This window comes from Cyanistes caeruleus, chromosome 8 (assembly GCF_971803275.1).
Source record: "Cyanistes caeruleus chromosome 8, bCyaCae1.hap1.1, whole genome shotgun sequence".
In the NCBI taxonomy this organism is placed as follows: Eukaryota; Metazoa; Chordata; class Aves; order Passeriformes; family Paridae; genus Cyanistes; species Cyanistes caeruleus.
The window spans coordinates 4891480-4963568 of record NC_141708.1 but is presented as its reverse complement, the minus strand read 5'-3'; the positions used below and the strand labels follow the sequence as shown (position 1 = coordinate 4963568).

Genomic DNA, 72089 nt, shown 5'->3' with positions numbered 1-72089 from the left:
AGAGCCAAATCTGGTGTCTATACCAAAGACTTCAATGAAATTTAAGCCAAACTAAAAAAGAACAAAGTTGTCTGAGGTGACATTGCATGGAATTTATTTCAAGCTAACAGTTTCCAAATGATGTTACTCTCTAGTAGTGACAAACAGAAACCCACATTTTAGTTTTGTTGCCCTTTATAGCTGTATAACCACAGTCAGAGTTTCTCAGATCTGAACATGAACTTCCATCTGGGACACTTACATTAGTATTAGAGAATATATTTTCTCTTATTATTTAAGTAATACAGGTTTTTACCAAAATTTGAACATAGAAGCCGACTTATGAGCCATCCAATGGCTCTGTATGTTTTTTTATATAGATATTTTGATATATTTTAACATATTGAAGCAGTTTATTGTATTTTCTGCCCTCATATATATATATAGATAGATAGATATAGATATAGATATATAGATATATAGATATATCTATATCTTTACTGCAAATCTCTAATGGTCCTACATTTTTTCTTCATTCCTTTTCCATCTCCCACTTTCTTCCATACAGATCTGCTGCTCCTAGCTCAACATTTCTCCATTTCAATCCAAAATTTCATTAACTGGGATGCAGAGCAAAGTAGAATGTGCTGTTTAAGGGCAATTATTTCAAATGCAGTTGATCTGTGCTTTGTAGGTGAAAATACATTTTCCAGACTTCGAAATAAGGGGCTAGGACAGTGTATCTTATTAAAACACCTACCATGCCTGAGGTAAAAAGAAATGCAAATATAAGAAAGATGAAAGCTGTCTGAGTACCTGTGGCATGAAGACCAAGTTATCCAGGGAGAAAAGATGAATGAGAAAGATTGGAAAATTGTGTTATTCATTAATCTATCAACATGCATTCTTTTTTTGAATTCATTAAGAAAAATTAAGCAGGAAACCATCTGAGGAGACACAAAATACTAAAATACGTAAGAACTTTTTGCCTTTCAGATCAATCATGTAATTAATGAAATATATTTAGTTAGCAGGCTAATTTCAGGAATATGGACTAGACTCATTAGTCAGTGGTAGCTGCCTTGACCAATCCATTGTGACTGGAAGGATTTTGTCTGCTTTGAGCCACTCTTCTGTAACTTCTATTATCACCACTACAATAGTGGGAATCATAAAAACCAGGGAACTTAGGGCTCCCATGCATAACACATCAGTGCATTTAAAGTCCTCATTCTGAGGTCCCAATGCTGCTTAGAATTAACCCAACTGGAAGGGAATCACACTGAATTTCTGCACAGAATAGCAGGAATGTGCTCTACAGAGCATTTGGCTACAAAGATGTTCGCTTCAAGGCATCTATTGTACCAGAAATATAAAGACTTTCCTTTTTTTCCTAGCAGGCAAGCAGGAAAAAATTGTGCAGATTGCTGTCCTGTGGAAACTGTAGAGGATTTCTGAAGGTCAGGAGCACCCTGGTTCCTCTATGGTTACCTGGGCTCTCCCCAGTGCAAAACTTCTCCGTGAAAAAGAACTTTTTAAGCTTCACAGCAGAGATGGAGTTTATTGCATGAGCCACTGACTGCTTAAAAATAGGGATCCTCTGCCAAACTGATTGTCCAGGTCAGGCAAAGAGGCAGCACCAGGTAGCAGCTCTCCCCACCCATTTGTGTCTGGTGGGTTCTCAAGTCCTCCTTAACCTCTCTCCACGCAGGAGAAGCACAGGACCTACCATGTTCTCCAGCAGAGCATTGGAAATATGAAGTAAAATGTTTATTTTCCAAAAGCAATTAGGTGTGAGTGAGGCCCTGTCTGGTTTGGGATCTGCTTCTAAAGGAGTGGGATAGAATTTGGCAAGTGCTGGCTTACCCAGTGAATGACGATATTTAAAAGTAAAAGCCCAGAGTTTGGAAAGCAGCATCCAAATAACTCCCAGTGGCTTCTAAACCATATCTTAAAGAAAAAAACAACCTTATGCTACTCTATATAATCTTCTGACTTCCAGAATACTTTGAAAGTGCAACTTAGCTATTACATCACAATAAGAATTCAGAAGAAAATTGTGTACAGCCTCCACCTACATTAGGCTGGAAGTATTTTGAGTCTGTTTTCCTATGCCCTGCTTTCCTTGCTTTTATTTTGACTGCCTCATGGGGTATCAGTAATTATTACAGAAGCAAAATGAAAATAAATCAAAGCTTTTCCAATAGGTTATAGGAAGTACAGACTCACAGCCTAGGAAATCTTACCAAATTCATGTCAGCTATTCAGCCTATGACCACAGAAATGCTTTAGGAAATTCATTTGTCCGAATTTTAGGTATCACACATGGCATTTTATGATACCTTGTGATGCTGGGGTGATTTGCCTCTGCTTTTCAAGTGCAATTAGCTGGAGACAGGCTGGGGTTTGTGCAGTTCTCTGCTGGGAGGCTGAGGGGATGCAGGTGGGAGAGCAGCTGGTGCCAACCATCACAGCAGAGCTCCTGGAGAGGGAGGTGGAGGTGAAAAACCTCATCCCCCTGTCACCTTTCCCCACTGTGCCCTGATCTGGGGGGAAGGCTCGCTGCTCAAAGCCTCACATTGTACCCACAGCCCTTATAAACACCATAAAACACCCTCTGCCTCCGTGTGGGTGGGCACTTAAAGCAAAGGCAAACACCCAGCAGCATCAGGCTGTGTTTTCTGAGCAGTGGGCAAGATGTGCTTCCAAAGTGACCACAAAGATGTGGGGAACACCTGCAAGGCTTTGTTACAGGGGACCCAACAGGAGCCCAAAGCCCACCTGCAAGCTCTCTGCGAAGCTGCTGCAACAACATCTGTAAGGCAGGAAAGAAATGCACCTATTTATTTATTGGTCATGTTTTGTTTGTGCCAATGAGATGGGCACACACCAGTCACTGCAGTGTGAGGGAAAATCACCTCCCCATCATCCCTGAGCAGCACAAGGACTGGGAAAGGACCAAAGGTGGTGGCTGTCCCCTCCAGAGGAGCCCAGGATGGCACACCTGCACCCATGGGTGTGGCACAGCACTGGCTGTGCACCTGGGCTGCTCCAAGACCTCTGGCTCAAGATTTACTCGCTAAGAACCCTGCAGGTACAGCTGTCATTCACACATGTCAAGCTGACAGCATATTTTTGTCAAACACACCTTGTCTAGTTTCACTTGATGTCTTGAAAATATCATCTCGAGTTGGGGGGAGACCAACTTGTTCCACAGGAACAAGTAACTTTATAGAACAAGAATATTACCAGTCCTGGATTAAGGCCAGAAGGGAATATTTGGCTTCCTGTGTTTTCCAGGGCAGACTGCATTATTCCACACAAGGATGTGTTTGAGAAAGACATCCCCTTTTGTGTAAAAATTTTAAGTGATGGGGAAACCATGCATGAGAAGTCCTTGCAGTGACTGACTGCTACTGAGGAAAAGTCATCACCCGTTTTCCACTTTGAATTTATGCGCCTTCAGCTTCCAGTCCTTCAGTCTGTCCTTGTTTAATATGTTTTATTTTTAAAATCTTCTAGTATCAGATTTTTTTTTATTTTTTTGTACATTTCACTCTGTAATAGGGTCAAAATATTGGCAGGTCACCTTTGGAAGTTTAAATAGATCTAGCTTCTACAGTTATTCAGAATTTTCTAGAGGTCATATTATTCTTTCATCTGTGTTTTGGCCTGTCTCCAGTGTTTCAGTAACAGGAGTAATACACACATTTCTTCCAGATTAGGTCTTTTAATTTCTTATTCCCTCTGCATTTCTTTATAAACTTGCTGCTGGGTTGTAGCATGGTTGACACCTTCCCAGCTGATGAGCTGCCATGAGGAACAGCACGCTTGGCGAGGCAGGGGAGCTTCTGCTGCAGCCCAAGGCTTCGGGAGAAATGAAAGGAAAACAGCCCCTTCTCCCTGGGTGTCCTGAGCCTCATGAACACAGCCAAGAGCACAGTAAATTAGAATAAATAGCCTCACACTGAGGGAGCCCTGTGCCCACAAAGGGGGTTCAGTGCTAGGAGAAGGTTTGATTTTATTCGCCTACATCTGTAAGAGCTTAGGAAAATGCCACGGTTACGTAGAGTGTTGTTAATGTCACTGCATCCCTATAAAACCCATCCCAGCAGTGGTCTGGAGTCATGGCAGGAGTACAGCTTGGAGCTGTGGAGGTCTCAGACCACAGAGGGTGATGGTTTTGTCAGAGAGCTTTCCCTGGACTCTGCCTGCAGGATCCAGCGCGTATTTGAGTCACATTTTACCCAGCCTCTCTTTCCCCCTGAGCTGAGAAAACTGGGGGCTGTGTGGGAGTAATTCTAAGGGAAAAGAGCAACTGCAGAGAATCTGGGATAGGTGTGGTGCTGGGTTATACCTGCCCACAAACCCTGTGTGTAGTCATGGCCCCCAACAAGGGAGTTTCTGGGACATACAAAGATACGTCCCTGCCCTGAGCTGGCTGAAGCTGATCTGAATCTTCATAGGCTTAAACACCTGGTGGGAAGAGTAGGAAATAGCTGTAGGATCACTGAGTGCAATCAGTGCCAGGAACAGCACAGAACCACGTCCTCAAGAGCCACATCTACACAGCTTTTAAATCCCTCCATGGGTGGTGGCTCCACCACTGCCCTGGGCAGCTGTGCCAGGGCAGGACAATCCTCCCACAAAGAGATTTTTCCTAATATCCAGTCTAAATCTCCTCTGGCACAATCAGGAGACATTTTAATCTGTTTCCTGTATCTGCCTAGACAGATCTATTTCCTGTGGTCATTAAATAACCCATTGGTACTCTTTAGGGGGCTTTCTCAGCCCTGTAGAAGTGGAAGGTAAATGGGGTTCTGCCCCTCATACTGTGAGTGAGACTTTTCAGCATTCTCTCTGTAAGATCTTTTCAGAGAGCATGACCCAGAAAATATCAGGCTTTACCTTTATTTAGCTCTCAGTGACAATCAGGGGCAAACCCATCCTTTCAGTGCTGAACTGGATAAGCTGGATTGAATAATAATTGCAGGGTAATAAATAGGTTATCCCAGGATGCGATTTTTACAAGTTTGCTTTTCGCAGATGAGCACTGAGCACACATCACTGAGCTTCTACTGTTTTCCCTCCCTTTTCTCAGAAAAAACAAAACAAAACAACCTCCCTTTATTTGAATAATGTCAAAAATACAAAATTAAAAAGCCTAAAGAGATCATCTGAGGCTGAAGAGACATTTACAAACCCTGGGATTTTCATAGGTTTAAAAAATAGATCTGATGTTGAATCGTTTGAAGTTTTCTTTTGACTTGACAAAATGGCTTTTGTAGGTCTCCACTGATATTTCATTGTAAGAAAGAAAAGGCAGGGTTAATGTCTGTCTCCCATCCTGGGACATGGGTTCAGGTCACCTTTTGTGATCTGCTTGAGTATTTTCAGTGTCCTGCAGGAGTCAGAGAATCTTTCTCCTCCAGGTTGGCTCTCCCAGGTAGCCTAGCCCCCTCTTTAATGCTGCAGAAAGAAGAGGTGTGCAGAGCTGTGTTTCTGCCTCCTGCAAATCATGGAATTATTGCAATTTTCAGTCCAAGGGCTAATCTTTCAGCTGGCAGAGGCAAATTAAATGTCCCAGCAGTAATGGGACATTATTCTTGTCCTGCTGTTGCTCCTGGGATGATGTGACCATGGGCAATGTTCCAGCTGGTGCTGCACACCACAGCAAAGGCAAATCAGAAAGGAATAATAATTCTGAAAGCATAATAAAAAATAAGTAAGGGTATTAAACAATTCCTTTGTCTCTTTAGACTCTGTGAATTGTTCTCAAGGAGTGACATGATAAAGATCTGCTCTGTCAGGGAGGAGAAAATATTTCTGGGGACGTGCTTTGGGGAATTCTGCTTTCCTTAAGGAACACCAAAGTTGTATTAACACAATTCTCAGGGTGTAGGGGCTGCTCTCATTCTCTCCTGGTTTAGGAGACTACAAAATTGCAGATTTGTGCTCATTATGCTACAGGCAAGCAGAGAAGCTATTTGAAATGTTGTCTAAATTCTTTCAGTCTGACAGGTAAGTGATTGCTCTGTTTGGATTAATGGGCCATTACTACAGGATGTCCCTGCAGGCTCAGGTTTTGTTCCTTCCCTCCTGGCAAGCTGTAGCATGATCCAGGTATGCAAGTGCCAAAAGCATCTCTTCCATCCTCCCTGTGTCACACACTCAAGTGCTGGAATGTCAAACAAACACAACACATCCCACTGCAGTCCTGTCATGCTGGCACTGCAACCTGGGCTTAGGAAAGAAAAGGTCACTTCTGTCTTTTTGCACAGAAACTGGTGGGTTTGTTATGTCAAGCTGATAATGTTTGCTATCAAAGGCATGAAAGGATTAGTAAGGAGAGATGGAACAATAAAAAAATAAAAAAATAGAGAAGATGACAGCAATGCTGATGCAAAATAGCCAGAGAACTTCCCAGTGGTTTTGCATCCTGCTGGTGGAGGCTGGTTCTGTGTCTGGGCTCACTGGAAGCCCTGCCTGGGGACCACTCACTTACCTCTTCCCCACCAGCAATTCTTCTCCTCTTTCAAGGATGACAGGCCAAGAGCATCCCAGGGTGTGCTGAGCTAATGCCAGCAGCGTTTCTCCTTTGTGGATCAAATAGCAGGAATTGAAATGAGCCTTCCTCAAATTCTCTCTCAGGATCTCCTCCAGGCAAAACTTTGAGGTTTGCATAACTCTGAAAAGTAATCTGACTTGACTTTGGCAATGAAAAAGAAGCCTCTTATTTGTGCAAAGAAAAGATATATTTCTTTTTAGTAGCATTTTTCATTTCTAATATGTCACTTCTGTCTTCCCCCTTTTTTACTTTTTTTTTTTTTTTTTTTTGTCTTGCTGTGACTTTCCCCTCTTTTAAGGATATTTTTACATATACTGTTCCAGGCATGCTGAGACAAGAGTAAGATATGTGTAGTAGTTTATCAGAATGTATGAATCTGGTGTGGTCAAACAAAATATTTCAGTTACTGGTCTGAATGTGTTGTTGGAAACTGGAGGATTATACAAATAAAATATGGAAAAGCCAATTTTCCTTTGTTTCTTGAAGTACTCCCAGAAGCTTCAATAAGGGCAATCCAAAACAAAGAAAAACAAAATAAAACAATGTCCTTTGCAATTAATAGGTAAAAATGTGGCTTTAATACAATACAGTATATTGCCAGAAGAGAAGTAAAGCAGCTATCACCATTTTTGATCAAGGCAAAGGATTTGTGTGACACTTTAATTTTTCTCATATGAGAAAGTTTAGTTTGGAGCCAAGTACAGCCACAGAGATGCCAAAATGTTGTACCTTCTGCCTTGAGAACTTTGGGCTAGCAGTTACCAGAAGGTTTAGTTCAGGACCCACTAGATCTGAAAGTTTCAAGAGACAGCTTTTGCCCCGGAAGTGGATATTTATTTACCAAAAAGAAAAACCAGATTTTATAAAAGTGATCAAGCTGTGGCTGCTCCAATATTCCCATGATGGGTTCTTTTGAAACCCTTGGCTCTAGAAAGCTCTGTAGTGATAATCTCAAATTCCTGATGCTCTGGTGTGTCTCAAAACACATCACAGCTATGCCCTGCCTTCAGGCAATCATTCTCCCCTCATTCAAGCTGTAATCTTTTTGGGGAGAGGAAGGAGAAAACCTGTGTCTAGCTGCACATTATGTGTTTAAACCCAGAAACATCAGAGGGGCCAGAGCAAGGGGGGAGCTGCTGGGACAGGCTGGGAGGAGGCCAGGCTGGATCCCATCCATCACAGGTTCCAGCTCTAAGAGCCCAGAGGAAAATCACAAGGCCCAGCATCAGCCAGGCCCAGCTTTCCCTGCTCCTGTGTCAGCTCTGGGGCCAGGAGCACAGGTTGAGAGTCCTTGATGTTCCACGTGGTGATGCCCCTGGAGCTGCAGTTAATATTAGAGAGAGCAACAAGGGAACAGAGTGCTGAAAAAAGGGGCAGCTTGATGTGATTTATTGGGAGGGCTGAATTCCTCATTAGGATGTCATGCAGAAAAAGGGTTTTAGAGCACCAGGAGTTTTTAGGCTTCCTATGGCCAGGGCTGAGTGTTTGCAGTGGGATGGGCAGGCAGAGGATGCTTTTGTCCTACATTGCATGACCACTCTGCAGAGAAAAGCACCTTTTCTATTCTGTGTGCCTCTTCAAGCCTTTACACTCTAATCCTTCCCATAAATTAAGAGGCAGTAATCACCTACTGCTTCCCCAAGTTTCCTGCTCCTGTTTGATGTCATTGTGCTTAATTCATCCTTTACGCTGGGGTTAAGCCTGGCTTGCTTTTTTTTTTAGTGCTGCCTCTATTTAATCTTCTTAATTTATATGTGTGTTTGTTTAGAACTCTAAAATAGATATAAATAGTAAAATGGAGACATCCCTGAAACAAAGAGAACCTCAGTTCAGAGGAGCTGGAAAGAATTGTCTTTGTCAGCTCTGAGGAGATGACATTCATGAGAAATTGTGTAAAGAAGAAAGGTTTCACTTTGTCTTAGGTTGTTTTTTAAAGAGAAAACAGAACCTGGGAACAGATTTTTGTATCTTCTTTTCTTTTAGTATTGCATAAAAAATACAAAGACTAAATCTCCCTTCAAATAGATGACATCACTTAGAACACCTCTGTGTTGTTGGATTTCTTATTAAAATGAATATGCCTTCAGCTATTGACAAAACAAGTCAAGATCAGCTATCAATTCTGTGTCTCCAACCCGAAACAATGACTGAATTAAAGGTATTACTTAAGAAAAGAATTCTCTAGATTTTTCTGCAATCTTAGGATAGGAAGCTGTATCCAGAGTGCCATTGGGAGAGATGGAAATGGCAGAATAACATCCCTCTACACAGGACCCCCAAATGTTATAAATTAAACTGCCAGAAATGTGGCTCTATGCAATCATTACACTGATTTTAGGTTGTTGTTTAACTGAGCTTTGCTTAGTTAGGTGTAGATTTCTTTTCTGTCTTCCTAACCCATAAAGTTCTTACATTTTAGACAAGATCTAAATGGCATTTTTCAGTTGAATTAACTCAACCTTGTTCGTTTTTTTTTAATGTTGTCTCAATCTCACAAATTTCCTTTTCAACACCAATTTACCAAAGCTGGTTATATGAGTTCATTAGGCCTTCAACTGATTTTATATATAATTTTGTACAACAGTATCTGCATTACACATAAAGGGAAACCTTATTACTCTGAGTAAATTTGTGTCTTTCAAATACACAGTGTTTCTTCTATGTTCAAGTCCTGTGTAGCAGAAAAGGAATTATTTGAGATCAGCAAAAAAGGAGAATCAAAAGGAAGTCTTCATAAAATATTTAGGTGCTTGGTTGATGGTGATTTAGTCGATTAAATTTTGTCAAAGAGGATAAACAAGCTTCAAGGAGCGATGAGGGAAATAGAAACTCACAGCTTGTATCAGTGGATCCAGTATAGTTGGGTGCTCTGAGCTTTCTGTATTCCTTTAGTCCAAACCTGTGTTTGGTATTGCTGAAATTGTTCCCTGTGAGGGTGGGCAGGCCCTGGCACAGGGTTCCCAGAGCAGCTGGGGCTGCCCCTGGATCCCTGGCAGTGCCCAAGGCTGGGCTGGATGGGGCTGGAAGCACCAGGGACAGTTTGAGGTGTCCCTGCCATGTCAGGGGTGGCACTGGATGGGCTTTAAGGTCCCTTCCAACCCAAACCATTCTGTGACTCTGTGTTATTTCTAGAGAGACCACAGCCTTGTGACTCCTCTGATTTCTGCACAGTGACCATTCCCAGGCAAATAAATGTCTGGTCATCTCCTGCCCATCGCTGGAGTGACCCCCTCAGGCTGCTGGGACAGGGAAATCGTGTTGGCTTTGCCATGATCTGCTCTGTAAGTGCCCCAGTCCCAGCTCTGACCAGCTCCAATGGGCACTGTGTGCCCAGCACTTCCTCACAGTGACTCCTCAACACTAAAATTAGCATGTCTAGAGCCAGACTGAGAGGATTTGCATGTCTGTGTTGGGCTGAGTGTATTTATCCTAGGCTGACACCATCACTGTTAATAATCTCGCTGTAATTGAAGCTTGCCTTTGACATCACCTCCCGCCTGACTAATTGGATTGTGTCTCCTCGTTCTCCCTCGCTATTTATTCCTGTCTCCCATGGTCAGCCTGGAAGGAAACTCCCCAGCAAGCTGACCTGTCACAGAAAACAAGGCACAGGTTCATTTTTTATACCCAAGCCCTTGCTGGAGGAGCTGGGTGAGCGAGGTGGGAGCTCGTGCTCTGGTGCGTGGCAGAGCTCTGGGACTTCTGCTGTCAGCACAGCTTTGGAAATCAGTTTTACTCTTCTTTTCCTTCCACCATCATTGCTTTTATTGAGACAATGTGGGATTTTACAGGCCTCCAAATCTGAACATTAGCATTGTATTCTCTCAGGACACGTAAAGGAACACATGAATTGTGGGATATTTAAATTGTGTTTTTGGGGTAGTTTAGAACATGGAACACACCCTTCATAATTCTATTTATAAACATGGGGAGAGCAGTGAGTGTCTCAGCTAAAACAGCCAGCTGACTCTGTGGCTCACAACATATAAAGCACTTTCCTCATAATGTTTGCATCTGTGGGAATATTTCTTTTTCCTACACTTTGTCAGGCACTGAATTTGAATGACTGATCTCTTGCACGATAACTGACGTGGCTGTGATACAGCTGGCAGGCAACCTAAGACATTCTCTAATTTTTAAATAAATATGTTAAAATAACAGTGATTCAAACCGTGGCTATATTAAACTCAGTATAAATAACCTGAATTACATAAAGACAGCTATAAATTCATAACTTGGATTCACCTATGGATCCTGTATCAACCAATCCATTGTTTTAAAAACATTTTTAGGGAGAACATACTAGCTGACTCCCATGGCTTTTCTTGGAGGGACTGAGGAACTTTTTGCCCCTTTAGTCACCTGTAGTCTCTTGAAAGTGCAAAGAGCAACAGGACATCATGTTTTTCTATATACAGACAGACAACTGAATAATAAAACGTCTTCAGATTATTTTTTCCACTACAAGAGACACGTAATATTTCCACCAAATGCCTGCATGAAGTCACAGCTGGTGTAAATCAGCAAATTCCCATTGACTCCTTATGGGATGCAGTGCAGCTTTAGGAAGTGCCTGGCATTGTTATCAAAAGGGTAAATGAGTGATCAGCCAGAAACCTCAGACACAGCTAACACTCCAAATTCAGTGGGGCACAGTGCAGAAATCTTGTGTGAATTTATCTGAAACAGCTAAAGTGTGGGTTGGTTTTTTTTTTCTCACTCCAGAAAGGGTATAGCCATGCCATATGCACTAGAGTAAAAACAATATATATATAATTTAAGAAGTACATATTGCTTAACACAAGTGCTATTCCAAGCATGCAGAATAAATCCTACTCCTCGTTTTAGCAGCTGTAGCAATCCCAGTTCCCTGGGGAGCAATGGAAGTCTTGGCTAACCCTCCCCTGTCCTGCACCTCCCACTCCCACCCTTGGAGTGGGGTGAAAGGATTTCGGAGAGATTTACTGTGGCACAGAGCCTGAGCCTATCTGTTTAATTCCTGAGCTGTTTTCCCTTTGCAGAAGGAAAGTTCACAGCCTTTCTTTGCACACCACTTTGTGGTGTAAAACTTCATTAAAGCACTATTAATTAACCTGTGCTCAGGTCATTGACTGGTTACAGCAATGATCCTTCTGCTTCATCTGCTGCTGCTCGTGCTGGGATCTCCAGGGATTCCCATCATGGGAAATATTTGGGTGCTGTTAGATTTATATCTGAGTGAGTCTCAGGTTGAGATTTTTCATATTGTTCTGAGGAGTAGGACGCCAAATTCCCACCACTCTGATGAGAAAATAACCTTTCCCCTTCAAAAAGGGCTCCTGTGTCTCACCTGAAAGATTTCACTCACTCAGGTAAAAACTCACTGCTCAGAGACTGTTTTCATGTGTGCTGATCAGATGCTGCTGTCACAGGTGAACAGAATAAAAACAGGTGATAAAATCCCTTTTTTTTATAATCAACCTGTGAAGGTCTGCTGGATGCCTTTGAGTGCTGCAGTGCCCTTCCCAGTACCAGCTGCCCTTCTACACATGAAAATCTATAAAATAAAGGTCCACAGGCTGTATCCTGTACATAATGTTGATTTCTGTCTCCTAAACAAGATTAATACTTGGTTGAAAAATCACTTCTACCTATAATCTTCTGGGTAAAAAAAAACAACTGGGCTCACATGTATGCTCTCCTGTTTGAGTGGAAAAGGATAAAGGTGGCCTGTCTGATTTTATTTCCTTAAAAATTATTTATTTCCTCTCCCTTTCATGTTTTTTGTGCAGCTTTTGTAATCCCTGGAGACTCTGTATCTAACTGCATCAGGCAGGAACAATTTCTCCCCTTCGTCCCTGAAGCTCAGCAACAATTTTATTCCAAGCACCTGGAAGGTAAGAACAGGTGTTGTCATTTTTCTTCAGCACAATTTAATTTATTTATTTTTTCAGAGTTATTAATGACTAGAATGGTAGATTTCCATCCTTGTGTTCTGGTTTGCTTCAGAGCTCCCAAAAGGTCACAAACTGTCTAAAGTTTCAGGAGAGACTCCTGCTTCTTCCATGAGGGCTGTGCCACTGCTGAAGCTGTGAAATTGGACTTGTACCCAGATGGGATGACAGAAGGATATTCTTACTGAAGTTTTCATGGGTAAAAAAGAGATAAAGAAGGGAAACTAAAGCTCTGCCTCAGCATCCTCAACCTGCTGTGTGTGAGGGTTTGATTTACTGATCTCTCTGATTTATGGATCTTTGTGAGCACCCACACCAACCTTTGCTCCTGTGGGGCAGAACTGAGATGTGCACAAACAGCGCAGCTGCTTTCAACACAGGATGAGAAGAATTTATAGATCAGGACCTGCAGATGACTTTATTGTCCAGTCCCCAGCTCTGTGAGGCAGAAGCTGCTGGGAATAGCCATGATCATGGCATGGAACCATCTCTCAGAGTGACCATTACAGCTCCCAGTCACTTTCCCATTTTCCATAGGAGCCTTTTGTTCTGGGTAACTAAGCAGAAGAGGGGTTGTTTTCTGTATTTTTGTTGCCTTTGGCAAGCGCTTTGCAGCTTCCTGCACAGCTATGATCTTCCATAGAACCTGATATGCTAAATCTCTTCCACCTTCATCCAACCTGCCATGGCAGCAAGGGCAGGGCGTGCCAGGGGTGAGATAATGTTTGCATGAAAGAGAGAAGTGAATCAGAACCAGGTAAGCTCTGAGCTACCAAGATGACTTGGCTTACTGACAGCCTGTTAATGTAAAATGCAGGCCATGTTAATTGTTAAATATATTGGTCGTTCTTTACAAATTCTCATGAAACTAAATCCACCTTCAGAGTAAAGGAAGTCATTCAACTTCACCTTAAATGGAGATACTCCTATTTTAATTTGTGGGTATTCCTACTACTGCTGTCTCCCTTTTAGCATTTGTGTGTTCTCCTCCATTCTCCAGGAGACAGAAATGCTGGATGGAGCATCACAACAAAACCTCCTGGCTGCTGCTCCAGGCTGCATGTGTGACCTCAGCCAGTTCCCCAAAACTGCAAACAAATCCCTTTTTTGTTTTGCAAAACTGCAAAATAAATCCCTTTCCTGCAAAGCTTCTGAGAACTCATTCTATAATTCTTGCTCCTGTTTGGCAGCTAATCCTTAAAGGAATCACAATTTGTCGCGCTGAACTCCACAGCCTTAAAAGTTATAAATTCTGTGACTTTCTCAGCAGCATCAGACCCAACAGAATGTTTGGGACATTCAGCCAACTTTGGGACACATTCCTTGGTGCAAAATCATTAATATAATGGTAAGGATGTATTTAGTTTTACGTACCTAGAGCTACTTCCTTTTTGGAGCTTAGATGTCAATAGTGATTGCAAAAAAAAAGCTAAGTAATATCTTCAATTTGTTGTAAAAATAAAACCCTCCTCCCTAAATTTTAATACCATGATACCCTGTGCTCTTTCCAAACTTCTGTAAATGGTCTCAGAAAGAAATCCCTGAATCTGTGAAATGTGGTGGGTTCATTTAACATCTGGAAGTGCTCTCGTGGCCGTCCTCACTTGCATTCAGGCCGTGAAAAACGAGGCTGGCTGATGCCTTGATACTCAGACAAGGGGTCCCGAGTAGCATCAGTGCCAGTAAATAAAAGATTAAGTTTTCTGCACTGGAGATTGATGCTTGAAATTTTGGGTTTGGGCATTTCCTGAGGGCCTGTTGCTCATGCAGAATGCTGGGAGCTGTTTGTTTTCAGTCTGTAAATAGAGCAGCCAAGCTGATGCTCATTAGGTGATCTCTGCTGCACCATCTCTGCTGCATTCATACAGAATAGCGCCCTTATTGCATGCCCAGCACAATTTATTTCATCTTTTAAAATTAGATATTTCCACTGAATTAAAAAAAAAAAATCCATGTTCTTGGCCAGTAGGCCCAGGAGTTGAAGCTAACCATTAGAAACGGTTTCTAAAGCAACTTTTTGCAAAGTTTATTATTTTCATTTCTTTTGTTCAGGAACAAGAGCTTACAATTCCTGTGGTACTCTCCCCTGGAAACTGAAGGGAAGGATCACACTGACAATCATGATTTTAAAAAAAATTATTTAAAAAAATAAGCAAGCAAAGCCCAAAGAGGTAAGAAAGCAAATACTCAAGCATTTAAAGTTATATAATAAAATATGTAGATTTTAAAAGTTACAGGTTCAAAAGGCCCTTTGTATCTTCCTCTTAATAGAGTTGGGGTTTGGATCTTCCCTAAATGACTTAAAAAAAAGAGAAATTAAAAGGAGCAGTCCTGGGAATTTTAGCAGGTTAATTCCCTTTTTTGACATTTGCTGTGTGTTCCCTGATTTTCTGTCTTCAGAGTTTCAGAGAGCCATAGTGAAACATATGAAACATAGTGAAACACCATTTATTGATGAATAAATAGGATGTTGATGTGGTCACAGCTATGTGACTCAAAAAATGGCTGGAAGAAGCAAAGTACTTCCAAATAAATATTCAAAGAAATCAAATGATTTTTCAGACACCTTTGTGTCAAAAATGCTCACGAGTTTACACAGAAGGCACTGAGAGATGCTGCTTGTGTCCTTTTTGTTAAATTTGGTTTTAAGTGTACATTTTGCTGAACCAGTAAATACAGAATATCTTTCTCTGCAGGTGTTTCAGGGGGAAAATCTCTGCATTTTAATGCAGTGATGGTTCAGACAGCACACAGCCTGCAGTGTGGGCACAGGCACTTTCTCACATACACCATTCATAGCAAAATCAAACGATAAAAGGTCGAGAGAAAACTCCATTTTTATTTTTTTTTCTTAAATCCCACTACAAGGAATTCAAGAACAGAGTGTTTAATAATTATGTAATCTTGGCTAGAGCTCCACGATTAAATCAGTGAACTAGAGGATATTAAAGACGGGGGGAAATACCGTGGGCATAAAGCTCCCAGATGGACTGGAGCTCAGCAGCTGTGCTGCTGCTGGACACTCTGGACACTCTGGACACTCTGGACACTCTGGACACGGGGCAGTGACCCTCAGCTGATTGCACAATGACCACCAGGCCCAGCTGATGCTCCAGGGTCAGGGTTGGGGCGGTCACTGCACTCACCAGAGTCCATCTTGCATGAAAATTATCTAAAACAGCAGATATTTCTTATTTATCTCTGAGGAGTTACAGCTTCTCCCCCGAGCTTGCTGTGTCCTGGAGGAGCTGCAGGCAGCACTCAGGGGTGCTGTGTGTCAGCCCTACAGATTTCCTTCCAGAAATCCCCCCCAAAACTGAAGTGACAGCTTAGGATCTCATGACCTGTGCTGTGAACTTCACTCATATCCTTGCTGAAAGAAGTTTGTTTGTAGAGATTTTCTTTGTATTTACTGAGCCAAACAGAGGAAGTTCTCTGTCGTTTTCTTTTCATTGCAACATTTTCTTGGAATATTCTTTTGTATGTTTTTCCTTTCTTTTTGTTTGTGTGTTCTCTAGGAGGCACGGAAGAAATTTCCAAACAACGTATAAATTAGACTTTTCCTTCTTAATGTGACATGCTAGTACTCAAAGGAGTCTCATCTGTGCACTTGGGGCTGTATTCCTAGGGCAGAATTCCTTTCAAGCAGCCACAGATTCAGGGGTTGTGAATTTGGGGTGCCCTCTTTGCTATAAATGTCTTGGGTTGCCAGATGACACACTGACTTCTCTGCTACACCCTTCCCAAAACAGATATTTCTAATTGATTCATCTTAATAGACACCCCACCTGAAATATACTGACTTACCAATAGAACCATCCCCTGCAGGACAAATATTCCCTATTCCAGTGTGCCTTATTCTGCTGGATTCTCCTCACACTGGAAACAGGACCAGTTTTTCCCAGCAGATAATCCCAACAGAGGTGACCTTCCACAGGGCCTGGCCATGAGCCACTTTGCTGAGGCACCATCACAAAATCCCTTGCCATTGCCCACCTGCTGTAAATGACACTAAAGGTAGAGCTGAGACAACAGTTTACTGCAAAATGTGATTGCAGGCCCATTTTTCTTCATTAATTTGGTGTTAAACGTAACCTATTACAGGGGTTCCATTTAGGGAACAGATGGTAAATACAAGTTAATGCAGATACAGATTAAATAATATTGGCAACAGCTAATGCATTTCCACAAAGCACAAAGCTAATAAGTGCTAAATGTTCTTTAAAACTACGCTTAAATCATGGAAAATTAAATCCTTTGAATAGATTTGTTTTTCAATTTCTTCAGTTAGGAAGTATTTCAGTGAAGTTACTGGGTAAAGGACACCCAAGACCTCTGCCTATAAGACTTCAAGATCCACTCCAGGAAGCATTTTGAAGATTTTATTGCACTTTACATTTTTCCTGAGTTACAGTATCAAACAAATGCATTGTTTGAGCAGGGGAGCCAAAGCTGGATCACAAGAGGTGCCTGGGTTTTTCCAGCGGGAGGAAGAGCTGGTTCACGAATAGCACAGAAATTTTTTTGCCTAAGAAAAACCCCAAAGCATCCAGCTTCCACACGATAAAAGTGCAAGCAAGGGATTCCCCACACTGCAGCTGCACATCTGGACACAGCCTGCACCAAAATCCTTTCTCCTTTGCCCTGCTGATCCCTGCAGATCTGTGGGACTCACAGCCTCCTCCCAGGGAACATCAACCACAGCTCTTGTTCCTTCATGCCTGCTGCTTTCCCATGCAGGAGGATGAGGCTGGTGAGGATCCAGTCCCTGGGACATGGGCTGAGAGTTTAGGATCACAATTTCTAGGAAAGGGGCAAAACAGAAGTAGCCAAACCCTGTCCTCGTGTTGGTGGGATAGAGGTGAATTTCTTCACCCCACTCCTCACTCTGTTGTTTGGCTTGATAAGGAAGTGGCAGAAATGCTCCTGTTAAAAATTTGGTTTTTTTTTAATGTTAAAACAATATCTAAGGGAATTCCCACATTTAATTAAAATATAAATCAGACTCAGCTGACTCTGCAGGACCCTATTTCTGTGATTTCCTCTGGCTGTAGCCAAGTGAGGGAGACAGAGGGATGCAAGACGTGTGTCCACAAAATCATCTGCTGCATAACTGGATCTTCCCGAGTTCCTCTTGAGAACCAGGATCCCAAGCTCCTTGAAAATATCATAAATGCAAGTCAAAGAGCTGCAGTGACTCAAACAGAAAGGTTCTATTTTCTCTTTTTTTCTCCTTTAATCTGCTCCCCTCATTTTCTCTTTGCTGTCTCATCTCCCTGCCTTTCTTTGTCTGTGTTTTGAGGTATGCAGATTTAGACAAGTGTTTATGCTTAATCAGACAAAACCTCTTGCTTTGAAAACAATAATTATTCAAACATCTCGGGAAGAAAAGACAATGAGTGGATGTTGTGCACTGAAGCAAAATAAAGCAAGACAAAGAAAGTCTAGATTTATTACAAAACAGAAACCCAGTGCTTGCAAAACAATTTGCTTTAAGTGCAGTAATAATTCCTTGAGGCAGATTATACGAGCCACATGAGTTACATTTCAGTGGTGAGATCCAGCTCATTCTAGCAAGGAGGTACAGCTCCAAAGTTTAGAGCAAGTAGGCTTTGGCTAGAAAATGTGCTTTTCAGAATCACTGCAGAATCTAGAAGGATGGCTCTGCAACCTTCCAAACATCCAAGGTTGTGGAGTTTTTAGTTATTTATTTAACTTAGTGATGAGACGCCACAATCTTAGAGTAATGGCATTATATAGACATTATTCCATTAGAGGAGTGGAAAAATGTAGATATTATTTTCCATAATACCTACAGACTTGCTGGCTTGTTGATTCAGGGAATTCACCCCAAGAAAAAATTACCTGGAGTTCAGCTGGGCTGGCTTGCTGGCCCCTGTTTCCTGCCAGGCATTTGGGGATGGAGGTACTGGTGGTGTTGGGAAGGGAGGGAGGGTGGGACAGTGGTGTCACCCCTGACAGTGGAGTACAGCACACTCTGGTGCCCAGTTCCTGCTCACACTGACTCACTGTGAGCTTCTGTGAGGTAAGAATCCAACTCAAAGCATTTTCCTGTCCCCCACCCTGTTTTTCCTCTCCCCTGTTCCTTCCCCAGTTTGTGAAAGCTCGGCTTGAAATTACTGAGAATCTGTTTTACTTAGGTGGGTTTTCTTATACATTTATATAACATTGTACTGTTACAAATAATAAATTCTTTCCCTTCCTTAGCAGCCTCCAGCACATATAACTTTGGCAAGCAGCTTGAATAAACATGTCTCTTCCCATCAGGGCTGCATAAACATATTGGGTGCTGCCTGATCCAAGACACCTTTACTCTTTCCTAGGCATTTATGCAGTCTGCTGCAGGATGCTTTGGAAAAAAATGGAGTTTCCAGCATGACTGAAAGTGCTTCCTCCAGATATTTAATGTACAAATGATTTTTCTTTAGCAACCTCCCTTGCTCACTCTCTTCCACGTTCCACTTGGAAAGCAAACCCCTTAGCATTTATTTTATGTGAGCTCCACTTCAGAATGAAGTAGGACTACCATTCTTCTTGTTTATTTTTTGCAGTCTCATCTCAGTTTTTTGTGCTTTTGGAAGGCTCTTTGTCTCGTTTTCCCAATTGGCATTGATTCAGTAATTGATTTTTTTCTGGTTGTCTCCAAGGCTTCAATGCAAAAAGCCCCAGAGGAGTTGGGTACTTGACTGGAAAGTCACCAGTGATGTGGAGGCCCTGCTTCTCCTTGTCAGCTAGCAAAAATCAGTTTTTCTGGGATTTCTGGAAAAATGCAAGAATATTTTATATTATTATTTCTGGAAAAATACAAGATTTCTGGACAAAATACAGGGCTGGAAGCACCAGCTGCCCATGAGGTGTCTGTAATCCCTTCACCCCCTTTGCAAACCTCAGCGTGTGCATCCATCTCCTCCAGATCTTGCCAGAAGTCCTTGAGGGCCAGCTGAGCTTTGGTTCATGGTGCTGTCCATGAGTCCTGCTGTGCTCCTGAGCTGGGGGAACAGGGAGACTTGGACATTGTCACACTCTGCTCACAGCCACCAGCAGGAACGTGCAGTGCTGCTCTGGAAAATACACACCCAAATGGAAGAACTGTAGTTATTTAAATTAAGCTAGAATTAACCAAAAAATTGGGCCAGATCTATCTAGTCCAGGCTCTTTGTGCCCTAGGTGGAGTTTAAAAATGTTATAGTAACTTAGCTGATGATTTTTACTTTTTTTTTCTGGAATTTAAAGCAGTTTTGAAATTTTCAAATTTTCAGGAAGAAAACCAAGCTTTTTGAGAATTTTCTTCTGAGAGAAAACAGTGTTTACCTCAGAGTGGGGATTTTGTTAGTGGTGAAAGGTACCAGACTAACCAATACCACTCCTGCCTTGGTCATGAGGACAAGGGACAAAAAAGTAAATCAGACCCTAAAAAAAGTTTCAATCTTAGCAGCCTCATGGCTGAGTATCAAAATAGTAGTCAAATTATTTAAACCCATTTATTTACCAGAGTAAATCTAACAATGGGGCAAATTTCACCCCTATTTCCTCACATCAACCATTTCACCATCTCAGTTTAATCCCAGAGCTTCCTCTCTTCCCTGTGCTTTGCCCCAGTGTCTGTGACTTTGTGCAAAGGAGATGGGATCCAATACTTCGCCTGCTAAAAGGTCAGATGGCATAAGCTAAATGAGACCATTTAAAATGATTTTATCAATGTATTGCCTTTGAAATGTGAAGAGATTGAAGCTAAGATTTAGGGCAGAATTACTTAAGAATTGAGCTGACATCTTATTTACATTATTATTAATGGTAGCATTAACGGGACTGTCACACCCCCAGGCAGCTTTGCACTGTACACACAGGTCAAAGGCAAATTCCCTGCCCAAATAACAAACAACTGGAAAAAATTCACTTCCTTGTCTCTTTATTTTTGACAGCAGTGAAAATTTCAAATGGAGACACTGAAGATTGAACTCCAGTGCCACCTGCAATATCAAGAACTTTTGAATATAATGCAACCATCATGAAGCACAAGAAAGCATTTTAGATTTATAGTCACCTGAAAAACTACTGGTGACACACTGACACAAATAATTCATTTTACTACCTGCCCCAGCCTTCTGAATTTTATCCATCAATACTTTTCTTTCTGGCTGCATCCTTGTTTGAACTTATGTAGCAGTGATAATTAATTTGTTCTTCACGTAGTTTGAGCCATGAAAGTTTCTGGTTCCTTGGAAACTCTCTTCCCATTGTCCTGATTTTAATTAAACTCTTCCACTTTTACCTTTCAGTAGATTTTAATCTCATATTGGAGAGAATCTGGATGTTTCTTACCAAAAAAAAGGGAGTATTGATGGGGTTTAGGTATTGCAAGAATAGAAAGCTTTAAATTCTAGATCTCTCAGATGGATCTTCTCACCTTGGTCAGATCCACTCAAGGATTTAGACTCCCAAATGAGATTTTGGCATAATTTAGGGACCTATTTCCAGGAATAGGATGTTCCACCTTTCGTATGGGTCTCCCAGTGTGGAGAATTATTTACACTTTATCAACTGGCCCATTATTGGTGCTGAGGTTTTGTGAGAATGCAGAGTAGAGCTCTGCCTTGTTTGGGAGTGCTGATCCATGATCAGCTGTGGCAGAGCTCCAAGGACAGCCCAAAAGCTCCTCTTTTAGAGGAAAACAGCGTCATGCTGACCTGGGTAGGACTGCTGGATACTGTGGACTTTTCCAGTCATATTTCAGCTATGGCTCTGACCTTTGGATCAAAATGTTCTATGTTCACTAATTTTGGATATATGTCAGGTTTCTGACCAATTTCCCATCAATTTAAATTGTAAAAGTAAATATTCATCTGGAGGTGGCTAGAACTGTGGCATCCTACTTCGCAGCCCACTACAGATCAATGCTTATGTTATTATTTCTATGTTATAGAATGGTGCTTATGTTATTATTTGTAAGAGAAAAACATGGATTACATCATGCATTAGAAAAAAATAACGATATAAATATATAAATCCCTTCCAGAAGGGAAGTGAACGTAGAGCCAGTGACCACATTTCTCCAAGAAACTTCTTTTTACTTTGAGCTGCACTTTTTGAAATACGACTTCTACAGAAGGTGTTTGTTCCATGGTGTTGGTTTATTATTTTTATTTCTTTTTTTTTCCTTTTTCATCCACAACTGAATGGATTCTATGCACTCAGACTTTCCTGGGCAGGGAGTGCCAGCCCAAAGCAGGAGCAGCCAGGCTGGAGGCAGCAGGAGGAGCGAGGGGCTCTGGGCAAAGGCTGCACCCTGGGATGTGCCCTCCATCCCTGGAGCTTCTTGAGTCAGTTCTTGCATGCACAGCAGTCCTGGGCAGCTCCACAAGTCCTGGGCAGCTCCACAAGTCCTGGGCAGCTCCACAAGTCGCTGCAGAGACAAATCCCCGTGCCCAGTCAGCTCCCCGAGTTAAAACCTGAGACTGGCAGTACATCAAGAACCAGAACTTGTTCCAGATTTAAGCAAATGCAGCATGGCAGGTGTACAATGGAATTTAGGTCAGGCAGGGGAGAGAGATCAACAGCACAGAGCCACGGGCTCTAAATTTGACTAATCAAAGAGTGGCCAGGGGTTCAGCCCTGGCAGCTGAAGTGGCAAGGATAATTACATGTTTGAGAAAAACATCCCCTTGGGTGCTTGTAGGCAGCCCAGATCACCAGGAGGGATGGTGATAAAAAACATAATGGAATAACCAGGTTGGCAGGTAGCAGCCAGAACATCTACTGCAACAATCATAATCCAGGCTCTGCAAAGACATTTTTGGGGAAAGACTGAAGGCAAGGCAAGAAAAACTCTGTAAGGAAGTGCAGCTGTGTAGCTATTTGGGAAACCAGAGTTTTAAAGATTCCTCTATAAGAATAAGGACAATCTGACACATTAGATTTAGCAGAGAACCCAGAGATAAACTTAATTTTCAGGACAGATGTAGAATATTTAAAAATATTGCTTGGAAATTTGCTCTTTATTTCAGGCAGGTGCTCAACGAAGCCTTTGCAGCAGCATGAAGACGTCTGCAGAAAGCACATAAATCCAAGGAAACACCCCTGAGGTTAAGAAGGAGGATGTAATATAAATTATTCATAGCTGGAAATTAGCAATTAGTCATTTGGTGACAGAGGAGGCAGGAAGCCCAAACCAAGTTCATTAAGGGGTCCTAGGCCCTTTTTCAGCCAGGCTGCAAAGTGGCACGCAGAGGAAAAGCCAGGACACACGTGGGTAAGAGCAGGAACACAAATTTGGGGCTCAGAGAGCCCCAGAGGGAGCGAATAAAGCCCAGCCCTGCAGGGTCCAGCCTGCTGGGAAAGGAGGAGATGAAGATCCTGCCCACAGATGAGCTGCCAGGGCACTGCTCAGTGACACCTGTGCCTTGAGGGATGTCCCTCTGCCACTGGAGCTCACCTCAAACCCTGGGGTTGCACCTTCAGGGTCGTGAACACACCAAAATATGGCACTGGGGTGAAATATTGCACTAGGAGCAATATTCTTGATAATAATCTTGAGCATTTTGGGGCCAGAGTGACCTAAACAGGGAGCATTTACTGGCCCTCATGTTCCCTGGGAATGTAGAATCCTGCTCCTGGAAAAGAACTGGAATGAAAGGATTCAAATAAATATGGGAAAAGAAAGCGTGTAAAGATAAAATAAATGCATTTCATTATAATAAATGTAATAAAACAGAGCTGTAGGGGGGGAATAATTGATTTTATTTATGTAATTGAAAACAAAAATCAATTATTTTAAAAACTGATGGTTCATACTTGGAGAAGTTATGTTATTTAACTAACACCTATTGGATTTTGGGAGCTGCTTTAGCAAGGATTTTTTTGTTTTGAAATAAGAAAACTAAAAAAATGCAATGAAACTTGGACTCTTTATAAAGTAAATTAATGTATTTTGTAAGGCCACCCTTCCTAAGACAAGGCTGTTGAAACAAGAATATTTTTAAGGTCCCTCCCAACATAAACCATTCTATGATTCTGTGATTATAATTCAAATAAAGAATCTATAACTTGTGGGGCCAAACTTTGGAAAAAAAGTGTCTTTAAAAGAATGAGTTAAAAAAATCTGCAGAATTTAAATTTTAACATGAAAATACACTTTAATTTAAAAATATTATTAGGAACAAGGGCATACATAAGTTTATTTAAGTTGTTAATTTATTGCAACAAGTTGGTTTCATGGACTCAAACTGTGCAATGGATTTAGGGCAATGATTTCCTAGGGGATGGAGACCTCCATTTGAATTTTCCCACCAAAAAAAATGAAGGAGGGTTGACAGCCTGGAATAATTTCAACAGGCCTGTGTATTTGTTACCTGCAGTTTGTTATACAGAAGAAAAGAAAATGTATACAAGGCTGAGAGCAGCCACAGTACAGCAGCAAACTGTTAAAACAGGGAACATATATAGGTCAAGAAAGAGTTTCCATGGAGTGGGAAAAGCAGGGAAAGGAGATTTAGGAGACAGAAATAATTAGTGAGGGAATTTTTGGCATGTGGACACTGTCAGGATAGAGTCAAACAGCCATCTGAAGCAAAGCTGGCCAGTTTTTGCTGCATGAGCAGCACAGCAGTGAGGATCATTTTTACAGGGCTGAGGGAGGAAATGAGAAGATTACACATAAATCAACAGAATTGGAAAAATGTAATAATATAGAATTCTGACAAATACAGGTTTAAAATACATTCACTTATATAAAAGCTCTTACCAAAGCTGCACATAAACCCATAAGCTACCAAGAGTTCGAATAAGAGACTCTGGGGTTTTACTCATAAAAATGTGCTGACATGGTCGGGTCAATTTTTTTTTTTTTTCCATTAAGTTTAGCAGTAGGATCAGAATGTACATCCATGCATGGCTTGAGAAGAAAAATGTCCAATTTGAAATGTCTGGTACCAGCCAGTGAATGAGATTAAGAAAATGAGATCTTAACACAGGGAAAAGCTCCTGTTTTTCTCCCATAAAAAAATAAAAAGAGTAATCACACTGTCAGCAGCAAAAATGATGCTGTTCTGGTGGATGCTGGAAATATCACATTGCATTTACTGTGGCAAAGCAAAGCTGACAAAGATTTACACATTTCCTTCTTCCTGACTTTATTTTATTTATTGTGTTTACTTTTTAAGTAGGAAATGTTGCTTGCAGAGAGCAAAAAACAAACGGAATGAGAGCAAAAGAAAGAAGTAATTGTGATCAGGCACCTCAATTCATATTTTGTTTTTTTGTTTTTTTGTTTTCTTTCTTTTTATGTAAAAGGATCTGATCACAAAATGGGAGTTTGATTTTAGTTCCATCTTTAAAGCAAGGAGTAGAATTTTGATATTCAAAGACCTCAGTAAGACTATAAAAATACCATTTAGATGTGTAAATGATGGCCCTGTGAAGTGTAAATGAGCACTTGGGCAGTCAGATGCTCCACATCTCTCCAGAATGGCACGTGGTGAAGAAGAGAGAACCATTATCTCCTCCACCAACTCTCACTGTAATTAATTTATTTGTTCCTGCATGCACTTGTACTCGTGATGCTCCTTACAGGCTTTTATAGAACTATAGTAAAAATATTCTCTAGAAGTAACTCCTGATTAGGTTCAGTGACCAGAAAGCCCTGAAAACATTTTCATTGTAAAAAACCAATTTTCCAGAACTACTCTCAATCCTGTAAAGACTGTACATATTAAAATGTGGCATTCCTCTGATGGCTGAGGCATTCATTTGAGGGCAATTTGAAATCCAAAACTCACAGTCTAATCATTGTAGCATGAAGGAGTTAGAAAACGTGCTAAAACGTTGCTTTGGGATTTTCATGGGTTGATCATATCCACATAAAATGATCATATATATCCCGTTCCCAGCACAGGGTAATTCCCATGGGAAAATTGCTGTCTGATTTACTGCTGTGGCCACCTGTGACATCTCTCCCTCGTGGAATGGGCAATGATTTGAAGAGTGGCAGTGTCACTCATTCAGCTCCCACATGGGAAGCCACCAAAGCCACGAGGAGCCTCCCAGGAGAGAGGCAGCTGACAGGGGAGGTGACAAGGTCTGGGAAGCCAAGAATGATGAGACTCTGGATGCTCAAGGTTTAAGAGGAAATTGGACAAGTTCAGGGAATGGAAATCCATGGAGGGTTGTTAAATCCTGGGAACCACATCTGAGGTTGAGACTGGTCAGAAGCTGGGAGAGTTTGAGTGGGGAAATTGTCTGTCCTGTTCCTGCTCTTTGCCTTTGGATGCCACCAGAGAGTGCACTGAGGTAGGCAGGCCTTCAGTGGGATCATTTCCCTCACACTTTCATTTAACTAAACCTGTGGAAACTGCCATCTGTTGAATTCTTCATGATTGGTATGAATCATACCAATGTATGAATCTTTTCTCTGGAAAGAAAGTGATGGAGAAAGCCCCTCTTCTGTATTTGACACCTGAATAGATGTTCAAACAAATAAGTAAATAGGCACAGATTTTATTTTTAATGCCTGAAGTTGCAATGTTATGGGAGCTGTTTTTCAAGAGCCAAAAGAGATAAAAAGTATTTGAAAATATTTGATAGAGAATACAAGTCAGCCTATTCAAAGAGAACAGGACTGAGGTTTGCATATTTTGGTGTCTGAGAGGTTTCGTATTTCTCCTTATTCAACCCCTGAAGAGGCTCAACCATTTCCCTGCTCAGAACTAGGACAATAAAAAAATGTTTGTGCTAATCCAGTCATTGGAGATGTGTAAATGTTGAGATGATAAACCAGGTGAAACACCACACAGTGACCCCATGGCCAAGGCATGGCATGAAATGCAGGTTTGTTCCTGCTCCCACCTTCAGAGGTGCACAGCTCAGGTGAGGTGGCTCTGCACCCCTGGGGTACCACAGGCTGAGGAGAAGGGCTGGTTTTAACCTCTGAGTTTCCCCTTAAAGCCAGAAAATAAGGGTTTGCATTGGAGAAGCTACTTTCACCACAAACACAAGAGCAGATATGAGGAGATCAAAGTTAATTCTTCACTAAGGAGGGGAGCTAATAAATTAGAACACTAGATAACACCAGGAAAATGTTGGCTCTAGGAAAATCCAATAGGTAGGCCAGCTGCTCAACAATGCCAAAATTAAATGCAAATATTTAAAGTCAGTATCAGCTGGAAATCACAGGGACAGAGATCAACCAGCAGCCAGAGAGCTACCAGCACAGCATCAGAGGTGGGAAAGCCTTAGTTTTATTGATCAGAGCTATAAAATGTTGTGCACACACGTGTCTGCCATCTGCAGAGCCTGGCAGCCCCTGGGCTGGCGGTGCAGGCAGCCACATTTTCACATTTTGAATGATAAGAAAGTAACACGGCGGCAGCAGCGGCTCGGGGTGCGCTCCGCCACGCAGGTGGTGTTTACACACAAACCCTTCTTTGGAATGAGCACTTGAGGTCAAAATAATCCAGGGAGCTGTTTGAGCAGAGAAACAAACAATATTAAAATAAACATGAGCTCACTGTAGCCCTTCCTGGCCCAGCTGTTGTGTTTATGGCAGGTTCCCAAAGGGAGCAGGTCCCCTTTGTAGTCCTGCAATGCACCTGCCACCTTCGCAGAGCAAACTCACACCCCTGTTCTCCCTTTGGGGTTCTGTGTGCCCTCCCTGTGCTCACAGGCTGGGCAGCCCAAAAAAGTACCCAGGTTTAGCCCTTAATATTATTTTCATGAGTTGCATCATGGAGATGTAGGTTGAAAAACACACCTTGTACAAGCAGAAATTCAAAGTACCACAGCTTTGGCAGAGCAGCATACACTGGACAATTCATAGTAAGATTAAAAAGTAAGTTTCATGTCCAGCCTCAGCTTTCAGCCACAGTTACACAGCAGAATGTGTAACTGTATGCCTTTCAGTATGATCTAAAGGAGGCAATCACCACAAGGATGAATTAGGATGCACTGAGTTTGGTGAGATCAGCTCTGCAATGTTATAACTACATTTAAAAACACGGACAATCTACGGAGAGGAAACAAATCATACCAGCCCAGAGCTGCTTGGGCAAGAGGTCTTTGACTCTGAAAGTGTGATTTAATGCTGGTTTCAAAGAATAATTTGCAGTGGCATGAAAGGCTGGTCTCACATCCATCAATAACCATCAGTATCTCATCCTTCTCATACCAAATTATTCTGTGAGAGTATTTTCTTCTGTTTGGTTCTGTGCTGGGCTACAAGGAAAAACATGTGTTACCAGTTTCAGTGAAGGCAGAAGACATTCTTGGCTCTTACATCTTCTGAAATGCATCCATCTTCCCAATTAACTATTTAATTTTATTGTGGATTTGGAAGCCTTAAGCTCAGCCCTGTGCTGCTTCACTCTAGGAGTCATGTTTACAAAGCTCTCTGACCAAAGACGCCTGGTGGAAAAGATTTATTTGGGGAAACTGCTTCTTGTTTTGTGAGTCTGGAAGAAAAAGCAAAAGTGAAAACCTAAAATGTCAAACTCCCATCATTAGTTTTGAATTGAGTGCAAATATTTGACTCAGCAGAATTCAGGCACCAATAAGGAAATAGCTTATCTGCACAAAATACTTTTAAAAATACAATGGCAAGAACATGCTGGGTATTTTAAGATACTTATAAAAAATAAATGCATGGGAAAGATGTACAGTAAATGATAAGGCAGATGTTTATACAATCTTTTTACAGAGTCCAGAGCAGAATTCTGTGTCACTGATGGTTCCTTTTGGTAAACACATTCAATTGCTCAGTATCAGGGAGCCTTTACTAATTTTCTCTTTGCAGGCAGCAGAGATAAGGAAAGTGCACTGCCAGCTTTTTTAGTGCTGCTAGAGCCTTGAAGCTGCTTTTTTAACACAGATGGTACAGAGGTGGAACAGTCTCATATTTCTGTCTAATAATAGCTATCACTCGTAGGAAATTATGTTCCCAAGGCACTTTTTTACTTCTCATATACACATATTTACATATAGATACACATAAAAATAGATTAAAAAGAAGAATTTATGTGTATAAAAAGAGAGCACTAAAGGCAGAGTGCTCAGTATCTCCTTTAGCAGAGTTCCTGAGGGCTGCCTGCCGTGCTTCAGGACAGAGCATGCGGTGCTCTGCCTCGGGGATTTATTTCAACTTGCATGGCAATCCACTGTGAAATTATGATTTTTCAGTGCTGAGTGGCTGGTGCTGGCTGGAAATGAGGTTTATGAATGCTAATGATATATGATTGGAGCCCACCACAGGGCTCTTTTGCCTCCGCTGCAGAGGAAGGCTCAGAGCTGTGTGCCAGCAGCGCTCGTCTCGTTCCCCGCTCCGCACCGCAGGCTTTGGAGAAAGTCCCAGTGTCTGCTTAGGATTAACTTTGGAGACTTTTTGGGACAGAAGTTTCCCCCTCCACCCCAAATGCATCAAACAAATACAGGCAAACCTTAGGGGAGGGGCTCAGCACTAAATAAAGCTGAGTAAAGGGGATTTAATCTTTCTTACTCCACTCCAGCCAGAAAAGCTGCCACAATTGCCAGAGATCCCAGACCATTAAGGTCTGGCCTGAACAGGGATGGCTATTGGATCCCAGACACCAAATTTTTCTAGATTTCCTCCCTTATCTCCAGGCAAAGTGATGCCAACAGATTACAAAGTACATCAGGAGAACTGCTGAGAAAATTTGCATTATTATAGGAAGACCTTGACCTTAGATGCCAAGGACGACAAATGAAATCGAATAACTGGAATTTATCTCCTTGAAAACAAGAGGGCTCAATGATTTTCTTTCTAGTTTTTGGTATGTCCCTGGAGTTTTGACAAATTTAATATTTACATGACAGCAGAATGTGAAGGGCACATTTCTCTGCCCATCAGGGATAGAATGCAGCTATCTCTGAGTTAAAGTGACATAAAATTTATGATCACAGTGCTCATATTTTTTAAAAAAAATGTCTCTGGTTCTGACTCAGAGTATTCTGGATCACTCTATGAAAACTCCATGTTTCCTTGTCTGATACTGATTTTAATTGCAGATAATTAGCATTAGGTTATTTACATACCCTGTTTGTCTGAGGATGGGAGATTGATGATATCTGTTAGATGATTTATTTCCCAGCTGTTAAAAGCGTGCCATTTGAAAGTTAATTTGAAAACAAGTGGAATGGAAGTAACAAAAAACTTAGTTTAAAATGCTGTTAAATGCCACAGTGGTTAAATCCACAGCAAACCAATCTAAGCCATAATTTTATAAGTTTCCTTTTCACCATTTGCACCCAAACCTTAGAACACAAATCTTATCCTTTTATTGTTAAATGACACTTTTTGAAGCACAGTCATTTCACTTCGAATTGCCATGCTTATTTGTGAAGTTAAGAGTACTAAGGGAAGTTTAAGCCCCATATAATTGAAAACATCAAATTATATCCCCATGGAAATGGGATTTAGGGAAATAGCAGATGATGCTTAACTGAAATAGATATGTTGGAGTAACAGCCCATGAAAATGTACCTGATTTTTAATTCCTCAGATGACTCATTTATGCAGGAGTTACCAGTCCTGTAATTTTGAAAAAAGGTGAAGGTCAAACATCTTATTTACAAATCCATGTTCCTTCCATATATTGCTTATATATCTCAATTCAGATTCACATGTAAGTAATAAACCTGGAAATATTTTAAGCTGATTAATTGAAAGTGCATTTCATATTACAACATGCTGAAACACACCTACAGAATAAATAACAAGCCCCTGAAGGAAATTTAAATAGAAAGTGATTAATACCTTAAAGTGATGAATAATATGGTTTTATAAGAGGTGTGCTAATGAATCAGACACCTCTGCTTGCAGTCAGTCCATGTGGGTGGGCCCTGCAGCTGGAACACTGAGCTGGGGTCTCTGTGTGGGTGGAAAGGTCCAAACAAGCCCACATGTGGCTGCAGAACAGGGACTGACCCCTTAGCACTCTGTAGCCGTTCACATCCTACTTGGAAATTGCCAAAGGAGGCCAAATATCATTGACCTCAGTGTTTGTGAAGAGTTTCTGCCAAATTCCAGGAAAATCTATATAGAATAAACATGATTTTACTCAGATTCTTAGTCACTTCATTAGCAGAACCAAGTAGTAATTATGAGTTGCAACTATTTTCTTAATATGAACACATTTTTATCTACCAGCTCTTTGGTTTGCTGCTTCTTTTAATTGCACATCTCAGTAAGAAACGTTGGGAAAGATGAAAGGGTCAAAGCAGGGATCTTGGAGGATAAACTGTTGTCTTTAAAAGCAATCCCTACTGGAAGAAAATATGATGATTGAGAGGCCAGTGGTGCTAGGGTAAGCACAAGATAAGTCACAAGCTATTTGAAGTAATGTTTCCTTTGATCTGCCAGGCCTTCCCATACATAAGGAAATTCAGTGGGGTGCTAAAGGCTCTGCTAATCTTCCTAATGATATGCTGAGGATGCTTAAGGCTGAGGTTAAAGAGGCCTTTCAGTGCAGCTTGATTTGTGAACTTTTGAAATAGGGGACTAACCTTCCTCTCAGAGATATTTGCAAAGCAAGCTGCTCACATTAGCAAATGTGTGGGCAACTGTGTGGATGAGCTCAGGGCAGAGGAGTTGAAAAGAAAACCTTTAGATGAGCTTTGCCTTCAGCAGTGCTGCCCTGGGCAGTGATACTGTGGGGCTCCCACAGGGTTTTAGGAACAAAGTGTGTTAAGAACAAGGGTGGTTTAAATTCTTGAGGAAAACAGGCAGTCAAAGGGCTGGGCTGGTCAGAATCTTTGACAATTATTATCTGTCAGACTGGTGGGCACAGCTTGGGAAGACTCAAGAGCTTCATTTAAACATCTAATTTTTAGGTCAACCTTCAACATTACCATGGCATTCAAAGTCAGGCTTGAGAGCAGAATCAACATTTGACTAAAGAGCCTGAAAGTAAACTGGGGAGCCTTAATTTGTCAAGAAAGTTTAAGAATCATTCACAGGGGGAAAAAAAAAAAAGAAAGTGATAGAAGTGTGTAATCCATGCTGGCACCACTGAGCTCTGAGTGGTTTGATTTTGCCTGGTTCACACTCCTTGTGTGCCCTGAGGCCTGAACACAGCAAACAGAGCTCATCTGTACCCTTCAATCCACCAGAGGTTCAGAAAGTGAGACCTCTCCCACTCTGGTAACGCCACTTGTTAACTTCAGACTGTGCCCAGGACATACAAACTCCACACTGAGTCTGGCAGTCATGGCAACTCTCTTCCCAACAAGAGGAGATCATCACCATGGGACAGCACAGCCAGGTCTCCTCAGCAGCCCAAAGGATAACTCAGGGGCCTGTAAGGTGTGACATGCCCTCACACGTGCCAGGTGAGGCTGCTGTCACACGAGTACAGACGAGCCCTGGCTCGGCAGCTGCCTGGGTGTGCAGCTGTGGGATGCTGCCATGCCAGGATGGTGTCAGAGGTGGCAGAGCACTGGTGGGAGGACCACACAGCAGGGTGGAACCAGGGCATGGGCTGCAGTGATGGAAGGACCACACCACGGGGTGGAACCAGGGCATGGGCTGCAGTGATGGAAGGACCACACCACAGGATGGAACCAGGGCATGGGCTGCAGTGATGGAAGGACCACACCACAGGATGGAACCAGGGCATGGGCTGCAGTGATGGAAGGACCACACCACAGGATGGAACCAGGGCATGGGCTGCAGTGGGAACGAGGCACAGCTGGTGGCCTCAACCCAGAGCCAAAAGGAGCCAGGTGGTTGGCAGGAATCACTGAAAGCTCAGGGCTGAGGGCTGGGGTCAGTTCCCCTGCAGCCAGAGCCAGCTCTCTGCTTCAGACAAGCTGGCTGGAGCAGCTCACACTCTCCCAACTTTCCTCCAAGCAGCTTTTCCTAATCAGGCAGTAAAGGAGCCCAGTCTGGAGCTCGTGGCAATAAACGGAAAAGCACCTTCCTCTGCCGGCACTACCTGCAGCTTATCTGCCAGTCTGTGCTGTATGGGACAGCCAATCTCCCTCTGAAGATTAATATCCCTAAACACAGGTTAAAGCCTGATTTTCAGATGGTCTCAGCTGTCCAAGGGTTGTTTGGTTTCTCCCTACAAAGTGAAATACCTTTAACATGAGAAATCTCCCACCACAGGTTTCAGTGGCTGGGGGTTGGAGCACATCGTGGGAGGTGAGGGTTGACTCACCTCAACCAAAGGAACAGGAATTATTCCTTACACTGCAGGTAAGAACTTTAATTGGTGGTCTACAGGCAATGATTTAAGCACAAGTTTTGCAGCACTGCTTTGGAATTTAGCTGTCCTGGGATCACTATTGCCATTATTTATTTGGTCTTGTCTTATGTGGGGACTTGAGTCACTGCATTCCTGAGGAAAGCGCCAGCATTTCCACTTGGAATGACAGTGACATTCAACTGCTTTCAATTGGCCTATTTTCATATCTGATTGCATATGAAAGGAAGCCTTTTTATTCCATAAAATTGGATAAGTTTTGAGAAAATCTACCTGGAACTGACAGGCAGGGAATCCTATGAAGCCAAATAGGCTTAGGGCTGAGATGGAAACCAGTCCTAATGCCGTTAGGCCCAGTTTCTGTGCTGAAGCAGGGATGGAGGTGCTTTGAAAACTTTGCTCTCAGGAGCCAAATACCTAGAAAAATTAGACAACTGGAAACATTTTGTTGATTTTGAGGGGCCAGTCTTTAAATGTGGAAATCAGTACTTGTCTGCTGGTAAATGCACCTTTGTGAGACTTGAAAAATTCAGATTCATGGTTTATTCCACCAACATTTTGAGTATGGAATATTCCAAATATATACTTGGGAGTTTTAGCAAAAATAGAAAAATGCTTCTTATCCATTGCTTAGAAGAGTTTTTGTAATGAATAAACCTCTGTCTATAGTCAGTGAAGAGAAATCTTTAAAACCATAGAGTGAAGGGTGAATATCCTTCCCTTTTTAGCCATCATGACTGGTGGTTTTACCTTTTCCAGCTGTAGTCTACTGGATGAAAGAGAGGAAAGGAAGTCCAGTTAGAACCTCAAAAACATTAAAAAAAATACACAACCCCCAGTTTTTATTCAGGGCACACATTTCTTGCCTCACACTGAGCGGGTTTCTAAGGGCCAGCTCCATGTAAACAGTCACAGAGGCTAAACAGGGCAGCTAAGTCAAAGGGTGAGATCATGGAAACCACCAATCATTTATTGCCTCACCTCAGAGACCTCTCAACTACATGTGGCTGCCACTTCCAGCCTTTAAAGTTTCCCCTGGTTTTGAGGCTTCCTGCAAACCCAGAATTGCCTCAGCCCTGACCCTGCCAAGCAGCCTGGCACGTCACCCACTCCATGGAGTCCCCAAAAGTCCCCACCTTCCCCCAGGAGGCCTCCAGGAAGGAAATGTTCCCAGATGATGTCTAGGACACTGCTGTATTTTATAAAAAAGCATGGGGGCTGCCACTGTTTTTCAAAAGTTAATCAGAGAAACAAACAAACAAACAAAAAGTCAGATATTTTTAAAAATAGATCATTGGAGCTTTTCTCTTCATGCTAGATGGGTCTAAGACCGTATCTCCTCATTCTAAGTCATGACCAGCAGCCACATTGCAGCACCCTGCAAATCCTTTCAACTCTGGATTGCTGCTCTCCCCACAACAGCTCCTGGCACCAAGTGTCTGATAGTCAATGATTTGCTGGCTCAGAATTCCTCTGATGAGCATGTGGAGCTGCCTCTTTCTCAGAGACAGGAGCTCACCACCACTCAGAAATATTTGGAGACGTTTATTTGTGTGGATGTGTATGAGCACAGAGATAAGTGTGTGTGGGCGCATGTTTGTGTATTTAACTAGGCAGAAATAAACTTTCTGGATGGAGGCTGATAATGGGCAAATAAAAGCAAGCACTGAAATGATTGCTAAAATAATCAAAAGTCCTTTTATTTGTCCTTACAAAACAGCTCCTTGCTGATTCTGTTAAATGCTAACGTTAAAACCTGTAACTAGTGCATGGAAATATGGAAAATTATACTGGATCCCTAACTTCTGGATAAGACAAAAACATGAATTAGGACAAATCTTGTTGCTATTTATATGAAGAAAAAAATAGTTGAATTTATGAGGCACAGGTTTCAGCCAGAAAGTAAACAACAAAGGAAGGAGCAGAGCTGGAACAGCACCCAGCTTATGTTCACTATCATAATGGAACTTGTAGGAGGTAACAACCTGCACACGCTGAAAACTGAACAAATCAGAAAAATTCAGAATTTTGTGCTTAAGAGGTTGTGTGGTTGGATGAGAGGATGGAGTGCCAGGACACTGCTGGCATCTCACACCAGATGAGGATCTGAATCATCCTGGCCAGTCTCGAGCTCTTTGTGTTTCATGGAAACCAAAATGAGCTGGGCAGAGCCTCACCGGAAACCAACCTTGCTTGGACTCCTTTCAAATCAGGTCATGAACATAAATATTGCTCTGGAAAGTACCTAACAGAGTATTTAGTATGAAGATACACTTTCATAAACCACCAAAGAACAGAGTTTCTGCAGTCCAGTGGAGCTGTGAGCAGTTTGAGAGTGTCCCCTGAAACCTCTCCATCCCCAGTAATCTTAAACCTCCAAATTCCCACAAGACTGACCCCTTATTGATAGCAAAGATAAAGGGGCTGTTTTCTGAGCCTCTCTGCATTTCACTAAGACCTGAACTGCAGAGGAGGCCAGAACAGGAAAGAAAATCCTGTGGGTGAAGATTTAATTCCATGGAAGATGGTGGCCAGTCCTGGGTCAGGTTCTGTGGGGGAAAGATTTCTTCCTGTGCTTTTAGATATGTAAAAACACATTGCATGAATGAAATTAGAAATTACTTCCCTGGGCTCTGGTAACAGCAATAGCAATCTGATGTTAGTTTGAGAAGAATTAAATGATCCCTATCTTCAAATAATATTGATTTTCCACCATGGCTGTTGCTCTCTGATTATTGGCTGTTACTTAATTCATTGTGTATCTGCAGTAGTTGCTTTGGCTATTTTCAAGTGCTGTGCATTTTTATGCTCACAAGCAGGGCAGCCTTGCCATTTATTTGCACTGGGAAGTTTTGGGGAGTGTGCAGATCAAACCTGTGTCATCTGGGACAGCCACTGCGCTGAGTGTGGACTCCGTTTTTTCTTGAGCTTCTTCCATCTAATATTCCCTGCCTACACATTTAGGCATTTTTCTTGCTGCAATATCTGCCAAACCTGCTCAAATTCTGGGACTTTGGGATCACATGAAAAAAGCTCCCATCTCTCCACTCCATCCATTTGGTTTTTCCCAAGCTAGAGCTGTTTTCCCTCAGCAGATGGATCAGTAGATGCAGGACTTGGTCGAGCCCACGTCAGCCCAACAGCTGTTGCACAAAAAGCAGTGATGCCCAAGGCATCCTTCTTGTAGGAGGGGAACACGGATGGGGAGATCTCTTCCTGAGGCCAAAGGACCCCAAGGACAAATAGCAGCCAGAGTCATGCATTGGCCTGATGCAATGAACATGGCCAAAACAAGGGGGCTGCAGCTATAAAGGGAAATGGCACTTCCCAAGGGAGCAGATAGATGAAAATGTAAGTGTAAAAAAGCCCTGGAAATGATAAAAGGCTCTGCTGGAAAGCAGTAGAAAGGGGGAGGTTATATGAGCATGGCAGTTGGCAGGAGAAAGCTGAGCTCCTTTTGGGTTTCTGTTTAGTTACAGATGTGGCAGGAAGTTCCAATGGAATTAAAATGAAATCACAGAAACCACCTCAGGAGTGTTGGGAGGTTGTTGGGAGGTGTGGGCAGGACGGTGTCTGTCACAAGAGCAAAGGCAATGTTTGTACACTTGGAAAGGGCTGACGAGCATGACAAGAGATGTAAAAGGGATCTTTGGTTTCAGCCACAGTTTGACAGCTCTCAAAGTGTCTGAGGCTGAATCAGTCCCTTTTTTGATATATGGGGTCTCCTAAGTGACACCAAACCTTGTTGGTGGCTTCTTAGCCAAGGCAGAGGGGAGCCAGGAGCTCCTTCCACCCCAGGGCAGGTCAGGGCTTCTCCAGCCCCAGCTGAATCCAGTGGCTGCAGGATCATGGCTTTGTGAGAGCAGCACTGTCACCAGGCAAAAAATGGGAATAAACCAGCTGACACACAGCCCACTGGGGAACAGGGGGGTATAAAGGGAGATGCAGAACATTCATAGCTGTCTGTGCCTTTCTCCTTGCCCAAAACTCCTTTACCTGAAAGCAGGATGGCCAAAGGCAAGTACAGAACTGGTCTGGAAGCCCATCCATGGCCAGTCCTGACAGTTCAGTGCTGCCTTAAAGACCACTGGTACAAACAGCAGGAGCTTCAGCAGGGTCTGGCAGTGGGGGGACAGCAAGCTCTGTGTTCCATTGCCTTGGGTGACATTTGGTTATGTTTAAATATCATACAGGATGCTGGCTGGGTTCTTCTCACCACTGTCAGACATCTGCAGCCTCCAGGTTCAGGGCTGCAGTCCTCCAGTTTGTGTTTCTGCTTGGCAGACATGAGTCCCAGCACTGTGTGGCAGAGAGGGACAGGAGCAAATACAGAGATGGAAATTTCCCCAATGCGTTTGTCATAAGGTCACATAAGTGGAGAGAAGCTTGAGCCAGTTAATAATTAATAGCAGACTTTTAAAGTAGGAAAAATCATCTTGTTTGTTATAATTCATTGTTATAAAATGGGAGTATGTTCTGCTGAATTTATGAGGGAAATCCTCAAAGCTCTGTTTATTTTTTAGTGCCAGATGAGTCAGTTTTGTTATCCTTAGCAATAATTTGTGCTATAATGAAAAATTTGGGATGATTTATACAAAAGGGTTTGTGTCTTCATTGTAAATAAACACTGTTCATTTTGTGCCATTAGGTTGAATGAAGAAATGTGTGCTTTAAGATGCAGTTTACAAGTTAGTTAATATCAGAAATGATAAATAGCATGACAATCTTTTTGGAAAGGATGTAAGTCTTCGTGCTTCCAGGACATAAGATAACCTCTAATTAATGGGGGCTACTAAGAATTCTTTCCTGTCAGCAAGTTATTCCATAATTGCTTTCTCTAAGGCTTCCTGTCCTTTCCTCTGAAGCAGCTGCTGTGCTTCTGCAGGAACAGGATGATAAAATCAATAAATCCCTGACCCACTCCTATACCTCTGTGAATGTCTTTTTTGATGGGAACTTTTCATCCACTCAGGATCCAGGCTCAGTTTGCTTTGTTTGCAAGGCAAAATCTGCTGAATGCCTAGGCAGAAGAAATTACTTACTTCCTTTAGTGATGTCTTCACTTGTGACAGGAAAAACAAAGCCTAAATCCTTCAGCTCACGTGTTGGGATGTAGGAAGGAACGTAAAGTAATTTTTTCAAGAATCTTCACCTGGAGAAGCAGTTGGTTGTGTTGTTAAATGGACCCAGAGAACAAATATCCATCTAGCAGAAGAAGAGAAAAGCTTCGTTTTTGAGAGCTTGTCTGGGTGAGAGAAATCTCACCCCAACCATTCTCCGAGCTTTGGAGCTGTGTTTAGGGAGCCTTCCACTTTGCCCTGGCCCTCAACTCTATTTATAATTTCCTCCTAATATTTCCACTTGTCTTCACCAAAACTACTTTTGGACTAAAGCCTTATTTTTGCTATGTAATAGTCAGGCCTCTAAAATTACCTGATGATCTAAGGGTTTTAAGATAAATGGAGGAAATGGCTCTCTGGAAGTGCCTTTGCCCTTTTGTCTGTCATACAAAGCAGCTGAGGGATTGGCATAGGCTGAGACAGGCTTAGTTTAACATTAAACTAATTGAAAGTTGGTGCAATGAATCACATCTAATGTGTCATTGGAAAGGAGGTTTCTTGATCTTTAGATAACAGTGCAGTCTAAGATAATATATATCCACTTTTTAAAAGGTAGGAAGTAGGCTGGGAAAGGGAATGTTTCTAATGAGTGATAAAACTGCAGATGCACACACCTGGTTTGGGAAGATGTCTTCCTGCAGGTCAGGGTCTGAGGCAAATAAAGGAAGCCCTAACTGGACATGAATGAGCTTTTATTTTTGTCCTCTAGGCAATTCAACAACAGGATGCTTTCCTGAGGTGTATTTGCAATTCCTTCCCTCCCCTTCTTCTCCCATCAGTGTCAAAGCTTGAATTATATTGTATTTATTTTTTTTTTCTCTCTTGCTTGGACATGGACCAGGAAAAATGAATCTATCCATGCTTCAGATCCATGTGACTTGGAGAGGTTGTACTGATCATCAGCTACAAGCTGTGAATAAAGCCTTCAAACCTTATTTAAACATCACAGCACTAATTATGGTTTCCTTAAGTAAAAGGCTCTTAAACTATAATTACCCATAAGATTAAACATTGGCAGTTACACAAGAAATTGTATTACAGGCTTGTACCAGGGGGCTGAGCTCACCCCACGGTCTCAGTCAATCAAATCTGGTGAGAAGGACAAATGCTGCAGTCAGAGCCAGCAGTGGAAAACCATCCCTGTGTCCTGCCCAGCCCCAACATATGCAGAAAACTCATCTGATATTCAGCATGCACTATTCAGTTTACAGTTTTCAGTTTACAGTACTGCTCCCAAATCTCAGCTTGATGTAAACATTGAGCTGCTAAATGTTGGTTTCCATCAGTTCAGGTTTCAGCTCCCAGTGCAGAGATCTCTTCCCCTTGTGTTTAATGTGAAGCTCCCCATTAACCACCACCAAAAAGGGAAACAACTCTAATGCATGGTTTTGGGGTTTTTTTAAAAGGAAATAGGGAATTTTGGAGGGCAGTTCTGATAAAACAGACACTCTTGTCCTTATGAGTGTTCACTGCTCACTCCACCCCTTTGTAGCATGAAACACACAAATTAAACAGGTGTTTAAATTTGGACCAAGTCCAAGAAGAGATGGAGGGTTGGTGCTAGAACAGACATTTTCCTCTCATCCTCTGCAAACCCACACTCCCTTCCTGTGCATGATCAGGTAGTTTCTTCTTTTAATGAAAAATACATGAGCAGCATAAAACCTCTTATTCCTGCTTGTTTGTAATGAATTTTGTTATTTGCCCCTACAATCTGTTGGTTTGGCTGCATGACATTGATTTCCAGCTAAAACAATTCACTCACCAATTACTTCCACAGACAACAATTTCAAGCAATTAAGAGAATTAAGTGTTTTTGTACTGTTAAGAAATACATCTCTGAAGAGCTTTTAGAAGATGCAGCATGAGATGCTAAAATTCACTTTGTTTTGTCTTAGCTATTAGCAGGGGAAATTATCAGAAAACCCAGTAAATATTTTATGCTCCCCCACCTACACATGTAAGACAGCTACCAGAACTGCAAATGTTTTTAAGTTGGAGATTACCTGCTTTGTTCCACAGAACTTCTTTGTGGTTTGTTTTTTGTTTTTTTTTTCTCTTAAATAACCTACTTTTGTCCACTGTGTGGATGGAAACACATATATCTATTCCCTGCATATTCCTGCTGGATTCCACGTGATGCTGCACCCCTTGTCTTCAGCCCTGCCTGCACACAGCTCTGCAGAGCACATCCCCTCCTTCCTTTGGGCAGGATTTAGGATTAAATGGCATTTGTTGAGGGGTTGATTGGAATGGAAGCAGAGTTTGCATATGCAGAGAACAAGGGTGGAAAAGCACATGGCTTTTATGTGGGAATGAGGCACAGGAAGGCACCAGAGCTGTAAGGATCTGTAATCAGCAGACACCACACGGGTCTGCAGCTGGGGGTGCCACAATTTAAGTGCAAATTAGTAAGTTTGAGGAGAGTGACTTAAAAATTACTAAAGCATTTCATGATTATGAGGAAGACTAATTCAGGAGACAATTCCCACACTCCCACCCGAAGGCATTACCATTTTCTGTCTACCTGTGGCCCTCCTGTCCTTTTTAATAAGACTAAGTTGTGAATTCTTGTTTTGCAAAGTCTTTTTCCGTGTTTGTGGCTAGAAGAGTTCTTGTTACATCCTGATTTTCATGGATTATTTAAGAGGAGTTAAAAAAGAGCAGTGAAAAACACAGGCCTAGGATCTCACAGACATTGCCATGACCTCTTTTGCATCCATTTAAAGCAAATATTTCTCTTCCTAGGGATCCTGCAAATGTGTACATTTGAGTTCTAAACATGTAATAGGTGCAGTGTTGGAACCAGTTTTACACAGGTGTGACTCCTTTGTTTTTGATGGAGTTTCTACATATTTACTGTCAGAGGAAGTGAATAAATACTCTGGAGCTTTGAAGACAGAGCTACAGCAGGAACTGACAGAGAGCAAGTCTTCTTTGTGAAAGTGAAGCACAGGAATGAATCTAAAATGTGTTTTTATATGTATACATGCAGACATGGGGGGAAAAAATCACAGAAAGGAAGAGAGAACCTTTTGTTGTGAACCGTGACAGATAACCCTGGGCTGACAACAGCCATCATTTTTTGTAAATACTATAAATTCTTTGGAAAATCTTGGCACCTGAGTGTATAAAATCTCCCAGTGAGGTGCATTCATTCTCCTCCCTGTGTTTCACGTGAATCCCTCTTCTCCAGAGATTTTCATAAACACTGAAAAGATTAATGTCCAAATATGAACAAAATGAGAACAAACTCATCATCAAACAGGACTAAAAGAAAAGGAAATAGCTGATTTAATTAGGTTTTTACTGATGATTCAGACCAACATAAATCTCAATGAAAGGACAAAAATAATTACAGGTAATTAATGCCAAAGTATCTAAAACTAAGGAATTTAGTTAGCCTTGAGCACAGTACATAACACACCCAGTTCTTCTTTCTGTAGATAATATAGTGCATCCACTAATTTAGGTTATGGAGTTTCTTTTACACTTGTAATTATCTTTAATACTGACACTTCTTTGGCCATAAGGGGAACGGTGCTGATGGTGTAACGAAGCCAGCCTGTCTAAAACATAGAAGCTTTTTTGTTTTGTTATTCCTGGAGTTAAAACAGTATGAGTCAAAAACAAATTAAATCCATCATTCTGCCACTGGCTAGATCAGTATAAAATCAGTGAGATGCAAACAGAGCTGGATGCCATATTTTTTCTGTCTCTGGCTGAGGTTCAGTAGTGTTTCTCAACTATAGTTTTGTTTTTAATGTGTCAAAAAAGCAGCTCTTCAGTGGCAATTTTTTTATATCAGTATTATGGTGAAATTGAAGCTCTGATTTCAAAGATGCAATTTTTTACGAAGATCTGTTTCATGCACTTACCTTCCAGAGCAGTTGAAAATAAAAATATTGGAAGGATAAATAGAATATTTTGCCATTGATAAGAGCTGCAGGACCATCTGGATGGACTAGACTGAGAGTATGGATTTAAAGGATACATTTTGGGAGCCCAGAAAGGAAAGCATTTTCTCTTGGGTCAGGTCCCCCTCTGTATACTTCCCTTTCTTTGGATTGTAGGAGATGGAAGCTAATGTCCACAGACAGGTTTCCCCCTCACCACACAGGGGGTTTCATAGACCTTGTTTTACAGCAAAAAAATTATGGGTGTATGGGACTATGAATTAGATCTTAAGTTTCCATGTCAGATAATCTACATTTATGCAGGGGGGAAGCAACAAATTTTCAGAATTTTAAACCACAGCTGGAAAAAGTGAGCCCAAAATCTGGGGCACGTTCATTATGGAAATAAATTCATGACCAGAGCTGGTGCTTTCTTATGATTTTCTTTGTCCCCTTCTGTGTGATATTTCTCTTCTTGTCTAGGAAAGAAGAATCCTTTGAGGTTTTGAGGAGGTTTGACTGGGAAAGGAACATAAAAGCCAGTCTACCTTTTTGAGGAGTGCTGATTGTGGAATTGTTTGCCTTTGTATTCCACAAAATGCATGGGCGAGCTTCTGCTCCCTGAAGCAGCGGGGCTGGGTGTCACAAGAGTGTGCCCTTGTGTGACAGGTGGCACAGACAGCGAATTGCCCAAAGCAACGAGGCAGGGATCTGGTTTTACACCCTGAAAACGAGCTCAGGGTTAGTTTGTGTGGCTGGCAGGGCTGGTGGCAATCAGGCCAGCCCCAGCCTGACTCCCAGCCAGGTGTGTTCCCTGCTCCCATTGTCACACAGGCCCAAGGGACACGGAGCCAGGGCTCCATTGAAGGGTGAGGGGCTTTTTCACAGGACTTTGCATGGAGTGGGAGCTCTGGTGGAGCCTCCAGAGCTGCTTCTTGCCATGGGCTGCAGGTGTGCATGGCACACTGCAGCCCCAGAGCTCCTGCAGCACTCTCTGCAGCTCTTCCCCTCGCACACAGGCTATGGCTCTTCAAAAAACCTCTTTTTCCCACTTCTGCTTGGGACTGTGAGCCAAAAGCCCTGGGAGATCTCTCTCCCGTTCCCCACTGGCAGCAAGAGCAGGGGGTGCAGAGCTTTCAGTCCCTCCAGATGGGACCAATTCCCCCAGACTGCTGAAACTCAGCTGTGACAACATCAGGGTTCTGGAGAGGGAAACACACCAAAAACCTCCAGCCTGCCACCCAGGAGTGGGTGATCTTGATATTTATTCCACAGGATGAGCAGGAGATAAAAGGCAAAGTGATCCCCATGCTTGGACAGCTCTGGGGAAATATTTTCCATGGTGAAAATCTCCAAAGGGAGTCAGGAGCACGAGTGCCTCTGGCAATCCACAGAATGAGCCCTGGCAGGGCACAGCTGAAAACTGAATTTTCCTTGCACTGGGGCACAGCAGGAAAAGCCTCCTGTGGTCAGGCATTCAGCAAGTTCCCAGCTCTGCAACATGGCCAAAATGCATTTCTGAGAGAGGTGGTGGAGGTTTGTTCCCAAATCCCAGCAAAGGGAAACCATACGTGAACATCCTAAAACATCATTTAGACCAGAAGCTGTATAATTAAGCATATCCATTAAGGGGGGCACAAAATATGAAGAAATGAATTCCATCTCTCAGATCAGTACCTCACACAGTAAAATTAATGGGATTGTGAAAGCAGCCATTTTACTGATCTGCTTTGGACAATTAGGAGAACAATTCCAAATCTTTCCCCTCCACTTGTGGAAGTCAAGAGAGGGACTTCTATTTTGACCATCTAAAAGTCAATGTCTACTTTTAAAATTTAGTCTTCACATCAGAAAATGGCAGTTGGGTAAAGATGTTCCTGCCCCTTTGTTATGCACATGATTTTTAAAGCCTTCCTGCATTAGAATTTAAGCACAAACTGAGCAAACTACAAAACCTCAAAACACGCAAATCAATCATTCCTGGGTTATATATCTTCAGAATACAATCCAAAAATAATTCTGGGTGTAGTTTTCCAACTTCAGCATTTCATAAACTAAATACCCTGCAGCACAATTGGACTGACATGACTTACAAAGTAAAATAAATACACACTGGGATGTGTCTTTTGTTCCTGTTATTTTATTTTTCCTTTTGCCTTTCAGAAGTTGTATTAGAGCCCGTAGTACTTGATAGGCGAAAAGTAGAAATGTCTATTTATAATATATATATATATATATATATATATAATATATATAAATGTCATTTAGAAGAGGGAAGTAATTTAATTTTGTGCTGTAGATTTCTAACATACATCTATGGAAATGTTCTTGCCTATGCCGGTGATTTCCCTGCCCTCAAATATTTAAGCAAGGATAGGGCATGCCTGAAAGATACATGTAAGAGCTTTTTTAATAAAAGAATTTAACCTCTGACTTTTACAAGCAGAGATTTGATTTCTAGATATGAGTTCTTTGCCTGCTTTTCAGTAAATTTTTCTTTACAGTCATTTGGAACACTGTACCCAAGGCTTTATTGTGCACGACACTTGGAGTTCTTTTTTTATTGACTTAGGCTGCTTCTTGCCAAAGTCAAAAGGTTGGAAGCAAGGCCACTGGCATGGGAAGAAATGTTTAAAGAATAAAACTACTTTGGTTGGAAATAAGAGAATTGAAATGAAATGAAAGAATTGAAGCAGAATAAAATGAACTTTTCCCTTTTTATGGTCATGTTTGCTTCACAGGCAGTAATGACAGACCCAAACTAAGCTCTCTGCCATGGGAAGATGCAGGGATTTCTGTGCATCCAGCACTTTTATTTGGCTATCAGAGTCTTGGGATTCAGCCACATATCCTGGATGTGGACAGGAGGGAGCTCTTTATCTCAGAACCTTATTCCTATTTATCAAACTTTTCTCTACCTTTAATTCCTCACAGTTATTTCCTTTCCCTTCAAGACCTTCCACCTCAATTTTCCCCTTTTTATTCACCCCTTTCCCTCTTTTCTGAATTCATGTTGGCTGTCTGAAGGCATGAATTGAGTATTTGACTTACTGCAGGATTATTTTTGTGTAACCATACATTTCAATGACTGCTTTAACTTATGTATATGACAATACAAGTTCATATCCCCTCGCTTTTATTCAAGCAGGAAAACACAAAACTTTTCAGAGATTTTGTTTTACCAGCTCATGTTCTTTCCTCATGTAGGAGATGAGAAGAGGGATCTGATGACTTCCTAGCAATGGCAAAAATCTCAGCTTGTGTTTGCTCAATTTTTCTTAGCGTGGCCTCAGGTTTGCAAATGCACCAAACCACAAACCCACAGTTCAGCTTGCAAAGGCCAGAGCACAAGATTTAATATTGACAGAAAAACAAATATTTTATGTATTCCTACTATCTGATTACTTGGCTTAGGAAGAAAAAAAGAACAAAAAAAAAAAAAAAAATAAGCACCATCAGCTTTCAAGGCAAAATTGAGCCAGAATTGACAAGTCTCACCTGTGTTCATGTTGAAATCAAACCAGACTGTGAGTTTCACATAATTCTAAAGCAAAACCAAAAGAATCTGGAGCTGACTCATTGAAAGACATTGAATTTACACAAAGTCCTGCTGTTACAGAGCTCACCCACAGTATTCATCACATTAGAATATACTTAGGCTGAAAACATGAAAAGAGACAACATAAGCAGAATTACACCATTTTTATTTTTTTGTTACTACTCTCTGTGTCTTGGGGCCTTTTCTGATTTATAAAAATACCTGTACATTCTTACAAATAAGAGTACCTGGACCAATTACTCAAAGAAAAGCTGCATGGATAATTTATTTTTAATGCACAGGTTGGTAAAAAATTAGTTCCCTCAAATACCTCTGCACTAAATTATCCAGTCTAGCCACATCCTGACAGAACAAATATTAAGAGTATAAAATAAATGTAATTTTTGATGCTGACCACATATGTAGAATGGCATTTCTTTGGGCCAGCAGTTCAGGAGCAGTTTCTGTTCCCTCTCCCCTAACACACACTTCCTGGGGGAGCAGGAAAAACAGAAACAGTTGCTGTGAAGGTTGAGGGAATAAATTTAAAAGGATGTTATTCCCTTCACAAGGTGCTGTTCAGCCTGGGGAACACTTGAAGGCGAGGCCAAATCATCTTTCCACGCTGCATAAGGTAAGAAAAACAATAAGGCAATGAGGACAGAAAAGCCCCAAAAAACAGAGAGAAAAGACAAAACCCAGTGGGACAAAATCTGAGGGGTCTGTCCCACAGGAGCCTTTTCCATGCTGTTGTGAGGGATTTTATGCTTTGAGAAATGTGGATCTGTCTGCACTGGCTTGTGCTGTGTCATGGGGTGGGTGACTGGGAGTGCTCATCCAGGAGTAAATCCTCCACCAGAGAGGTTTAAAAAGTAATACAAAAGTTGATGCAATAATAAATAAGATTTCAAGGTCGAAACCTAAAGGTTTTATAGACAACAGAAATCAGAACTCCATCAGCCGTTTCAGAGTGGTAAAACTAAAAATAACACCTCACAAAGAGCTGCTCTGTTTTGCTTTTTATTTTTTTATTTTTTTTCCTTAGAATGAAAACATTCCATTTAAAATTAACTTGTTTTGACTGAGCAACACAAAGGTAAAACATGAAAACAAAACAGTCAGCGTTTGGCACTGGTGTTTCCAGCTGAAACTCCTGTAAATACTGCCTGGGCTTATGTGCTCACCCTGCCTGGATTTGGGAATTAGGCTTGGGGAGGTTCAGCTCCTCCACCTCAGCTCCCACTGCTGTGGTGGCTGCTGGAAAAACAAACTGGATGTACTGTACACAGGCACCCAGCCAACTGCACCTGGAAAAGGAAAATAATGTTTTTAGAGGGAAATACACGCAGGCCATGAGCACAGGACTCTGCAGGCAGCACCAGCAGAGATCTGGTGGTGAAATGTGTGTAGGAGGGAAATAGAGTGAGCAGAAATATCATTATTTAACTGCAGTATTAAATACAGCGAAGAGCTTCGTCCCACAAGGTCCAGAGTGCCATAAAGTACGATTAACATGAATAGAATTAAAGACAATTTGTGTCTTTCAAGACTAAAATTCATGCTCTTACAACTGTAGCCTTAGGATTTTGATAGGAAAATGAAAGACTGGAAGTAGAATGACATAGATGAGGATTCCTTTGTTCAGTGACATCTAATAGCTCAAGGAAGAATGAAAATTACATTTTAATGAGAAATAACTTATCATATTAGACAGAGGGAAAAAGAAAATAAACCTTTTTTTAAAGAAAGAACCATGGAAATTAAAATATATCAATTGAAAGTATTTGATTTGCTGGGAGAAAAACAAACTGTGTTTGGGTTTTTGGTTTGCTTGGATGTTTATGATTTTTAAAAAGAGGAGCAATTGTATCATTTTACATTTTAACACTGATTAGTTCTCCAAGAAAATGGTTGGAATTCTGCACAGATAACACAACTGAAATGGAAGGGTTCATTCCTACAGAGATATGGTTGTTTGTCGAGTATTTTTTGCTCAAAGAGTGATAAAAAGGAAACTGAATATGCAACAAATAAATGAAAGTGAAGAAAGGTCTTTTGTACTCTTGATTTATCTTTACATTAAATCTTTTTTCTCCGAGAAGCGGATGCAGCATCAGTTCCAGCTCTATCTGAATATTCTCACATTTTTGTAGAGGAGCCAAAGAATATACAGTTTATAGAAATCTCCAGAACTGCTTCAGGTGAGATGACAGATCCAGCTACAACTTCCTACCCCGAGTTCCCCCTCTGCCTGACAGCCAAACCAAGCAGCTCAAAATGGGAAACAAATCAAAACAAAACAAGGCAACAGATGGATTCACAGCTGCACTTTGGAGTCAGGAAGGTGGAACCTCAAGAAACGCTGCCCAGTCTGTGCTGAAACTCCCACGGCATTAAATGGAAACTCAATTTCACTGCAATGGAGGTTTTCATACTGTAACAACAGAAATAGTTAGAATTGCAAGAAAAATCTAAAAAAAAAATGTATTTCTTTAAAATGCCTTCACACTAAAAGGTTTAAATTAGATATTGGGCAGGAATTGTTCCCTGTGAGGGTGGGCAGGCCCTGGCACAGGTGCCCAGAGCAGCTGGGGCTGCCCCTGGATCCCTGGCAGTGCCCAAGGCTGGGTTGGATGGGGCTTGGGGCAGCCTGGGGCAGTGGGAAGTTCATTAATCCCTTCCACCTCAGGCCATTCTGTGATTCTATGATGCTGGGCCATAAAACATGATTTTTAGGGAACTGGTTAAATTTTCTTACACAAATATTTGTCCAGAGATGGAATCCAAAGCTCCTCTCTCCCTCCTGCGCAGTTCCTTGCCTGGAGCCCTTTTATATATATATATATATTTTTTATTTTTTTATTTTTTCAGGCATGAATGTGGAATCTACAAACATCAGAGTTTATGTTGCATTCATGACAGGGTTACTCAATTCAGGACAATTCAGTGCAAAAAAAAAGAAATAGTGCTTCCTAATTTTAGCATGGGATTTTGGTGTAAGTGGGAATATCTTGGTGGACTTCATCAGGTTTTGGAACAAGGTGTTGAGAAAAGTTTGGGATGGCAGTGAGGAATAAGCCTACAGAATATTTGACCTACAGCACATACAGGTTGAAGGGATTTGCTCAACCAAATAACCATTTTAATTTAGTCTCCACTAGAAAAATAGGAAAAATTAAATGCTTGCCATATGGTGAAAATATGTTAAGCTTCAAAGAAGTAGGAATCATTAAATACAAACTATGAAAAGGGGTTTTTAGATTTGAATGGTATGCCAGTTTCAATATAATAAAACATACATATATAATCCTATTAAAGCCTCATTTGAAAAAAATAAAAGGATTCCTTTGAATAATACAAAATCTTAGGTCACATTTTTTCACCTGTATATTTATTTTCACTTTAATCAAAGCTGCTATAGTGAGAAGTCTTGGTAAGATTTTCAGTGCACATCCGCTATTTCAATTTTTTACACAGGTAACATCAACATGAACCAGGCTTTGAAGATAAAGAAATGAAAACTGAAAAACCATGGACTTGTAAAATGTGGGTCACTCCATAACCAAAAGGAATATTAAAACCAAAGCCACACCAAGGACTCACCTATCTTTTCCACAACTGAACTGTGTAGGAATCGAGGCAATAAAAAAGAAAACCTGAGCTTCTCACAGCCTTTCCAGTTCTACTGTTCTCACAAAGAAAACTGAGGGTACAGATCAAGGAGCTCTGGGAATAATTCTGGTATAAATATAGCAAAGGGCTTGCCAAAATACAGTCACACACACTAAATACCCACATTCCAACACTAACAGTCCCTTCCCTAAAATCTCCCTGTAATAAAGGCACATGAATGCTCTTGGAAAACTGAACCCTAAAGTTGAGGGCAATGGCTGTGAGAAGGGTCACAGCTGATGGCAGAGAGGAGCTGTAGCCCTGTGCTGCACTTGGAGTGGTTTCTTACAAGGTCCCTGTGAGTTCAGGGCCTTTCTAGAATTGTTTGGGGTATTTTTTTCCCCCCAGCAGTAAATATCACAAGCAAAGCACTCACTGTTCTTGATTGTTCCTGTTATTTATTCTCATGGGGTGATGCAGGAGCACCTCAAACAGAACAAATTGTCGTGATACAGCTGACCAACACACAATCAGTTCTGTCCCAAGCATTTTACAGGCTAATTTCTCATTTTCACTGAAGATCTACCTTTACATTAACCTTCAGGACTGAGGAGCGTGGCCATTTCCTAGGCTGCTAGAAATGCTATTGAACTGCAAAACCTTCCTCCTCCTCCTTCTGGATCTTTATCCCATAATAAAGATGAGAAATAGACTTCAAGATAAAGCTGTGTTTCCTTTTTATTTTTATCAGCTCTGTCAGTAATTCCATCACTAAGGCCACATTTCTGGCACTGCTTTTCCTCGGGTTTGGGTCTGGGATGATTTAAGAGGATTTCACATCATCTCTGCTGAGGGCAGTGGACTTAGTCCTGCCTGTTCTGGCTGGGGAAAACCTGCCCCTGGCAGCTTCACCCACAGTTTCTAGAAGATTCTCTTTGTGCTCATTTGGTGCTCTTTAATTCAAGTGATTGCAGAAGTGCAAAATGTTATCATTTATTACTGCTGCTAAATAACAAGCTTGACAGATAGAAAATCCTCCAGGAAGGAGCATCTGTGCATCTCTCCCTCAGCATGCACCAAACAAAGAGCTGTTTGTCCCAGCAGCACAAAAAAAGTCAAGTTCCTAGAAGCTCAGTCAAAATTTTGGCTTTCCAAAAGGAATTTTTTGAAAGTATCTCTCAAATACTGATTTGGGTGGTTTACTTCCCACAGGATGTGCAGTTTATTTATAAGAGTAAGCGCAGTCTTATTGTTTTGGGGGTTGTTTTTGCTTGTTTTTTTTTGTTTTTTTGTTTTTAACTCAATGTCACTGGTAAAACCGTTTGCTGACACCTGCTTTCATGCACAAAAATTTTCTTAGATCCATTTGGAGCTGAGCATTTTGCTCAGGGAAAAATGCTTTTGGCTGTGTTTGGTATTCTGCATGTCATTTTAAACAGAGAGGGGAAAGACTGAATATCCACAGGTGATGGAGTTTATCTAGAAGATAAACTTAACCAGGAACTATCAGATAAACTGAAATATTAGCTGGGTGTTGAAACCAAACTCCCACATGATTCATGGCATTCGGTTTTCTTGTTCTAAAAAACCTTAGGGATTCTCCACAGGCAGGGTGCAGGGTCGTGTTTTACAGAGTGCTGACAAAAAAGCTACCTTTCTTTACCCTGTCCTTTGTGATTAATAACATTACTCTGTATTCATCCAGGAATACTTAACCTCCAATAGCCATAACTGGAAAATCCCTGCAAAAAATGTCACCATGGTCCTGCACACAGAAATGTCAACCAGCAGCCAAGAATTGCCTGGAACAACAATTTCCCAGGTGAGCTAAAGGAGCTATAAAAAGCACTGCCGAGACCTTATGACACCTTATTAATTAGCTCCTCCTGTGGATGGGTTGTATGAACTTGGTAGGGTCGTACAATAAAGAAGAATATTCAATATTCTATACAATAAGAATAAAATCTCAAGACTTGCAGTTTGCCAGCTCGTTCTGATTTACCCACTAGCAAGGCAGAATATCAGCGGAGCCTGTTTTTTTGGGGAAGTGCCTGCTCCAGTTCCCATTTTGCTTCACTAGCTTTTTAGGATAAGAAAAGAGCATCATGAGTTTCTAGATAAAGTATGTAAACCACTGATCTGACTACACAAAACAATCTCTTAGGGAATTAGCAGATTAGAGGGGAAAAAATCAGCAAAAAATTAACATTAGCAGCCAAAAATGAATGGCAATTAATGGCAAAGACTAAATAAAGCTGAGGAGAAGGAAGTGTGCTGACACTCTGGACTAATGCTGATATTTCCCACACACTCCACTGCTGGTGGGAAACTCCTGCATTTGCTTATAAATGCACTCTCTATAACCTAAATAATACAGAGAGAAAACTCTGAAATCCATTGTTTCTGTGGGGATCACAGCACCTAAGAAAAGACCCCAAATATGACTTAATTTTTAATTCCCTTTACAAAGGCCATGAATTCTTTAACCCTTTTTTTTTGTTCTTTTTTTGTTGTTGTTCTTTTTTTTGGGCTGGCGGGAAGAGCTTTTGAAATTTTTTTCTGAAGTGAATGGTTAATTTTGGAGCTGGTCCATAACATCCCAAGTTTGACATGCTGTTAGGAAGATAATCTCCACAGCTGGAAGGATGAGCTGCAGCTCCAACAAGTAACAAAATCTGTAACCTTCCTGCAGCTGTGCTGCACTGAGGCAACCAGAAATGGCAGGCAGATACAGATTGTATCTTATTTTTTAATGGAAAACAGGCACAAAAATAAACTGGAAGCCAAAATGGCCAACCCCAGCTAGGGAATTAGAGTCTGAGTTAGGACTGATTCTTAATGGAGGAAAGAAAAGTATTTCCATTCTCAAAAGCAGCTCCAATTAATGGTAAGGCACGTTGGAAATTGGGCTTGAAGAGAATAAGATTTGGGGATCAGAATATAAAGTTCTATGAAAATATCTCAGTACTCAGCAGCTAATGAAAAAAGAAAACTGAATATTGGGATGTTAGGAAAAAAGAGTGAATAAAATAAAGCAATAATATCTTTATGTAATTTTATTCATCTGTGTTATGCATGAATCTTGAATGCCATCTGTAGATTTAGTGTCTCAGGGAGAGGAAGGAAAAGGAAAGGAAAGGAAAGGAAAGGAAAGGAAAGGAAAGGAAAGGAAAGGAAAGGAAAGGAAAGGAAAGGAAAGGAAAGGAAAGGAAAGGAAAGGAAAGGAAAGGAAAGGAAAGGAAAGGAAAGGAAAGGAAAGGAAAGGAAAGGAAAGGAAAGGAAAGGAAAGGAAAGGAAAGGAAAGGAAAGGAAAGGAAAGGAAAGGAAAGGAAAGGAAAGGAAAGGAAAGGAAAGGAAAGGAAAGGAAAGGAAAGGAAAGGAAAGGAAAGGAAAGGAAAGGAAAGGAAAGGAAAGGAAAGGTCTGTATACATGTGGGAGGCATAACCAGGGTAATGCTGGATTCTGCACTGGCAGATCAAGATGGCTCAGCATGGAGAAGGGCTGGATGAAGGGCAGTATGACAGAGTACACTTGAGGTTCATGAAATTAGGCAAGCAGGCATCAGAAGGAAAAGCTTCTCCATGCAGTGCAGATCTGCTGTGGAAGCCTTTGCACCAGTGTCAAAAGTTTTTAAGTGTTAGAAAAGCGGCTGCTTTAATTCAGAGAAGAAAAATCAGAGTTTAGGAAGCCCAGGGGAGCTAGATCTGATCTCTGTGAGGTCCCTGGGCATTAAATTGTTGGAAGTTAGAAGAGGACTTCTTAAAAGCACTACCACAATCTCTCTCTGCTCATTAAGTCTTTCCTCTCAGCCACCCTTGGAGACAAAGTGCTGGGTTAACTGGACCTCTCACATGCTACAGCTGTCCCTGTGTTGTGTTAGATTCCCTTCAGTCCCGTAACAACCACCTCCACTGCCTGCATGAAGAGGTAACACTACAATAATTTGACAGAGCAGATATTTTTAAGCTGAAGTTTAGCAGCTGTAAACAGGGGGCAACATGAAAGGGTACCCTGGGATTGACTGTCTGGTGTTCTTCATGCAGCAGTGACCACAGAATTATCTGCAAAAATGTGTTGTGAGAGAAACATCCAAAAATAGGAACAGAGTTTGGAAAGTGAGACGCAGAGATCTTCAGTTTCAGTCCCCTAATATTCTAAGGACTATGTCACATAATCCCTTTTATAAACTGTTCAGGCTTCATTATGATTAAATTTATTGGCCTTCATTTTTCCTGGAAAGCTGTTCCAGAGCTTCACTGCTCTGCTGATTAGAAACCTTTTAATTTCCAAGTGAAATTTAATATGACAAGTTTATACTGTTCTGGAGAAGTGTTACAGTTGCTCTCCACACATACATCACCGAGCAAATACCAACAAGGGAAAAGAGCAATTCCAGTTAAAAACAATAATAGCACCAAAGCCTTGCTGGCCGAGAAGTTTCCTCCAATTTTAAATGCAGATCCCACTGCAACCTTTAATTCTTTGGTAATAAGCTACTACTGAGGCAACTCAGTCTGTTCAGATCAGCTCTGGTTTTTGTCTACAAATGCATAATAACCTCTTTCCCACTAATGAATCACTGGGGCTGTCATAACTCTAATGAACACATTTCTTTCTGGAGGCGTTGATAATCTAAAAGCGCTCGCTTGTTTTTCCTGCCTTGAATGACGTCGCAAGCGTAAGCACATCTCCAGAGAGTTTATCTGCCCAGGCTGAACCAGAGAGAGGCTCCTGGAGCTGGAAAGGAGGAGTGTTTCCTTTCACAGAAGGAGTGTTTCCTTTCACAGCCCGTGGAGCAGCTGTGCTGGCTCACAGGGAAAGCGCTCTCACACGCTCCCGGCTGCGACCCGCGCGGAGGTTCGGTGGTGAGGGCTGCCCCAAGTCGGGCTGGAACAGCAAAGTGCTAAAGTCACCATCCCTGGAGGGGCTTAAGACATGAAGTTGTGGTTCTTATGGGCTGTCTCATTAAGGACTTTTGGATTTGGGTTCTTTTTCCCTTTGAACTGAAGATTGATGAGAGGGAGGCAGTTTTCTCTTGTTCGGTCTCAGTTGTTTATTCTTATCAGCATTACAAGGAGCTGCGTGCACTATGATAGAAAAGGGGTAAAATGGCTAATAAAGATCCTCTTCAAGGTCTTTTATAAGTCCATTTACCCAATTAACAGATGCCAACTAAATTATTTTTCTTAGTGACCCAATGACCCAACACCTGTGCGCTGCACTGCAACATCTTTTATCCAATCACTTACTACTACCCAAAAACCCCTAGGAGAAGAACATGAAGAAGAAAGAAGAAGGACAAGAGACAACACCCTAAATCCTCCATCTAGTCTCCTGTTCTTTAAACTACTTTTTCACTCAGTGATTTAAGAAACTTTCTAATCTACACACTTAGACTTTTTCTGTCTAACTTTAACATTTGTTTTCATGTATCACCATGAAAACATGCTCATGAATTTCATATTATATGAAATTCAGTGTTTCTTTGAATCTTAGAACTAAGTATTAGATACAAGGGCACACACTCTGTATCTCAGACTCCAACAATGGGCCTGGTTCAGTGCTTGGTAGTGCTGGGTTTAAGGTTGGATGTGATGATCTTAGAGCTCCTTTCCAACCAGACTGATTCTGAGGTTCTGAGGTTTGGCTGCTCAGCCTCAGACCTGCAGCTTCTCTTTTGTCTCTGATTCAGGCCAGCCGTGTTTCACAGGACAAGGATTGTTCCCTCTACACCAGCAGAGTGTTGGACTTGGCCAAAAACTTTGATCACTACAAAAACATAAATGTAAGTGGTGCTTGCAGCTCCTTTGCTTGGATTTGAAACCCATGCCTCTGCCGTAGACACGTCTGTGCTCCTCCAAACACAGTCAGGACAGGTGGGTGACTCAGTGCTCCCCCCAGACAGGCTATGGTCAGCCCCTTTCCAGAAATAGCCAGGAGTAAATGACTTTTAGTTAGAGTTTCTGAAATTTAGAAACCTTTATGAGGCTTTTTACCATGTGCTGTTTCAAAAAAATCCCCCATGCTATACATTTTCAGAACAATGGAGCAAAAGAAAAAAGTCATCTTTTTCTCATCATGAGCTTCAACAATTTGCTGTTTTCAATGCCATTTCTAGCAATAACTGGAGACAGATAATTTTGGAGGTAATTAACATTTCATTACCTCTTTCTCACAGATTTACTGGCCAGGAGAAGAGTGTTTTAAAGAAACCAAGAAAACACAGTTGTTGTTTGAGTCCTATCTCACAGAAATTGCATTTGTTCTCTCACCTGATTCCAGTCTCACTTTCTACCATTCCTATTTCATTTTGTCCCACAGCTCTGTCAGACCCATTCCCCTTTGGTTTATCTCATGGCAGTGGTGTCCAGACTCAGTCCTACAGGACATTTGGCCAGGCAATGAGATATTCCCCAAAGGACAGGTTTTTTGGATGGTGATGAGTTGAATTTTGTTGCCCAAGTCATCCCTGTCCTGGCTGGGTGCAGGGGAAGAGGGTAACCTGGGCTGATGATAAATCTCTCCTTCCTCAGCTCTCTTGAAAACTGTTCAGTCACCACTGAAAATCCTCTGTGTCCCTTCTGTGGTGTCACAGGGAAGGTGGTCAGGTATCCTACACACATTTTATCAGTTTATTTTATCAGTCTGACAGATCACAACTCCCTTTTCCATCAGGGATCATTCCTTTTATTGGTGTGCAAAAGCAGCGCATCGCTTTACATCCTCACCCGAAAGAGGAGGCAGCAAACACCTTTCTTTCCTGTTTTGCTCCAAAAAGAAATGCTAACCACAGCAATGGAAGTTGCAGGTGCCTCTCCAGCTCCTTCCAGCTGAGATTTTCCAGGCTCAAACCCTCATCCTAAAAGAAGTAGATTATGGAAGTGTCTTTCATTAGCTAAACTGAGGGAATAAGAGTAGGCAAGTGCTACCAATTATATTTCAACACAAAGCAGTACCTACTTAAGTATAAGCTAAAGGCCACAACTCCGTTGTTAACAGGGGTGTTCTCACAAAAAAAAAAGCTTTGAACACACTGGGAGCATTAAAGGGAAGATGTCTCGCATGTGCAATTACTCAACACATCTTTAAAACTGCGAACACTTGTTCACATGTGGTGAAAATTAGAGCTGTGAGCACTTGGGGAAAAAAAATCCCACCTGGCAGGCACACTCTTTTTCACTTTAGAGTTTTATAGGAGTTCTCAGAGCTTGTTGGTCCAGTGAGAGCTGAACCAAAGTCAGTGGAGGAAACTGTGAGGGAAGGAAAAGGAAATGCAGAGAAATGTGCTGGTTTTGTCCTAAGCTCAACAGGTTTTTGACTATTCCAGTCTGCTTCACCCTCAAAGAGAAATAAAGCAAAATTAAAATATTCATCTCTAGGTCTAAATATAAATATTGACAGTGCCTTGGCTTCTTTCTGAGCTGGCTTGGAATTCTGAGGATTTTGTAGGATTTTCCATCCTATCCCACAGGTGGATTTGCTCAGCAGTGTTCAGCAGGTCTGAGCTGCTCCAGGAAAAATGGTGCAGGATCCAATAACTCCCTGAGAATCCATTTCTTCTGTGTCACGTAACATCAGCTGTGAACTCCAACAATCACAGAGCTGATGCCCTCCTTGGACAGGCACCACAGTAGGTGGGTCACTCAAATTCACAGTATTATTGCCAGGGTACAAAAAATGTGGCTAATTAGTCAAGAAGCTTAGTCAGGAGCACAGCTTTATAATAGATCCTCCAAACTATCTGTGAGCACACCAAGAATTTAGTTTATGTCATATCTATTCTGAATTTCATCACAGTGTTCCCCACTATACATCTCCTGCCATCATCTCAGGGAATACCTTTTAACTGGTTTGGATTTGCATTTCAATATCCAATATTCTGATGTTCCCAATGTTATCTTGTCTCTCTGTGTCTTAAGTGCTGAGAGTAACACAAGGACACCAAACCACAGGGAAAAACAACCTGACATTTATTTGGCCGTCTCAATTTCCCATTTTGCAAGTCAGGTCTAGAAACTTGGGCTTAGGTGTCCTAGCAGGCACCTAGGAGAAGAACACAGCCAGGACAGGAAACCACCTTTATTCCATCTAAGGGAGAGATCTTTATTTCACTGACTCTTTGAACTGGAAAAAATTTGGGTCTGGAGGCAGAGTTATTTATATAGCCATGAAAATTAAGAACTTCAATCTTCCTGAAGAAAAATAAGAAGTAAAGTGCTCCATGATGAAATTATAGATTTAATCCCCTATTTCCAGTTCAATATCCATTGCCTCAAACAGAGGGCCCGTTTCTGGTGGGAGCAGTCAGGTGGAGACACCAAGCTCTGGGTTTTGGCAGATCCTCCCAGGCTGGAGATCACTACAGGGCAAACTTCCCCCACATCTCTGTGGAAATACTCTGACAAAGGCACCAGTGCATCCACTTCAGCTGGATTTCCTACCACCTACAAAATGACACTTTTAGCAGCCTCTTCAGCTGTCTGACAACTCTGCAAGGAAGTAAAGAGCTGTATGGGGCTTAGCTGAGATGAAGACAGGCGTTTTGAGCCAAAATGCAGGGCAAGTGTTGACAGTTTAAAGAAAGAAGGAACTTGGAGAACAGATGAGATTCGACTAATATTTTTTTGGTCCGTCCAGAAGCTTGTTACAATTACCCCTTAATTTTCCCTCTGGGACTATTACAGTCCAGATAGCGATATCTGTCTACTACTGGTCTTCCTTTCTCTCTTCTAATGACAAAATGCTGATAGCCACACATCATTCCAAACACATTTAGTTGTAATATAATAACTTGGAATAGCATCTGTGGCAGAAAGAGGCAGTTTGATGGGCTATATTAGCCAGAGAAACTAAAAGTACTATCCCTGTTTAGCATTTCCAGTCTGGAGTGGCCTGGGCAATAACCACAGTGATAGGAGAGCTCTAACAGCTACCATCAAAATACAGAACTTTTATGGTGGGACTAATTAGGTGATAAAGAAGTTGAGTTCTCTACTGTTACTCCTCTGCAATCTGCCACTATTTAATTCATGGTAGAGCACGCTCAGCTGCATGAAAGGCAGATAGGGAGGTGTTTCTGCAAGGCAACATGACACAAGTGCTTGTCCCACGTGAAAGGGCCCTTGTGGTAGCAAAACAAGGCTCTACCAAGTCCTTGGGAAATAGCAAGCCCCAGCTACAAGCTCCCTTATCTGAGTTGTCAGCACAGAAAGAAGAGCTTTGAGCTGATTCTTTACTGTGGAAATTCCAAAAGTGATGACATACGGAGGGAGTCGTGTTTCTTCCCCTGAGACTTGTTTGTAATGCCAATTTAGCAGATGATGTGGCAATTACACCGAGTTTGGTCACATTTAAACGTGTTCTTGGATGTGGGTATATTGCTAACAGCTGTTGTTAGCATCAAGAAAAATTTGCATTGCTGAAAACTAAATCCGAGTTAAAATTGAACACTTGCAGCCATAAAAAATTAAATAAGAAAATCAGAAACCCTGCAAGCAGACAAGGCCCCTCTGTGTTGGTTCATTCATTAGTTTTACTGGTTTTAAATGTAAATAGATCACAAGACTTGATATTATGCTGTGCCAGAGGAAATCCCATGCCTAACCAGCAGTAAATTCTTTTTCCATGTGACATTTGAAGATTGTGGCTCAGAACCTAATATCAGACATGCTGAAAGATTTTGGAAATGTATCACTGCAAAACAAATTGCACCAAAAAAAAATTTGTTCCTCTCTCTTTTATAGAAACTTAGAAATGGACCTTTTGAAGTGAAAAACATGGAAATTTCTGCATCAGCAGTGGTCATATTTCATTGCATTTATTTCTCTTCTGTTTTTTTTTCCTGTTGTCCCACTCTGTTTTTCTGCATCACCTGAAGCAAAGAGCATCTCTTTAGTGGAGGCTTTTGTAATGGATCTAGATCATTTCTGACCTTCTCCCCACATCTGCTCCCTCTCTTTTCACCCCCCAGCCTGGACTGACACCAGGGTTTGCCCTGACCCAGGTACAGCACCAGCTCTTGGTCTTGTTAATAAAGCTCATGAGATTCCAGAGTCCCACTGCTCGAGCTTGTCCAGGTCCCTGTGGATGGATCCCACCCTCAGGTGTGTCAACAGCTCCTCTCTGACCTCCTGGAGTCATTGCAGATCCACTGAGGCTGCCCTGGCTCCCTTTGTGCCATTAATGAAGATATTAAATATCACCGTGCCTCCTGGCACATTATAAATCTTCTGCTGCTGAGCACTCCATGATCCCTGGCATACAAAATCCAAAATTAGAGGATTATCCATAATTTACTGCCAAAGAACAGGGTGTTTAGATATTTCTTGTTGGTTCAGGACAATGGAACTGGGAAGTGATTGCTGTTTTCCTAACACTGATGTCAGCCTACCCAGTGTGCCTGGGAGCTCAATCACTGCTGCCATTGCACAGCTACCATTGTGCAAACCTATGCAGCACCTTTAACAGAATATTTAAGCATTTAGGAATACCTCATAAAGAGATTTTGAAATTTTATTTTCACTTTTTTTTTTAAATTTTTTTTTTTTTTAGCTTCTTGTGTCCCAATATTTATTCAAACCCCACTGGAATAGCTCAGTCCTTGAGCTCAGAATTGCTTTCAGGCTGTTCATCCTGGCAAAATGATTCCCTCAACCACATCCCTGCGAAGCTGCAGCTCCCTGTTTGAAATGTACCCTGCTCCACAGCTGTGGGGCAAGCCCACAGCTTATTGGGGCAGAACAAGGGCAGGAAAAGGTCCCTTTTTGCTCATTTCAAAGAGAAATGCATCATTCTCAAACAGTAGACATCTAAAGTTTGGATGGAACAATTTCTAAATATTAGTCAGACCAAAAACAACACACTACTGAAATAATAAGGGTATATGAGAAACCAGCAAAAGCCAAGAAATTCAAAGTTGAAGCTAAAATTCCACTCTTAATTTAGGATTGTTTTCTTTTTTAAAGAATAGTGTTCAGCTTGGTTGGGGCCATGTAAGGTTGTTTACTTAAGGTTTTACAAAACACATGCAAGAAAATCTTTTTTGCCCTGTTTTTTCTTTTTTTTTTTTTTTCAAATTCTTCTGCAAATGCAAAGAGAACGAACAATTAGGGGTTTGAATTTTAGATGTGTTACTTGCCTAGCTCTGATCTTCAGTCACAGACCTCATCAGCATTACACCAGGCTGCAAAACACAGATGAAAGCCTCCTGTCCCTGCAGTTTATAAAATCAGAGGGAGAGGAGGCAGCAGATGAGAGCAGAGCAGGGAGGGCCAGAGCTGATGCTGTCGCTGCACTAATGATGCACAGGGAGCACAGTTCCCTGCACAGAGGATTTAAATACCAGCAGAGATCCCCCAGAGCAGCAGGAAGAAGTGCAGGAGATAGCAGCAGGCATGTAATCTTTCTTTGAAGGAAGAGAAAGTCTTTCTTGTTAGCACAGACTCAGGGTTTAGAGGGAATAGGTATTAATAACACACTGCAAACTCCAGAGAGTTCTCAACCAGAGCAGGGAAAAAACCTCTTCAGCCCTTCTCCATTTCTCTTCTTCCTCCTGAGCAGGAGTAAAGGAATTCTGTTTGTATTTACTTTACAGTCTGCAGGCTGATTTGTATTTACACAAGGCCAGACACGGGTGTGTTTACTCTCTTTGAGTTGTGTATTAATTTACAAACAGTCCCATTGGAAACAGCTTTGAACTGCTCCTGAACATCAGGAATTACACCAGCAGACTCCAGCAGGACATCTCAGAGAGCTAAGAAAAGGACTTTCTGTTCCCTTTTTCTAGCCCTTTTTTCTTTTCCTTTTTCTACCTGTTTTCCTTTTCCTTTTTTGACCTCTTTTTCCTTTTTCTCTTTTCCCTTTTTTCCTATTGGGGAGTTGGATTCCGTGCTCCTTACACATCCCTTCCAACTCGAGATACTCAATGATCTGACAATCCTACCACCTTCAGAAAGCTGGATTTTTTGGAGAGTAAGGATGCTTTTCACTCCAGCACCAGGATTAAATCCCTGAGGTGGGTGGGGAACCACTGACCACAGCAGCAGGCTCTGAGCATCCCCTCACCAACCCTCCCCCCCCATGGAGAGCATCTCATCCCTGTGCTTGGAAGGGCACAAATCCCTGCAGGAAGGGATCCTCCCTGCAGGGCACAGCCACTGCTTTCAGCCCCCCTGTCCCTCAGAGCTCTGCTCTGCTCCTGCCAGGCTGCTGCTGGAGGATGCTGGCTTTCCCCCAGCACAGAGGGCGGTGCTGGAGAGCTGTCCTGGGAAAAGCTTTGGGAAAAGGTGAACACTTCACCATCCAGAGCTGTTTTCACAGTGGGACAACTGGAAACACCAGGAAAGCTGTAAAGCTCATATATCAGATATGGACATCTCTAATACTGCTCTTTTTTTTTTCCCCTTTTCTAAGCAGAAAGTTGTTGAAGCATAAATTTGGTTAAGAAAACAAATTTTGCATCACCGCTCCAGGACTGACTTTGTTACTGTATTGACATTGAAAAACTCTTTGACATTTTAGAGGTTGGATGGGGAGTTTGTAATTAGGTTTCGTTTTTAATCACAGAAAGTTTTCAGAATTAAAGGACATACAATGTGTCCTGGGGCTACCTGCATATTTTACTCTAATTTAGCTATTGAAATGCAAGCAGAGAGCACTTGCATAGAACAACACAAAATGTCTGTCTTAACCTATCGTTCATTTGGCTCTGCTCCACAGAACAAGAAGTACTTCTCATTCAGGTGTGTTTATGATGAGTAAACTTGACCAGATGTTAAGTCTCCTTTGTATTTTAAAGTGTTTTATGGCCCACATTAGTCAGCTGGAAAAGGGCAGATCATTTACATTCCCCTGGACTTCTTTTCTAGTTCAAGCTTCCCCAGAGGAAGGGACTATATGAAAATATATAGAAGGAAGAAATGAACTATTGCAAATGTAACAAGGTACAGAGCAGGACTGAATAAATTGCTTTCATTTACAGGATGGTTTCTATAAATATGGAATGTTATGAGACTACAGGTCCACTCCCTTACCCACAAGGGAGATCAGAGCAATAACTGAAAGCATATTCTTTTCCTTGTAGGAGCAGTGCTGATGATGCACGCAGGTGAGAAAGGAGCTGCTGGCTTTTCACACACACTAACACACCAATGTTCCCACACTTGAAGGCTCACCCCTCTAGATGTCATTGTTAAAGGATATTAAAACACATCTCTCAAAGGGGTTCAGTTCTTCCCCCCCTGCAGAACAAAGCGCTGATATTCCAAAGGCAGTTCTGGGATTTCTGTGCAACACAAAAAAAAAAAAGAGCTACAATTTTTTAAAGGAGTTTTGACATCCAGCTGCTCTAAAAATGATTGGTAGCCCTGAAATCTCATTTTTGCTGCTGGGCTTGAAGCCTTCCCTCCAATGGTCAGCACAAGTGGGACCAGAATGTGCCCAAGCGCAAGGAGGGGAAATGCAAAGCTTTCACCTCCAGCAGTTTCACCTGGTGGAGGGTGGATGCCCCAGTGCTGCACCTCAGATCATGAGCTCCACACAGCTTCAGAGATTTCCACAGTGTAAAGCACATTTCCATTGGGGAGAGGACAGCAACGAGGTGTTTTACTATATTGCTGTGAAAATAATGCTAAAAATACAACATTTCAATTCTTTTTCTCACTGAAGCTGCTGGGACCCTCAATCAATTCAGATCCCTTTGTACCTCAGTGCCTGAGAAATCACACCATTTATGGGATTAATATTTAATTATTGCTCCTGGAATTTCTGCAGTACTTTGGCTGGAGAGGAACTTCCTACCCTCCAAATAATTTGCATTTTAGACATTTCATTTTGCAAACAGAAGTAGAGCTTAAAAAGGCTCCCTTTGAAGTTAAAAGGATCAGCAATCTTAATTTTGCTTTTATGAAAACCACTGACAAAGTAGCCTTTAAAAGAACCCCACTGGTAAGAGGCAAATCCTCCCTCCACTTCATTTTAGAGAGCTTTGTTTTCCCAGAGTCTTGTCCAGGAACATAAATCAGAGTTCCTCTCACCTCAGCTGGGACCAGGAGCACCTCAGGAAAAGCAGATATTCACAATAATCTGTTGGAAAGAACTTTGCCTCCATTCTAAGCACTTGGGCCAATCAATAAAGAAAAATGTAACACAAATAAGGCATAATTTATAAATTAATTTATGCAGATTAAATGGCTGTTGGAAGAGAAATCAAATTAATAGAATATTAATCTCCATTTTAGGCAATAATATCTGATGTTCAAAGTATTAGGGGAAGACCTTATTTAACTCAGGTAAACTGCAGAAACTCATTTATTTGTAAGCATCTCTGGGTATCTACATGGGCAGCAGGACTTTGTTGAGGTAAGACATGAATGCTCTGTTATGTATATTTTAAATCCTACATTTTTATATTATTATTATTATTATTATTATTATTATTATTATTATTATTATTATTTTAACCATCATCATCATCATTATTATTTTTTAGCATCTAAAACACTAAACATCACAGGATATTTACCTCCAAGGCTACAGTTTTCAGACTCAGTATTTTAGTTTTTTATATCCCCATTATTTTATCACTGGTAATGCAATAATAATAGATAAACTTGTAGTGAAGAAGTCATCAGACTGCTGTAAATTATATTCATGATGACCAATGACCTTTGAGATTATTTTATCCAGTAAATAAATAAAAACAAGTCTGTTTCCACAGTCCAAACACTCCAAGAAAAATTCCCACCCTGGCAGCATTGCAGGTGATAATATGAAGAAAGATGAAAAAAGGTTGTTTTAATTTGAGCTATTGCAATAGTTACCACTTCTACAAAAACATTTGACTCTCAAATTAGGGTTTTATTGGTTTTTGGGAGTTTTTTGTCTGCTGTTCAAGAAAATGTTTGCAAATTAAAGGGTTTTGAAAGCTTGGTAGAATCAAGGTAATTACTAAATGCAAAAATTAGCATCTTGATGTGCTCACATAGACATCAAGAACTTTTGAACCTGAGGAGAGTGAGAACAAAGAATTTAGAAGGGAGGAGCTAAACACATCAAACAGAGAACAAAATGCAGTTGTCCAAGAATCCCATAATTCTCTGAGGGTTTTGAGATGGTTTGAAGATTTTTAACTGTTTTCTTACGAAAAAGAATCCTTTCAGGGAGGGTCTTCTCCCCAGCAGTTAAAAGTGTCCTTCACACTTCCAGGAGGCTCATATCCATCAGAACAGCAGTGGCAAAGATCAAGAACAGAAGAAAAGCAATTTCTCACTTCATTCAGGCATCTGGAGAACTTTACCAGTCACCAGAGGTTTATCTTGATAAAATCACCTGCATTAACACCACAGACATTTGTGAGCTGCTGTCACTGCTGTCATCACCACATCCATGGTGGCCCCACCTTGTTCACAAATATACTAGAAAAATAACCCTTTTTTCCAAATTACCACCTTTGAATCCAAAACTCAGGCCTCCTAACTTTGGGAAACATGTCACAACATTATCTTTTGTTTCTTTATCTGAAGAGGGAGTAAATCCCTTCAAAGAAAATTTAAAAAAAAAAAAAGAAATAAATATCCTGGTCTTATAGCCCTTAATTTTCTACAGTTTGCATGAGGTTTTGAGATTTATGGTTGCTATTAAATGTAACAAAGGCGACCTGGCAAAAGGGTCCACCAATCTGCATGATGGAGCTGTAACACTGAGAACACAACACTATTATTGTTATTGTTATTGTTGTTGTTGTTATTATATTATTATTATTTATTATTATTACTACTACTACTACTATTACTATTGCATTACCATTACTATTATTGTTTGCCTTTTAACATCATAATTTTATTAACTGAGCGAACATGCTTTGAAATCATGCCAGAAATTCACATTAAATCCCTAAAATAAATAAAAAGAGTGAGACAGAGATGTAGCTCTTAAGCAGTTCTGTTGCAGCCTCAAGATGAAAGCACTGAAACCTTGGACCCTTTTGAGACTTCTTGCCTCCAGCCTGTGTGTGAGGGATTATGGGGGAAAAAAAGCTTTTCTTATTCCCACTGGTCTAGAGGTTGTTGGAAAGGGAGGGTAACTTGTGATGTGGTTCAGCACAAACACTGGCAAGATGACTGCAGGTCATTTTTGGGTTGTGGAGCGGCTGAGGTAGTTTCATGTTCATTAGAGGGATAACTCAGAGATGTAGATAATATAAGAACAGAGTGAAGCTCATCCATGGAATTTATTAGGGACATTTGCAAAAACTCAGTGCCAAGGGAAGCTACCAGACCCAGCAGCTTCAGATGGTGGTAAGATTGATGTGCCCTGTTAGAAATATAAAACCCAGGTGTGGCTGACTGAATTTCCACACAAAGTGAAGTACCACAGTGTAGGTGTGAAGGATTCAGAAGGTGCACCGGAATATTCTGTATCAAGACACACTTTCCAGACAGTTTTTAACAGAGCTTCATGCTCAGTTCTGCTTTGTGAGGTGTTACAAGCACTGCTGTCAGGGCTGGATGGCACAGACCTGGTTTCTGCTGAGTCCTGAGGGTGCACTGCCACCTTCTCTGCAGGAAAACTTGTTCTCCAGTGGGTCACACTGGGAACTTGGCCAGATCACACTGTAGGACACTGAAAATTCCCTTCCATGGAACCCAACCTATTCCAAAAACCAGGCTGCTTTCCCTCTGGGTGCTGGTGAAGTCAGGACACACCAGGACAGTGTGAGCCTGCTGATCTCAGCAGCCAGAAAAATCCTGCTCAAGGGGAGCTCAAAGTGGCAGCAAACTAAATTAGGTGGTAAATTCCAAAATCAATCAAATTAACAAATGAGAGGCCAAAAGGATTTCTTAGCCTGGGATGTGCACACCAGCATGTAGATACTGGCATTTCCACAGTGTTCAGTATTCCAGCTCCACAAAACCTGAAACCATCCAGGCTTGCACTGCTCCTTCAATTATTTCACTTTATATTCCTCTGCAGTGTGACACAGACACTGTGACATCTGTCACCAAAGCAGAATAGCCAAATACATCATTTGCTCCTATTAGATATTTCTAACATGTACAGGGCTGTGTGAACAAGAGTGCTAATCTGTGATGTAAACTGAAGTGAATGTTAACATGTGTGGAAAACCCCACATCCTTAACTGTGCTGCATCAATGAACAGATCAAAACAGAAAAGGAAAAAAAAAACCCAAAAACATTCTGCCTGCTTCTCCTGAAAAGTGGCTGACACAGAATTAGTGACTCTCAGGTGGCTCTGCTGGGACATCACTTGTCTCACAAGGAACAGCCCAGCTATGAATAATGAGTGTGTGTGTGTGTGTGTTCTCCCAGCACTGTCTGCTGGGAAACATTTACAGAAAGGGAAAACATATATTAAATATTTACAGATTAAAAATAGATGAATTGACAAAACCACAAATTATTCCCCTCACTGACTGGTGTAGGGATTTTCCCCTGTTTTGCACACAAACACTGTGGGTTGGTGTCTGAGCAGGCAGTTCCAGAGTGATTACTGTTACATATATTTTCCAAACATTCGGCAGTAATAAGTCCTAAACTTTTGGTCATACTTTCCAGGAAAATTAGGTCCTAAATATTTGATCATAATTTCTAAGAAAACCAGGGACAAAATGGGAGGTTGTCAGTAGCTACACTGGCTTCAGTGTTTTATTCCAGCAGTTTGAAACTCCTCCTTTGAACCCTACAAAAATGAAAAAAGCACAGTGGACATTTTTATGGAAGTCACTTTTGGGGTTGGTCTACAATATTATTTCTAAAGTAACATTATGGAAAGACAAACTTTTAATAATTGTCTATAAAAGTGAATTCTGTAAATCTACAAGTCAGGAGAAAATCTGTGAATATCCAGACCTGGCACTGTGGGGTTAATGGTTGGTCTTGATGATCTTAGAGGTCTTTTCCAACCTTAATGATCCTATAATTTTGACACCAATTTTAACCACTGTCAGTGTGCCATTCATTTGGAGTGTAAATAAAACCCACATCCTCATGACCCAATAGTTGTACTCCATCCTTTTACAGCAGGTTTTTAATTTGTGTGTGATCATTAATTTTTAAGTGTTTGCTAATGAAATACATCCTTGTCCAAAGTTAATAAATGGATTAATAGCTGGGATAATGAGAATTCGGGCATGACAAGAAAATACCAGGAGGTGGAAAGAACAAGGGGGAACCTGACAAGTTAATGATCCATTAAAGTAAATCCTGGGTCAGTTTGGATCCTGCATAGTTCATTACTGTATAATAAATTAAATTAATAGCCATGAAAACATAGGCTGAGGCAAGAGTGTTTTTGGTTAAGCTCTGGGTAGACTTTTAAGCTGTTTCTTACAGGTTTCCAATTGTCTCTTATTAAAAGGAAACTTTCTAGTATTAAAAGAATTTAAGTACACAAATAAAAGCCAACCAGTAGCTGTTAAAGCAGTGTCTGGCTGGGTGTGTCACAAGCAGCCACCTTTACACGTTCAAGAACCACCCAAAATAAAGAATTTAAGAAATGGGAATTAGAAGTCTCAGTGTGACATTGCTTATGTTTAAAACAATAACATAATAGGGCTTGATACACAAAATATAATTATTTATTGGAAAAATGAGTGGTGGTGGTTGGGAGAGAGAGAAAAGACAGGTTCTGGCTCATGTCCTGCATCCCACTGATGAAGGGCACAGCTGAGTGCACACTAAATGTTAAATCGAGTTCATGCATGTCTAACCTGACAGAAACAGAAATACAATTGCATTGACAACTCTTGTCCTTTTCCTCTTTTCTCCAAAACTCCAAGTCCTGGCAATGATTTCTGGGTTCAGGACTCAGAATCACATAATGAATAAGGTTGAAAAAGACCTTTGAGGTCATCAGGGGTCTGACAGGTCCTGAGCTGACATCAGCAAACATCCACTAGAGGTGTACTGCTGACACAGAAAAGTTTCATCAAAACCAGTTAATCAACACAAAAATAATTGATTTTTTTTTACAGCTCTAGATTGTTCTCATGGACATTTACTTAACATTAATAAACCCATTCTTTGCTAAACTCCTTTTCTTCCCACAACCACATTCGATTATTTATGTATTTCCAAATCAGGGTGCTTTCCTTCTGCAGCAAATGCCTTGCCCAGAAACTGTAAAAAGTCTCTGAAAAGAAATAACCAACGTGACCTTGAATATGTGGAGCAAATAGAAGTTGAACATAATGGGTCTGTTACCCAGACATGGAGCAGGAGTGGAAGCCAGCAAAGGGTACAGTAATGAGGACCTATTTTTAAACATCCAGCTTTTCATTTAAGAGATGCTGCTTGGCATGAGTTGTGTAACCACCTAAAAAGGTTCATTTTGGAAGAGGAACCAGATGTATTCCAGATCTGTTATCACCAAGTGGGCTGGGAATAGCAGGAATGGATGGGATAAGGTTTTAGGGACAGTGTCCTCAGGGGAATCTGAGGTTTCTACAGCAAGGGACCCTGGGTGTGAGATTGGTACCAAAAAGAAAAGACTGCAGGAGGATAGGGCTGCAAGTGAAGCTCAGTAAGAGAGCAGAGAAAACAGCCTTGGTCAATGAGAAGGGAAGAAAAATCGTGGTCAGGTCTTACAGCCACGTAATGGCCCAGGAAATGCTGAAGAACTGGTGAAGCTGGGGACAGAACTGGCCTGCAGTCCCTCCAGCTGCCCCTGTCCTCAGGGAGATTTTCCCCTCCTGGCCCACGTGTGTGTGACTGTGGCCAAGAGTGGCTGAAAGGCTCATTCAGCCCTCAGCAAGGAAGGTTTGGCTCAGGGCCACGTGGCTGGGTTTGTAGGAAAGCAAAACACAAGCTCTTCTGGAAGGAGGACCCAAGACAGCTCAAGCTAAAATTCACATCCAAGCCCCAAAATGCATGGACTAAATGCAGAAGGAGAACTCTGCTCCCAGCTAATTAGGGGGGATATGAATTAAATTCTTATTTTTACAGCTTTTGGGGGAAAAAATAATATTTTTTACTTCTAGGGTCAATTATGAGTCACATCTGCTGGCTGACTGAGGATCAGAATGAAAATTCCCTCTCTACTCCACAAATTTTATGTCACCCCTGCACAATGCATTGGGTTGGAGACAGCAGAGATCTGAGTAGAAAAAGTCTAATTCTGCCTCACAGGAGACTCATCCAAGCTGCTGCAGGGTTCTGCAATTACAGGACCCAAACCAAGATGAAATGGGATGGGGCTTTCTGTGCTAGAATGTTCTTGGGATTTCGTTCAGCCCTTGACATCACCATCTCAAGTGATTCAACCGAAATACAGTTCCAAGGAAAACAAAAGGCATAATTTTTCAGTCCTCAAATAAAACTGTTCAGATTGATAAAATATATTCTGATCTGAAAAAAATCATCCCTAATTCAAGGCCAAAATTCTGTAAAATACCAGTGTTTAATAATTTATGTGTATAATCAGCAGGTTTAACAGTAGTAAGAATGATAATAAGTTTTACATTTTGTTGAATGAACAAAATTATTACCAGTGACACATAAAGCTCAAAATTTTCTAGGTTACCTCATGCTGTTTCTCCTCATAAAGAAATGACAAAATGGCTATTTTTAGCTTAATTATGAAAATAAAATATTGTTTTTATAGAGATATATGTATATAATAACTCTGTATTCTAACACTGACTATTAAAATTAAATAAACAAATCATTAATTGGGTACATTTTAAGATATATATAAATACTTAAATATAATGGAAAGTTTAATATCACTTTCATTACTTTCCTTTAACTTCTCCTCAACATGACCAGTGTATAATTATTCTAACTTTTATACTGTCCTGTTCTCAAGAAAATCCAAGTCCCTTCCCAAACCAGAGTATTTCTAGAAAAGATGCTACAGCAATAGGAGCAATGTCAGAATTTATATTAATATTTCTACATGTGCAAGAATTCACATGGGAGTTTCATACACACATAGGAAGTTGATAAAGGAGAATTTATTTTAAATATGCACTTTTTTTGAACGAAGTGTGTGCTGAAATGCACAATAGTTGCATTGATATCGATGTGTGCACACAGTGTTTGCACTGCTGAAGTGTTGGAAATGTCTCCAGAGTGTAAAACCATTATGTAGTCAAGCTGGGCTGCCAAAACTCTGTTTCACAATGACTTAACAAATTCTGGGGGACTAAGAGACAAAATCAAAAACAAATTCAGATTTTCCCTGAACTGAAACTTGCTTTAAACAAGGCGGGGTTACAAGTATTGGCAGGCACCACCAAGCAATGCAAAACTTACACTAATGAGGAGATTATAATATGATAAAGTGCTTGATCATATCTCCTGAATCTTATCCCAGAGGCTGTTTCCAGGACAAAATCTGCAACATCCCCTCCAAGGATTTTTGGTGCAATTGTCAGTGTAGTCTATTCCCACTATGTTACAAAAAGATTTGGTTGACTCTTTGGTTCTCTGTCAAAAGAAAATCTCATTCCTTTCCTTCTGCAGGGGAATGTGTTTAAGCACAGGGAAAATGAGCAGGGCCACAGTAATTTTCCATTAGTTCTGGAAGTTTTGTGCCCTGCTGAGCCCACCAGGGCTCTCCCTGGCACCTGGGCAGCCTCACCCATCCCACAGCATCCTAATCCTCCAGGAAGGTGTGGGAGGACACAGAAAGGCCTTCCCCATAAAACACTCAGCTGTGGTACCCTGGGAACAGGCAACTCACCTTGGCCCCTAAGATCCTCTCTTTATATCCCCTGAGTTTAATGAAATGAGAAGGCTCATTGTATAAAACAGTGTTAAACACCATTTCTTTCCAGCTACAGTTACATAAAAGATGAAAAGAAGGGCTGCCAGCTCTTAGATAATTACGCATGTTATGAGCCTTCTGCCCCTTTTTAAATAGGAATTTAGCCATTATCAAAGGTCAGCTTTCAGGCTTTCCACAGAGAAGTTTATAAAATGCCTATAAAGCCAGATTCTAGCTTGTGCTAAGTCTATGTAAGGCAAATTTTATAAGAAACATTTTGAACAGTCCTGTACTGCTGGGTCCCAGATGATTTTCTTCTGGGACAAAGGCAAAAAAAAAATTATTACCTCTTAAAAATCCTTTTAGGACAGGTCATTCTGGCTGGTATTTAGGCCTTTTATTGAGAGAAGATTAATATAAATAATTTATTAAATGTGGGTTATGACTTTTTTTCATCATATCACGGCTCTTCTATTAGAAATACCCCACAGTAACCTACAGGGAGGGGTGTAAGTTTGTTGCTGTATGACATGGTGAGGAATACCTCCAAACAAAAGATTACTACACTACCAGAAACATCATCAGAGTGGAACTGTGAGGCCAAAGAGACACAGAATGAGTTTTCATTTTAATGATATTTGGGTGTCTAAGCTCCCAAGCTGGCTTTAAAAACCTGAGGCCAGAAAGCTGCAGAGAGATCAGAGGAGTAAAAGGCTCCTAACCAGGAGAGGTTGGGCAGCCTGCTCTGATCTGAGCTTTTCTGAAGTCTGCTGTTCAAATTCACTTCCAATGTTTTGGTTTGGTCCATTTATAGGGTCTTTTTTTTGCACTGAGTTCCCCTTTACAGTCAATATATTGCAAATTGCACGTGTTTTGCAGCTCTCTGGTACATACAAGTCCTGTGTACGTTGTTGTGTTGCTGTGGGTGTTGCTATGATGCAACAACAATTTTAAAATTATTTTTTCTTGAGACATCCACTCAGTGAAATGCAACACAAATTGAAATTACTCTGAAATATGGCAATGCAGGCAGTATCCAGAGGGATAAATAATCGCTGTTTCCTAGGAACTGGATAGTTCTGTCTCCACTGGAACAGCAGTGTAAACATGCTAAACTGGGAATTAATGAGAGGGTATGGATCCAGAGCAGTACATGTGACAACAATCAGGAGTAACAGGGCTCACAGGAGCACTGAAAATGAAATAAGAAAAGGGCAGTGGGCAGAGCAAAATGCTGGAAGAACACCCAGCTGCAGTGCCAAAGCCTTGGAAGCACAGCAGGCACAAGCAGGGCTGTGTGGGGAGGAGAAACAGGAAAATCCATGGAATAGCCTGTGGATATGCAGTGTGCTGAGAAAGCATTTTAAACATACTTTCCATGCAAGGAGCACTTATTGAAAATATTCTGCATACTTGCAGATGTGGAGTGAACAGGTCTGGAGAACTCCCAGCACCTGGAACCATGGAGTGCCCATAACCACAGAGGGC

The 72089-nt window shown here is 41.3% G+C and overlaps 3 long non-coding RNA genes across 8 annotated transcripts in view; 2 read left to right on the top strand and 1 right to left on the bottom strand.

The window, feature by feature from the left end:
* The window catches only part of LOC111930998 (uncharacterized), a 38878-nt gene extending 18108 nt beyond the window's left edge, over window positions 1-20770 (top strand). Inside the window, exons 1-6 of one of the 5 annotated variants that reach the window (XR_015290218.1) lie at window positions 11999-12096; window positions 12319-12423; window positions 12536-13237; window positions 13671-13828; window positions 14533-14651; window positions 15177-17947. This is a non-coding gene — a long non-coding RNA (uncharacterized LOC111930998). Of the gene's footprint in view, window positions 1-11998; window positions 12192-12318; window positions 12424-12535; window positions 13238-13670; window positions 13829-14532; window positions 14715-15176; window positions 18230-20423 lie in introns of those variants that run through there. The other 4 variants (XR_015290220.1, XR_015290219.1, XR_015290221.1 and 1 more) reach the window with 4 other exon arrangements.
* Window positions 15302-19562, bottom strand: LOC147651836 (uncharacterized). Its single transcript, XR_015290226.1, has 2 exons — window positions 19388-19562; window positions 15302-19260 (listed from the first exon to the last, which is right to left on the bottom strand). It is a non-coding gene; the product is annotated as an uncharacterized LOC147651836 (long non-coding RNA).
* An 11490-nt stretch (window positions 20771-32260) lies between the features above and the next one.
* Window positions 32261-49589, top strand: LOC147651835 (uncharacterized). 2 transcript variants are annotated; one of them, XR_015290225.1, is made up of 5 exons: window positions 32261-32512; window positions 32612-32701; window positions 45835-45896; window positions 47365-47463; window positions 48740-49589. It is a non-coding gene; the product is annotated as an uncharacterized LOC147651835 (long non-coding RNA). The 2 variants fall into 2 exon arrangements; XR_015290224.1 differs by lacking the exon at window positions 48740-49589 and having other exon boundaries at window positions 47365-48428.
* The last annotated feature ends 22500 nt before the right edge of the window (window positions 49590-72089 follow it).